General features: G+C 43.4%; 3 protein-coding genes across 3 annotated transcripts; all 3 read left to right on the top strand.

Annotated features, from left to right (window-relative positions):
• Nucleotides 1-9,481: 9,481 nt before the first annotated feature.
• LOC144104530 (chymotrypsin-2-like) lies at nt 9,482-17,358 on the top strand. The gene is made up of 6 exons (XM_077637611.1): nt 9,482-9,550; nt 10,143-10,246; nt 11,402-11,543; nt 12,936-13,050; nt 15,150-15,286; nt 17,038-17,358. The coding sequence occupies exons 1-6, from the start codon at nt 9,548-9,550 to the stop codon at nt 17,302-17,304; spliced, it is 768 nt and encodes a 255-aa protein (XP_077493737.1). The 5' UTR covers nt 9,482-9,547; the 3' UTR covers nt 17,305-17,358.
• A 4,048-nt stretch (nt 17,359-21,406) lies between these two features.
• On the top strand, nt 21,407-32,167 carry LOC144104528 (chymotrypsin-2-like). Its single transcript, XM_077637609.1, has 8 exons — nt 21,407-21,454; nt 22,301-22,334; nt 23,293-23,366; nt 23,874-23,977; nt 24,903-25,047; nt 27,095-27,209; nt 30,645-30,781; nt 31,862-32,167. The coding sequence occupies exons 3-8, from the start codon at nt 23,364-23,366 to the stop codon at nt 32,156-32,158; spliced, it is 801 nt and encodes a 266-aa protein (XP_077493735.1). The 5' UTR covers nt 21,407-21,454; nt 22,301-22,334; nt 23,293-23,363; the 3' UTR covers nt 32,159-32,167.
• Nucleotides 32,168-39,698: 7,531 nt separating this feature from the next.
• Nucleotides 39,699-51,190, top strand: LOC144104529 (chymotrypsin-2-like). Its single transcript, XM_077637610.1, has 7 exons — nt 39,699-39,773; nt 40,389-40,462; nt 41,139-41,239; nt 44,038-44,179; nt 46,011-46,125; nt 49,027-49,163; nt 50,865-51,190. Exons 2-7 carry the CDS (start codon nt 40,460-40,462, stop codon nt 51,144-51,146), a joined length of 780 nt encoding a protein of 259 aa, XP_077493736.1. The 5' UTR covers nt 39,699-39,773; nt 40,389-40,459; the 3' UTR covers nt 51,147-51,190.
• Nucleotides 51,191-51,456: the final 266 nt, after the last annotated feature.

Below are 51,456 nucleotides of genomic sequence, written 5' to 3'. Positions count from 1 at the left end.
TCATATATCGTTGGACACCTGAACCACGCCGTAAGGCAAGGCATAAAAGAGGGAGCGAAAGATGAAAGGAAGAAAGAGGTGCCGTAGTGGAGGGCTCCGGAATAATTTCGACCGCCTGGGGATCTTTAACGTGCACTGACATCGCACAGCACACGGGCGCCTTAACGTTTTTCCTCCATAAAAACGCAGCCGCCGCGGTCGGAATGATATATGAGACAGATACTGTGCCATTTCCTTTCCCCAAAAACCAATTATAATTATTATATTAAGCTCTTGCGGGCGGATGAGATCGCGAAGTTTGCGACGATAAGGCAGCTACAGATAGCTGAGGCAAGGGTTATTGGGAGTATAAGGAGAGGCCTTTACCCTCCACTGGGGATGTCAGGGTAAACATCATCATCATCATCATCATCTTTCTTTGAACAAGAAAGAATTCGGAGTATGAAAACAAAAGGCAATGCTACCTTCAACCTTCTGGCTTTGTGAACAGCGCTGAATGTATTTATGTTCAAGAGTAATCATTATCCTCGGTGCATTAGACTGATGGTTCCCTACAAGCCTCAGAGCTGGATATGTCAAGATATAACCAAAAAATTGAAGTTGTTGAACATCAATCAAGATCTTAATTTTTAAGATTAGTGTCGCCTCATGCGTTCAACTTGGACCTGCGCTTGACTTGGCGTACGAAGAAGCACGGATAGTTGTTTTGAAATTTCAGCCCAAAATCTTTTGCCAATATTTTCATCTGGGAATTCTATATTCGGCTTTGTGTGTCATAATAATTTTCGGGTTGCCTTAATTACTCATTTAAATCAAACTAACCCGTAGCGCATGACTTAAGTTTATGCAACGAAATTAAGATTTCCGAAACACAAGTAGGTTGCATTTAGGGGCGCAATTTCGCAAAACAAGTCTGCCAAGTAACCCCGTGAACTGCAACTGGTGCAGAAAGTCATATTCATAGCTGATATTTTCCCAATACGTTATATGTAGTCGCTCTTTTTTTTTCTTTGCGGGAACGGGAATAGTTACCAAAAAGAAGGAATTCGCATTGTATAAACAACGAAAAAACGGCGGTGAATTTCAAAGGCTAAAATACTTCGTTGTCTCATATATCTGGCCTGTATGTGCAACTGCTGCCTGAAGCCTCTGATCACTAAAGAAACGCGAACGGCACAGAGATTCAATTCAATTCCTTGGTTCCTATGTTGTGAATCTTCAAAGCAAGCAAAATATGACGATAATGATATTTAAGTATAAAACGCTGCAACGCGATGAAAACAAGCAGCCCTAATTCCTTTGTTGTATTAGTCGTAGTTTCGAAAGCAGCCTCAAATACCCCTCAAATGAGACCCAGCAGCAAATAGCGTCGACCGTCGACCAACTGTCATGACATCATGGTTAATACCATTTCATGGAGGCACTTGCCAGCCACCTGCGATTTCAAGCTGCAGGATGAAGTGAGGCGTGCCATCAAACGATATTCATCATTGGCGTACGCTCTCCTTTGAGGAACATTCGCCGCTGCATTCTTGAGTTGTATTGGACTATAAAAATGTGCAACGTCTTCATCTTCCGGGCAGTGTAAAGGTGAAAAGGAATGAGGTAAAAGAAGTTGAAAAGTTATTCGCAAACATTCATCGCCCGATCATCGCTAGTATAAAGGAGGCTGGAGTGCAACCAGCTAAAGCAACCTAAGCTTAAGCCGCATGTATCAGCACATTTCAGTTTTAAGAAATAGGGATATCAGGGAAAGTAAGGGTAAAATAGACGAGCCAGATTGGCACGGAGCTGTCTGATATTCTTTACCAGAGTACGTAAAAGCCATATAGAGCTGAATCATGGAAAAACAAAACGCTGCGAGAAATTTCGACATTCGCCACTGTAATCATCTGAAACGTTTATGAACCTGGGAAAACCGCCGCTGCGTAAACTTAGTTCGATGCACACAATTTCACGCGCGCTTCATGCTACAGCGCTGGAAGACGCCAGCCAAATACAAAAACCGCTGTAGTAATTTCTACTCAGAATCAGTTCAGCAGCGTAGTAAAGAGTCACACGATATATGGTTGAAAAATTGTACCTTTCGTTTATTCAGGAAAAATGAAAAGGAAGGCAATCACGCAGGATGAATTTCCTGGCGCTATTAGCGAACCTGATTTTGGGTGTACTCATAAAGGTAGGTGCATGTACGAAGCGTTTTTCTTCAGCATGTGACATCTACCCTCGTAAAGCTCAACACAGTTGACGATCGTTCAAAGACAATCGTTCGCAATATTCACCAATGCTCTAGAAAATCATTCGCAACTTTGTCACTTCTCGCACATGTATCGCCTGCCTTCAATTTTTTGTTGAAAAAGTGCTCCAGACAATGCAGGCGAAGAACACATCACCTTAATTGAACATTTTCTGTGCATAATTTTTAATGCAAATTTTCGGGCATTGACTTCTTGGCAATAATAATCATATTTTTAGCACATGCCTTTGTGTCCTGTAAAACACAAGGCTGGCTTTCGGAAAGGCTACTTGACAATAGACTATAATCACGCCATCATTCAGATGATAGAGATAAGAGCACAGTATAGCCACTTTTTATTTGTAGCCTTCATACATTGATACTGGGCAAGTTGGTGTCACATTGTTTTTCAGCAGCGCAGAAGACAAAGGACGAGACAAGTGCACAGACACGGCGCTGAGCTTAAAACTGGTTTTTATTGAGGCGATTTCCACTACTTAAACGCAGTGGCAACCAATCTCAAATGAAAAGACATATACAAAAAACAGATTGGCGATAATGACAATTCCTGAGCACAGGTCTACCGTGGCACAAGACCAGCTGCGCACGTTTTTCTATTCTCATCAAGGGAACGTAGTTCTTTATCAGACAGAGCTATTGAGGCAACTCTTACGCATTCATCTTTGAATCTGTGGATTTCATGGGCTTCGATGATTTCACGAGTGATTTTTGTTTTATTATCTGACAGCACTCGACACTGAGTGAAAACAGGATAACACGGCGCTTCCTTGTTCATTTTTCTTTCCTCTGTGCAGTCTCTGCAATGAATGCCAAGGTGACGGGATGCGGTGCCGCTCACGTTGTTGTGTTCCCGCAGCCGGTCGTTGAGGCAACGACCAGTTTGTCCCGTGTAGTGCTTGCCACATGAAAGCGGAAACCTGTAGACAACATTGTTGCTACATGGTACAAAACCTTTTTGGTGTTCCTTATCGCAGCCTACCATCCTTGCATTGCTACTGTTTACAATATGGCAGAGTTTGGAGAGCTTATCGGGCGCGGAAAAAGCAACGTTTACATCGGCATGCGCGCCCACCCTTTTCATATCATGTGAAATGCGGTGTAGATAAGGAATAACCACACATTTTCTTTTTTCTTCCTTGAGCCTTTCAAGGGTATCTCTGCGGCCTGAATTAATGATTTCTCTTAACAGGTTCTGTGATACAGCAATCAGAAGGCCGGAAGGGTATCCTGCTGCTTGTAATCGTACCACCTGATTTTTGATAGCTGTCTTGCAAGACAGCTATCATGTGATGCAAGACAACTTGTTTGTTGTAGCACTGGTCAACGTCTTCTACGTGTCTCATCTCTTCTGCCCCTCGTCTAGTATTAGCGCTAACTCGTTTAAATCAGGGTTCTCCACAATCCGCTATTCACGTGTTTGTTCGTGGCTGCTTGCTTTCCGCCTTCGCTCATACACATGGCACAAAAATGAATTGTTCGCACGGATTATTTATAAAATTATAAGTTGTCGTGTAAATATATTCTTATGTAAGACCCTATAGATGTGATATGTGAACTAGGTGAGAGGAAATTCAATGTGTTTTTTTTTTCAAAGGGAAGAGTATATCTGGACCGAATATCTAAAGTACCTCATTCGCCTTATCCTGCGCACGAATGTTTCGACAAGGCGCTTCCAAAACTGCAGCCTAAAAACCTAGTCATATGCGGCTAACCCGCTTAGCTTTCCCTGCGGCATACACAATATTCTATATTCTAAGCACATTTGCCTTGTTGAACGTTGAACTTAGGCTATGGTTTTGGCCCAGTAGATGCTTACTAATACTACAGTTCAATTTAATTTTAAAATACAGAGCCTTTGATTAAAAACTAGAGAAATGAAACATGTAACGCTTTTTTGTTGTCGGACGCAAACAGTTGACAGTGGCACGTATTTTTAGAAGGTTACCATGAAACGTTCAGTGAATTTTTCTTTGCTATTCCCTGCACCATAAGCATCTAAGGAAAACTCATGTGAAGGCAGAGTATAGACAGCAATGAGTATTTGGGAATGGAAAACTAATGATTACAAATAGTACTCCAACAGATGAGTTAGAAGGTGTCAAAGTTCGAATCACATCCCAAGTCTTAGACCACCTCCCGGCTGAAGTTCCTACCCTCAGTACAATACATGCAGGGAAAAGGCGCAGAGTTGCTGCAAAGCTGGTTCCATGCAAAACTGCTCTCGCAAACAGGGTCAATTTTTCACCTGTGGCCGTCAAAGTAACTTGGAATGGCAGAAACGAAGCATCTCGCCGGAAGCGAACTTTTGATAAATATATTTGGGCGGGCTTCGCGACAGAGCTTTAGCTGCTACCGTTCCCTCACACTATGCTTTTCTTAAATCTGCTATTTTTTACAGCGTAAGCAGTAAATTTCTGCACCGCGATGAAGCCGTGATTTGCGTTTGTGTGCGTGTGTGTGTGAAGCCTGCACTTCATCGCCCCTAAGACTCGAGCCGGGCCTAGCTCTTCTGGCCAGGAAGGGTGATCCTCCAGGCGGCCAGCGATAAAAATGTATCCCCCATTTGAGCCTCCACCAACACCCACACATCCAGTTTCACCTTCCGCAGTGCACCGCACCTTTCACCGCAACGGTGGACTAGTGGTTTGAGCATCCGCCTCACATGCGGAAGGTTCGGGATTCGATCCCCAGTGCCGCCGGGTACCCACCGGTGATACAATTTGTACAAGCTTCCACTGGCCTGGTGCTCGGCTTTTTAGGGATGAAGTGCTTGGAAAATGGGTCTTTGACCATGCCTTGAGTACACGAAATAACTCGCGCCGCGTGGCTATTTGTGAGCAGATGCCCTTGCCCCATAAAAATTCGTGACCAACATCATCATCACTTTCCCCTTCCACCCACCTCCATCCTCCCAAAGCTCTATTCAGTTCAGCTGTTCACGCCCATCAACTTGTCACCATTACCCTCCAGAACCTTCCACTAAAGAGGAGCCAAAGGTCCAGCGCTACGAAAAAGCGGTGTACAATAACGAAACACAAGCTTATAATGGGAAGGGGATGAATGCAAAACTGAAAGGTGCAACCAGTACTGCTAACGGAGAGTTGTCGCATCACATCACGATTCGCGTGCATTTTTTGCAGAAAAAAAAAGAGCTGTTGCGCCTCCAGAGATCTACTGACATTTTTCTTCAAGATTACAATCAATATTAGTCTCAATTTATAGCTCTCAGGATTCGTCACCACGTCATTCGTTTGTGAGCCTATTTTTGGCAGTAAGGAATGCTTTTCTGCCCATCCAGCGAAGCTAACCGTGAGCGTGGTGCTTCTCTTTTTGTTAGTTAAATAGGGCTGACGCCACCGTTGCACAGTTTTTTCCTATTGTCCATTGTGAACCGTTCTTCGTTTTGCAGTGAATCGCTCAAATACAACTGGGATTTATCGATGCTATACATACCGTGAAGCCCTCTTTGATCGGCAGAGTTTTCTATGAAACAGCCTAGATCAGCCAGCCTCACCGACGGCAAGTTTTTACGTCCTCTTCTCACAGGGCGGTGTTCGTTGTTTCCGAGGCTTTCGCATGGTCAAACCGTTGGGCGTACCCAGGCAGCGCTATTCGCTTTAGACGTTCCTTGGATGGTGCAGTGTGTATCATAACATGTCATGGCTTCATAAAGTTGTCGGGAAGAAACAGAACCATAACTCTGACTTTAAGGCTTTGTTGGGAGTTGGGAATAATGTTCTGTACGTGGGCATCTTACATACACGCTCTTTTGAACGCGATATCGTTAATGGTACACTGTCGCCGAAAATCTGGCGTTGGCGTCTTGAACGTGAGTGAAAAATCCACGCAAAATCACCAAAGAAGCAGCCTAGGTGTCACGGGGCCTGTGACGTCATCGCAATCGCTCTCCGGATTGCAAGTAAATTTACTCCATGGCAGATGGTAATTAATTTAACCATTGGCAGCGAGACGTTTCTCGGCGATAGCAACCTGGGTCTCCCAAGCCCCATTGGTGGTAACACCTACCATAGCAGGACAGTGGCGTATCGCTGCATCACTGTGCCAGGAGGCCTGAGGATTTCCCCGGACCTCGGAAAGTATAGGGAATACTCAAATGAGCATATATGGCATTATTCCATCAAAACTATCGCGTTGTACCATTTAGGCGGAGCTTATGTGTAACCTCCAGTTCTTGGTCCTGATCGAATAATGAAGCCTCGACATACGGTGCTAAGGTATACATAAAATTCAGCAACGCCTAAAGAGCAACTGCACGAGTTTTTATCTGTACGAGTCTCTAAAAATTTCAGAGGTCACTTACTCTTACTCTGTAGAAACTCCGTGTTTCCTATGTTTGAGTTTTGTTTCTAGGAAGTTGGACTGAAATCAGCTAAAGATGCATAAACATAAAGCAGTTCTACACCCGAGTTTATTTATGCGAGAAATCATAAAAAGCAGAGATTCAGGTTAAAAACTCACACGTGTGATTTCTTCCCCTCAATGATCGGGCTTAAGTTTGAGTTATGGCAAATAATGCTGCAGAGGCGAGCATAGCGATAACTCCTCAAAGAATATGAGCAGTACTTAAGCGATATTTAACAAAAATTACGAACCTGGGAGGGAATAAGCTTTATATCTCAATGGGAGCGCATTTGCACGAAGATTTATTTTAACGGGCTTATCTGGCGGTCAAATGGCTGCCGTAGCCTGCGCCAGCCGCTGTTGATGTACCATGCGAAAACATCACACAATCATTAATATCTCTGATAAATCCTTCCATTTCATTTATTTCCGTTTCGTGTGCCTATCATGGACAGAATGAAACCCTGCACGATGAATTTCCTACTGCCTGTCGTTTCCCTACTAACAGGAGTATTGACTGAGGTTAGTACTCATTTTTTCTCGGTTTCATGAATTCTGCCTTGTGACTCTAGTAGCGCGAACGTTAGACACATTAAGTTATATTCTATTGGTGTCCGTGTCGCTGAAACAAGCAAGTCTTTGTCACTTGTATCAATTGTGTTACCTTGCTTGAATTATACACTCCTAAGTAAAAAAAAAAAGGTACGGCTACTTTTTTTACACAAATTTACACACAATTATTCCACAAAGATTTGCGCCAACCAAGTGGAATGAAAGAATGAAAATTTCTGTCTACATTAGATTTTGAAGAACGACAAATATTTTTCAAGCAAAGAAATTTCTTTTCAGATATAAATTCTGTTTACGTGATGTTCAGTAAAAGAATAATTATTCCTAATACGGCGCGTAGCGTATTTGCCTCTTTTATTCAGCGCCATTTACGGCTTTATAGATACGTCTCAGAAAGCGGAAGGTTTAATTGAACGGCTGCTGCACAATTTGCCTTTTCCAGCTCAAGGCGGAGGAATTCGAGCTGAACGGACTCGGCAAGTAGCCCACATTACTTCAATACCGCTTTTTGTTCGCATAGAATGGGCTCTGTTACTCAGAGCATTGTAATGAGCGTCACTGAACAGAAACGCAAGATGAAAATATCCACATCCTTTTTCTTGCAAATGTAATAGTAAAGCTGGTGTTATGTGAAACTTTTCATAAACTGTAACACTTTATCTTACACAAAAACGAAACGGGGATGATGTTAGCGGTAATGCAGAGAAACAGCACCAGATGGCATGCGACAGTAGTTGTGTACCGAAAGGTAAAGCCCATAGAGGATGCTTGTGCCGGGTCCCTTTTCCTTGATAACGTTTGGCTACACTAGCCTGAAATGAGCAGCATAAATTTCGCTCTGTTTTGGGAAAGTTATCCCAAGGCGCCACGCACAGACTGCGTACGTGGAGTGGTCACGTGATCGCTCCTTCCTGTGGTGGCACCCCGTGTCATGTGCAGTTGCTGGGTGCCCATCCTGTTCTTTCCTCATGTTTTCACGACTACGAAACGACGCCGACAAAAATGTTTCGCCCGAGAAGCATCGCTTTAACATTTAGAGCTGTAAAAGTGAATGAATGTTCTTGCCCATCCAATTCTGAAGAAGCAAAGGTGACAGAACCGGTCTCCGAGAGCAACTTTTCTGCAAAATATTGCGCGTGAACTACCCATATCACAAGCATCCATATATAAATGAGCTATCATTGCTCTATGTGCGCTCTCGCCACAAGAGGTGCAATCACGATGTGGCGGGCGTTTACAGACACGCTTTACATGTTTAGTGATAAGCAATCCCGATGATCCCAAAGGTCTCTTGGGTAGAACGCCTGATGGTTAAAGGGATCTGCAATAAAACTAAACTGTTGTACCTGAATCTGAGCCTGAATAACTTTTTACAGGGCCAGCCGTATTTGCTTATTTACCGCTTACAAAAATTTCTGCAGAAAGTCAATAAACTGTCCATACACTTTTGTTCACCAAGTACATAATCTTTGTTTACAAAACCTATAAACTAGTCTATAGGCAATACAGCCCCATATACAAAATATAGGCAATTTATAGATTTATGGGCATAGACTTTTAGTCGACTGTTGTCCACTGACAGTCTATCGCTTGTGAATAGACAAACAATCTATAGGAAGCAAATAGAGTTATAAGAAGTCTATGGAATAAAGTCTGTATTTAAGCGTTATGGCGTCCGGTTCAACGTACTTGCTGGTGTCACCGTCGTCTTCGCGCCAACATGATTCCGAAACTAGCCAAATGATTCCCTCCCAGCCAGCCACCTTGCCGCAGGCTTTGCCCTGCGGCTCCGGACGACTTAAGCACACGATTTCAAACCGGAAGCGCTAACCCCGGTGCTGCAGAGTGCACTTATCCTAAATCACGAATCAGCCCAATCATTCAGAGGAGCCCTCCACTACGGCACCTCATTCTTCTTTTCTTCTTTCACTCCCTCCCTTATCCCTTCCCTTACGGCCCGGTTCAGGTGTCCAACGACATATGAGACAGATACTCCGCCATTTCCTTTCCCCGAACCAATTATTATTATTATTATTATTATTATTATTATTATTATTATTATTATTATTATTATTATTATTATTATTATTATTATTATTATTATTATTATTAATCCTTCATAGACCAAAGCGGACTTTTGTGTTTGGTCACTTGCAGCGCAGCGTCATAAACGTATTAATCATATTTCGGCCCAGTTAGCGCTGATCACTTGTCGTGCAGTGAGGTTTACTGCTTTTACTTTCGTGGTCATTCCTAGTAACGAATTTGTGTATTCCAATTTGTACAGAATGTGGCATATCCAGCAACCCAAGACTAATAATCAACGGGAGTGCAGCAAGCCCTGGGCAGTTTCCTTGGATGGTATGTGAAGCGAGCTGATAATTCATTCCCGTTCTCTGTCAACGTGGCGTTCGTCCTTCAGTCAAGTTTTTATTTAGGGGCTCCTAGAAACGCGTTCATTTCTAATGAGACTCATCTCGACGTTATCGTAAACCAAATGTAACAAACAAAATGACAGACCTACTCGTAGATAAAGGAAAGTTCACAAATTAGCTTATGGAGAAAAAAAAATGTCAAAATGTTAAGAAAATTTTGAGTGCATCAAAATTTGCATGCAGGCCAAGCAGTGTAGGTCATATGTCATCGCCAGCATACCATATATCATGGAGGGGAAAAAAACTTTCTCGCCACTCCGAACGTTATAACTTCCATCGTTGCTGCAAGAGCCGCACTACATCATTTAGAAGGAAACCCCTTCGATTTTATACTTTTGAGAAGGGCTGTGCATACTACAGCGCAATAATACCTGACGCTACGCACTTTATCCTGTTGTAGCCGAGGTATCATGCATATTCATGCCTGCTATCTTGTTTATTCTTCAACGTTCATGACTGCTACTTTTTGTTTTATGCGCGCAAAGGTAGAGAAACTTGAAACTTGTTATATTTTTCAGGTCAAGCTTGTAATGCTCTTTCCCGGTTCTTCTCAGCCTCGAGGCTGCGGAGGAAGCATCATAACAAGGCGTCACGTGCTCACTGCTGCGCACTGCATAATACTGTAAGCTTCTGTTACGGGTAAATTAATCTCGAATTGACAGTCATTTATCGGGCCTCGGAACTGTGTATACATCTGGTAAGTAACCTTAGAGTATGGACGTTGTTTACTCCATGAATGATCTCCTGCAACAAAGCCACTTCACCATCAGCCCGACTACCCCTACTGCACAGTAAAGGCCTCTCCAAAACCTTTCCAATTAACCCTGTCATGTGCCAGCTGCACCCACCCTATACCTCCTGCAAACTCTTTAATCTCATCCACCCACATAACTTTCTGCCGCCCCCTGCTACGCTTGCCATCTCTTGGAATCCACTCCGTTACCCTTAAGGACCAGCGGTTATCTTGCCTTCGCATTACTTGCCCTGCCAAAGCCCATTCCTTCCTCTTGATTTCGACTGGGATGTAGCTAACCCGCGTTTGATTCCTGATCAACTCGGCCCTTTTCATGTCTTGTACACTACACTAAAAAGCTACAGTGTTCTCTTATGGTGCACAATTCTCTTTTCCAAGCAGCAAAGAAGCCGCGTTATTTTTAATGCTTTGTACAATTTCAAATTTTCAAATCTCTGTGAAGAAGGTGGTTTTGTAGCCCCGACTGAAGTGTGCTCCACAGGCAGCCCACAAGGAATCTTGATTATGCGCTGCATAGCATCAATGCTGTAGAAAAAAATTCAGCACGAGTAAGACGAAGAAAAATTCAAAAATCAAAGAATGGGGGCTGCTGCTGCAGTTCTGACTTCTCTAAGTTCAGCGCCTGTCCTCTCTTGTTTTTGCTCCTCTTGTCTTCCTTCGCATTATTCGTGCTGCAAAATTTTCTGCGCCATTGATCGGAACCAACTAGCCCAAAGGATAGCGCTTTTTCATTGGATCAGTGCAACTTTAGTGATATTTAGATTTTTGAAAAGAAAGTGCAAGCTACAGGTACGAAAAAACCACAGTATACAGCCCTAAGTAAAAATTTCCTCTCTACTTTGTAATGGTGATCCTACCGGTAGCACTGTTTTATTCTGCCATTACGAGCTATTCACATCATTATTCAAATGACAATTCCCGCACTCCTCGCCACAAAGAAAACATCAGCTCTTAATGTGGCGAGTATCATGAAATGGTCTCCGCTTCTATTGTGAAACACTGATGCCTTTTTTATGAATACAGAGATGGCGTAAGAGCATCGAAGATGGACGTCTATTACGGTCACAACGCTTTCGAGCAAGGCACTAAGGTCGAAGTCGAGAAAATCCTGCCGCACCAAGCCTACAACCGCCACCCTATTCGCAATGACATCGGCATCCTCCTGGTACCTTATGAATTTTGTTTTGTTTTATTGCTTCTTGTTGCCTCTCCATATGTTCTTAAAAAAAAGAATATTGAGCCATTCGCGTTAGACGAGGCTGCAAGCATCGCAATTTTTACCGCGAAAGCGATATCCTCTACAAAAACGGTCTAAAGACAGCGTATAGAGTTCTTATTAACTCTATTGCCTCCCTATAGATATTTCTTTTTGTCTATCTATAGTCTATAGACTGTATATAAACAAACGTCTACTAAAAGTGTACGTCCATAAACCTATAGATTGCCTATAGCCTGTCTGTAGGATTTGTATTGCCTATATACTGTTCTCTGGGGTTTGTTTATAGAGAGCCTACAGACTTTATAGAAAGAATTCTGTGGACATTCTATAGACTGTCTAAAGAAATTTTTGTAAGAGAAGGGTCCCTTTTAGTGTCAAACACGGTGTCCTCGCCGTCGGGGGTGAGAGCGAGAAATGCCCAGAGAAGCATCCTAGGTGGCCCACCTAAGTTACGTGATATTGTGACATCATCACAATCTGCCCACCGGACGGTGAGCCAACTGCCCGCTGTGGCAAGGTGGTAGGTAAATTACTGATCGCGATAAGTAATGCGGGAGGAGCATTTTGTGTCTCACAAACCCCATCTCTGGCCGCACCTACCATCGCAGATCAGTGGCGCTTCCATTAACCGCTGCAACACTGCACCAGGAGTGGAACTAGGCCTACCAGTGATCTATGAATGCAAATTAGCGAATGGCCAGTTCCGCATAATGGGAAGTAACGAATAAAAGGTATCGCATCATACCCTTAATGAGAAGCTTAAGTGTACGCTCAAGTTATCTAGCTTCTCTTGAGATATAGAGGCTGCTAGCGCAGCCCTAAACATTAAGTGATAAAGGTGCACCCCACATGCGAAGAAACGTTATTAGTCCCTGATGGCTATATGAGTTAAGCAAAGTTTATTCAACATCAGGCACATAGTTCATTAAACAAATGGGTAGGGTGGATGTGCTCGACGTGCATGCACGTCAACATGTAGAGAAGGGGCAGTAGCGGCCTTCTTTTATGCTTTGGTTTACTGTTTGGTTTACGAGGTCGGAACTAGCAATGGTGGCAAAATCTGCTTCCAAGAAAATGGTCATGGACGAGCTACCAAGTTGCTTTTTTGTGAAATATTATTTGCTGCATTCGCCAATTGGTGTAAGAAAGCACTCTATTTTCTAAATTAAAGAAGGTCAAACTGGACGGGTACCAGAACAAATCAAATTTAGTGCGTAATATTCTAGGCAACTCTTGTAGTCGGAAATGTGATAAATTCAGTCCGCAAAATGCCGCCGCAAGATCATGCTTCTGAAAGTCGAATTGCCATGGCAGTTTGGGGTACCGCACTTTCCGCAGGTAAAGGAATCATTCCAGTACTCGGCAACTGTGAGACCCCTGTGTCTGTCAACGTCAAACTTGAATATTCTGAACAGAAATGTCGTTGCAGCCGGGTGGGGTCGCACCGAACAAGGTAAGCTATGGTGAGATTCATAGGCGGTTTTTTTTTTGCTATTGCGCTCCAGAAATATAAATTCTTACCGTGGCTTGCTCCATGTGAACGTCCCTTAAATAAATTGCGCAGGTCATACAAGCGACGACCAAATTTATAGCTTTCAATCAAAATTAGTCTCGCTTAAGTCCAAGTAGTTTGATGCTCACGTCGGTCATTGTAACGAAACTTACAGATGCATCTTTACAGCACACGAGAAGGAATCCATACGTCCCCCAAGAAAAAAAAATTTGTCTTAGGTTGCTTAAAATAGGCCTAAAATACATTTGAATTCGTTGAAAAGAGGCCGCAATAAGTAGCTAAGAAGGAAGAAGCTGCACCGTTGTCTGCTCGTAACCTTGATTTAAGGAAACAACCTTAGGTGGAGATTTTTCACAACGTTGTGATATACGAAGGTATCATGTTGTGGTGGCAATTCAACTCCGTTGCAAGTTGTAGAGGTAAAACGGTTGAAGTTTCCGTAGCTTCTGGACTGTGCTGGAAATTTTTAGGAGTCCTAATTGAGCCAACTTGCGAGGGCACAGATTGCGGAAGAAAAGGTGTTCTAGCACGCTGGACTCGTTGAGCACCATGTCCGTCGTTTAAACCATTCAGAAAGTATTACATTTGTGAAGGGTGTAAAATGCATGGCCAGAAATACAAACTACGCACTCTAAGGACCAAAACTCTTCTGAATGCTTGTCTCCTGGTGCCGAACAGTTACATGTACCAGATACAGTCAGCCCCCATATATTTACTCTCTTGATGGATCACACAAAAGTATAAAGGAAAAAAGCGGTTTTTGAATAGAAATCGTATTTGCGAGTAAACTGCTGCATATATAGCAAACACTTGATGGTGTGAAGCTATAAAAGTTTATAACCACGTCATCAGGAAAGCTTATGCATTTATATTCAATTTTTCAGTACCAAGCGCCAGAGATAATTGGCGCAAATGTATGCATAAATTCGTAATAATTAATTTCACACTGCAAAGAGCCAACGGGAAGCGTGAAGGCGGAAGTACTGCATGACACTGGCGGTTCTGAAAGCAACTATCAGGTTGAGCCGCGTAGCGATGGAAAGGGAAGCATTAGACACTAAGCCTCAAGATCTTGCAGCTTCTGACATTGAGATTAGCCATTTGACGTTTGAGGCAGCTTGCCTGGGGAACATCGCTGCCGTAAACGATGATTTCTTTCACCATGAATGATTACATTAGCGTATCGACATTAGCAAACTACCTTACCGCTTTCTGCATGTTACGAGGCACAATCAGACCGCTCAGAAATTGTTGCGAGGACGCGTAACAGCTCCTACGGCGTTCGGTATTTCTGCCAAGAATTGTTCCAATGAACGTTTGCAGTATCGCAAACCACAGTGTGGCCGAGAGCCATGGACACTGTCAGTCCGCCGACCGCCGAGTACATTTGCAGCTGTCACTGTCGCCAATGCTGAGCTTCTCCTAAGCTTTGTGGCAGAGCTTACTGCGAGACGCTTCATGTATCAGCCGGCTGCTCTGGTCAGCTGGACGTCACAATATGTTATCCAGCCCTACAGAACTGTTTCCGTGTAAGGTGTGCTTACGGAATGATAGAAACATGGAGTCCATGTGATGTGAAAGTTTGCGAATTCCGGATAATATGTTTTTTTAGTGCTTCAAACTATTCTCCTTGTCGTGTTCACGCAATATGTACCCATTGTCAACAGATAAGACCACAGAAGGGTTTTATCATTGGCCACATAATCTGGTCGTTATACACCCTAAGCATTCTAAAAAACTTGAAGCTGAGAGGGACTGTAGCCTTCCCCACTCCGAAATTTCACTTTAACGGAGGCTACAAGAGCCCAACTACGCTGCTTGGAAGTGAACCCTCCTTAAATCCAAATTTTTCTCAAAGGCTTTCCAATGGCCTTACTATGCCTCCGTTTCCAACTTTTCGTAAGTGCTCTCTGTACAGTCCTCAGAGCTGGCATATGCTTCACACAAAAATCATACGGAAATGTTCAAATTGCAATGCGGAAGCGTTTTACTGGAACAGTACTAAAAAATGCAGCACTTGATTTTCTTTCTGAACGCAGGTCAGCCTGGCGCGAGCTACCTTCAATACACGACCCTCAGGATTATACCTGACAACTTTTGTCAGATGGTGCATGGATGGAACTACATAAGGCAGACAATGTTATGTGCTCATAACCGCGACACGACTATCTGCCACGTATGTAGTGCTATTTGCCCGCAAACGCAGTTGCCTCGTCAGGCATGGAGGTAGTGTTGTAACAGCGAGTCAGCTACTCTCGCAGTGGAGTTCTGAATATTTTAGGCCAGCTAAAAAGAATCCAGAAATTGTCGATGAAAAAAAAACGAAAAATAACTGAACCCGAAATATTCTTTGCACTAGCATGGGGAATGCGTTGCCGATGGAAAGATTGTTTTAGAAATTTATGAGTGCTGAAAGTAAACCATTAATGACTGAGGATAATTGTACATTGGCAAATACCTGTGGTCAGCAGGGGTACTTAGCATTACAGGGACACTCCTAGGGGTTTACATAGTTTTTATGGCGTGACCTGATAAAACGTTAATAAAAGACAAGCAGGAATTTGATTCCATGTTCCTTAAAGTCGAATTGAAAGCAAGTTCTCGGGTCATGTGCTTTAAAGCTGTGCACTTCCACAGGTGACCAGGAGCTGTGTTTAAAATCACTGGCAACACTTTTTTTTCACACAAATATCTATTTGTCAGATATTTAACTACAAAAATTGCGGTTTCGCAGCTACGTGCTGTCTTTTCTCGGTACTCCCGCCATCATATTAAAGGTCATATTCCTTTTAATTAAAGAACTGCAGCTTTGATCTTCCTGGCGTTATTAAACTTTATAGGTAAAGAAATGTAGTTTTCTCAATACCCCTGCTTGCCCAAAAATTCGAGCTTAATGCGAAGTAACCTCATAATATGGTCCACATTATCCCAGGTATGTTGTCAAGTGCAGGTTGTCAATGACGAACTTTTAACGCAGTGGCTCCATAGGAAGAAACCTTTCTTCAAATGTAGTTTACAGCCTTCTAAATGTCAGGGTGAAACCATTACAATATGCTAAAAAGGAAAACGAAAATACATTTTTGCAGCAGCTTTCATTTTCAAAGTACTGGTCAACAGCTGACACTTCATCCCAGTAATGGTGGCATTGTAACAGCATTCGCCTTACGAAATTATTCATGCAAGTCAAGACACAGGGATCATTTCTGTGATACCTACATGTATAGATATTGCCGCAATAGCATAACTGCCAGAGCAGTTGCTCCAGGCAATCTGTGCCATTCAAATTTGAGCATGCCCACTGGCCTAACAACGCGCTACAATTTTCAAAAAATACGTTTTAACTTGGAGTCTTAACGTGCAACTGCAGATGCTTTAGAATTCCACAAGCTTGATGGGGTCGAATGAGCGAAACTTTGAGGTAAAGCATGCCAAGTTCACTTTTGTTGTCATTTGAAACGGTGACGTAGTCACAGTCTAAAATCTCGGCAGCTTTCAAACTTCTCCACACCACACAGTGCCTCACGTGGGCGCTTGATTATGTCATCTACAGAGCCGGCACATTTACAACCCATAAATACATGCTCCGAGGCAAAAAAGCCGACGCCTGGCTCTGTTTGGCAGCAGCCAGCGGCACAAGGCAGGGTGTGGTTGACTGGAGCAGAGATTGAATTTTTTTACCGTTTGTGACGTCACACCTAGCTTCTTCGTACTCCTCAGGTACTGTGAGGAAAACCTAAAATTTAATCACAGATTACATCACTAGTTTAAATCATAGCGCGAAAAAACTTGTCATGCTTTACTTACAGCGTATACAGATTTAAATCCTTGAATACGGCGTAATTCTAAAAAAGTGATGGTGTTGTGGTTTAAATAAATGCAATATAAGGCGACACCTTTCAATTTCCGTACTTTTTCCTTTCTCCTTAGGGTGACTCTGGAGGACCACTATTTATTGAAGTCCAGAAGAACCGGTTTGTTCAGCTTGGCATTGCCTCATACGTCGCGGGTAGTACGACGCATTGCGACCCGTACGCGAATGTCTTTACGCGAGTAGATGCCTTCATGCCCTGGATAAAGAACAACATCGGAAGGCACGAGACGTACGAAGACCTCACGCCGTACGAGCACACGACGAACCAAGAAACTTCATTAATGCCGTACGCATTTTCCTCCGATGATACGGCGTACGAATAACCGACCGGGTATCTCTTGTTTTAACACCCTTTCTGAGGGATTTAAATAAACTTTGCGCACAAACTATCAGCCGGCATGCTCTTGTGATTCACTTTGACCCTACGAAGAATTCTGAACAAAGATCGTTGTGTTGCAATCATAAGGCAAAACGGATTTTTATTCCAGCTTTTGTGTGAAGCTGAGCTGCGCTTGAAGAGCCTCTTGGTTTTATCCCGCGCACATCAAGTCGAAATAACAAAAAATTTAGCATCAGTTTAACTAGTGCTGAACCTGGTTGGGGAGCGAAAGCTTGACGTCTGTAACGTTGAGTGCGTTCCGCGCAGTGGATAGGCAGCGCCTCCACCCTTCCACCCTGGCAGGTGGCAGTTAAATTATTGGTTGATCGCCAGAGGTTCTTCACCCAGTAAACGCTGCGGCCAATATATTCCCCCCGGACTGACGTCACAACGGCAGTTTACATCGCGCGACATCATGCTATTGTCACGTGACTATTCTACCACCTTCTGCCGGCAAATCGAAAGGTCAAAGGTCAAGTGGTGCGCCACCATGGTCGACCACATATATCGTAAGGCCTATAGCCACACTTGACCTCTGGCTGACTTGAAAGTCAGCCGACAACGCAAGGCGAAATCGGCTTTACCTAGCGGACGTACAGTGAAGCTTCCGCTTTAAAATGTTAACACTGTTCCTGATCACTAAATTGTTTGGTCACGATCTATTCGTTCGCTTTGCTGAAAACACTGAAGTCACTTCATCTTCCGAGGAAAAATCGCAATGACTTTAGGCACAGGCTTAATCTCTGCGATAGCGATATATAGCCGTGAGTACAGATGGATTCATTGAGCATGGATGAAAGTTCACGAAGACGGCGATGCGCAATGCACAACGCGAGAGTGTGTCGCAGTTTAACACGAGGCGTGATCTGCTGCGGCGATAGCATAGTGCTATCGTGCAGTGGCCAGTGGAGCTGATCTGGTCGCGCCGCCGCGGGTTCGAATCCCAGTTGCGGCACAGCCGCGGCGATATGTATTTTTTTTCTGCGGGTCTAGCGGTCTTCAGACACTCAGAGAATGGGTTTTTAATGCGAAAGCGTTATATGGCTCATCACTCATGAATTCTGGCGTTCCGTCCAATGGAAGCGGACCCGAAGCCCACATCACCTGATGACGTCATCGGCAGTGCTTACATTAAGAAAGAACGAAAAAAAAATTTCTTCCGAAGGGGGTTTCTAACACAGGTCGAGCGAACAAATCAGTTTCGCTGGTGACTTCCGTAGAGTACTGCGCCACCACCGCAGCAACACACCCCGCGCGCTAAAGGACCAGTCTCTAGCTGGGCTTGGGTATCGTCGTCTTCGTCGACTTCCAGACGGGCGGCGCGAACACATCAGCTTCGCTGGCAACTTCATTAGAGGAGTGCGCCATCGTCGCAGCCGAGCACATCACGTGCATACTTTCGCATTCACAGCACATAATTAGTTACAATTTCCCTCCAAAATATTTTACAGTTTGGAGGCCCTTTCAAAATGGTCTATAGAAAGCCTATAGACTTCTTATAGACTGCTGTCTTCCTACACATATTTATTTTTGTCTATCCATAGTCTATAGACTGTCTATGGAAAAAAGTTTACTCAAAGTTTATGGCCATAGATCTGTAGATAGTCTATAAACTGCCCATAGGATTTGCGCTACCTATAGACTATGGTTTGTCTATGGCGAGTCTATAGACTTTATAGACCGAAGTCTACGAACAGTCTATAGACTGTCTACAGAAATTTTTGTAAGGGGGACCTAGTGCTGGCGCACTGAAACTGCAATTGGGCATAAGCCGTAGAGGAGGAATATTAGTATATGGGCTGGTCGCGGAGCCCTAAACACGGCCACATCTTCCCTGTGGGCGCTGATTTTTACGATTTCCAAGCTGCGATCAAATTTATCATACGGAATTTTCGGAAGGGATTCCCCTGTTTGTCAGGATCATTAAGGGCCGCAATAATTTCGAACCGAGAAATATCTACTTCTCTTATAACAGGGAACTCGAGAACAAGAATCTCAGCCCACTGATTTCCTTTGTTGTTTTCGGGGATAAGGTAAACTTAAAGAGTATTTATATGAAGCTGACTTCAGGTTAAGCAGATAAATATTAGACAGCTGCTCTTAATTGCCTTTATTGCCTCTGATTCGGTGCCGTAACCGAAGGTTTTTTTGCTCGAAGCAGATAACACTCAAAACCCAATTCCGTCGTTAACACAATGAATTTGATATATAAAAAGAGGGCTAAATTGGCCTGAAACCCTACGAGAAAAAGCTGTGTTTAAAGCATATCAAATACGCTACTATTCGCAGCCCAGTGCAGACTGGGGAAAAAATCTGGCAGTTGAATTGTTTGAAAGAAAATGCCAAACTTTACCAGGGTATCAAGTATTCGTATTCCTCAAATTTGAGGAAAATATTCTAGCCGACTTTATGCGGCTGCTTTCCCTCCCCCATGTCTATACGTGTATTTTTCTTGTATATTTTGGTAAATAAATTTAATCTAGGATCTACCGTTATTTCTCTGCATCACGACCATAAATGTTTGTCAGAATTAAATTCTGAGGCGTGTTGTCAGCGAGCCGGTTTTTTAGAGTTTCTTGAAGGCTGTAAAAAGCGTTTTTACAAACAAAGCTGCCACTGGGCGAGCGTAGACTTATTAGTCTTGCGCGAAAAGCATAACACTACCAGGGCAACGCTGCGGCCATTGTGCATTGTGAAAGGACTTTATTGTGAACTGAGATGGTAGAGAACAAGTAATGCTGGCTGACATCATTCACATCCTCAAGTACTGTGCTTAGGCAGGAATTTCTATGAATAACACATCTTTCGCTTGACGAGAGGTAAGTAGTTTTAACGCTTCTACAGGGATTTGCTCGTGCGTTCCAAGAATACAGAAAGCCTGTATAAGGTTCTCAGGTAAGGCATCAAAATCGCAGCATGGGTGTTTCTTCTGTATTGGCTCGTGTATTAGGACATGATTGAGTAAAAATGGCCAGATTGCGAGCATGCAATTCGAAGGAAATGAGGCACTGGCGGAATATGGGCCATTGGCTGAATATAGAAGTCTTCCTCTGGCAACAGGTATAATCAGAATGATGATGACGATAACAGCACCCGCTCTGCGCCTTTATATTTAAATCTTTTTCTAAAATGTCGGTGGTCACAGAGTGCTCGTAGGACTATTGTCCTTGCTGTGCCCATCATCTACTATACAGTCTATACGAATGTGAAGAGTTTTTTTTTTGTTAGCTTAGAAAATAACATTCATTCCTCGCTCTCACACTCACAATAGTAATTTCTCCTGTAATAATTAAGGAAGACATGTTTTACGGCATCCAATGTGAACACTGCTCATCCCCAAAAAAACAACCAAAAGTATCATCTTGCGTACTGCTACTTTATTAGCCAAAATAATGGTCTTGAATATTGGTAGTATATAATGGCACAATCTCTTTTATTTCGAGAAAGATTTGCTGATTTCGAGAAGATCCGCGATGAATCAATTTGATTTGTTTTAACAATAGAGTAAAGATTATTTTCTCAGCTAATCAGTGAGATTTTTTTTATGTTCCTGCAGTTGAGGGGCCATCAGTTGCAAGAGGCTGGCAGTAAAAAATCAAGCCCAGAATTTTATGTCCTGTACAAAAAACGGGATTAAAGAAAACTGGCAAAAACAGCCCTAAAAACTCAAATTTAAACACGATGGTTCACCACGTTTCTTTTTAGAGAAATACAGCATGCTAGGGGGGAAAGCGTAAGGAGGAGAAAACAGAGTTGCCTATTCTTGTAAAACTGCGAGCTGAGAGTTTTGCCGTACAAACGTGTGCAGGGCAGATTACCAGAGCGGCCTTGTCGGAGCAAGCGCTCTTCTTCACTGGCCATTAGTTCTGGCCTGTATTAATGCGCTAATGCTCTATAGGAAAAATTCTGCCACAGCGTCTGTTAGAAGCCCAACAATTGGCGTAAGTGAATTATCAAAATTACATCAAATATCTTACCTAATGTACTCGTTTTATGTCTCCCGTTTTCTTAGCAATAATAGGGCCTGGGTGAAGTCAGGAACGATGAATTCCTTGGCGTTTACAGTGAGTCTGCTTATAGGCGTACTGACAAAGGTGAGTACGTACACACTCCTATTGGGTACTTATGTAGCAGAAAGCCTCAGCACATTTGGTACTTGTATAGTTTGTGTTCCGGTACCTATCAATGATAGTACGTTACAGCTAAGTTTTTACGGTTGTGACACAGTGGAGACACAGTGGAGAAAGGAAAATTCAAGGACACGATATGTCCCAGTGAATAAGAATAATAATTGGGTTTTGGGGAAAGGAAATGGCGCAGTATCTGTCTTACATTTCGGCGGACACCTGAACCGCGCCGTAAGGGAAGAGATAAAGGAGGGAGTGAAAGAAGAGAGAGGTGCCGTAGTGGAGGGCTCCGGAATAATTTCGACCACCTGGGGATCTTTAACGTGCACTGACATCGCACAGCACACGGGCGCCTTAGCGTTTTTCCTCCATAAAAACGCAGCCGCCGCGGTCGGGTTCGAACCCGGGAACTCCGGATCAGTATCCCAGTGAAGGAGGAAAACCGGTTTCGCGGCAGCTCAGCCGCGTGGAAAACAGGCGAATCGCCTTCGCAGCAGCTGCAGTCAATTGCAAAAGCCGAAACTTTGATAAATAACCTGCGTGATTTATCCATATATATTGTGCTAGCGCACCAGCACCACATTTAGATTTAAAGAAGTAAATCGGAGGTCATTTTTTTTTTTCTCATTCAAGAGTACTTTCTGATATTCATTCATGCTTACGTAGCACTTCGGCAAACTACGAATACATTTTCGCTCCGAAAAGTGTACTTCTCCATTTATTAGATATGTTTGGTTATTTAGGCAGGCATGCAGATAGTCAGGTAGGCTATCTGTATCAATCTAACAGCTCCTGTACTATTTCCGATTCCAGCTTAAGGCCGAGAATTTCGAGCTAAATGGACCCGGCAAGTAGCACGATTTACGTTTATTAACAATTTTACTCTCGTAAATTCTCCACGGCAACTCAAAGCAGCAGAAACAAACACTTTAAAACAGGAACACAGAATGTAGTTACGAGAAATATTTCCGGCGTGTTCGCGAAGCATACTCTGTGTAAAGAATTACAGGAAACGGTACCCTGTACTCCAAGTAAAAGCTGACTTGTATTCTTTACCGCGAAGGCGCAACACCTCCTAAGCGGTCGAAATTGTGATCTCAAATTGTAATTTCAAATTTCGGGCTTAAAGTCTCGTACGGACACATGGCCTATACGGTACAGCGGCTGAAGTCAATTTAGACCAACTGGGGTTCTTTAAGTGCTCTGACATCGGCGTACAACACACCGGTGGTTTGTAATTCACCTGCATCGAAATACGGCTGACACAAACGGGAATCGAACCCGCTACCTTATATCAACAGCCGAATGCCTAAGTCACTGACCCACCACGACGGATGAGGTTTGAACAGCCGCGAGGGTATAAAGAAGCTAGCTGACGGTCCCCAATGGTATAAGAATGCACTCTAAATATAAGGCAAAGGTAGGCACACTGCGGCAGAAGTTTATATAGGCGGACGAGAGTTGAAAGTTTCCAGGGATCAAGTTACCGCAGAAAGCGGCGTACAGGGCTAATTATTGATAAATAGAGGGCGCCTTTGTCCTCTCTTAGACATATATAGGCTAAGCAGGATAACGATAACTCCAAAAAAAGAGAAAAACCTCATGTGCCATGACCCATTGAAGAACGCCTCGTCCTGGGCGATAAGTTCAATTCTATCTTTGTGTCATTTTTCAGACAAAGCACGAATCGTTATTAAGTAAAACTTGGAGCTAAGTTATATGAAAAACTGTGAATATTTAGAAAAACAACCAAGAGTAAGGATGCGCGCTGGATCCTATTAAATACAAAAATTTGTGATTTTCAGAATGTGGTGTATCCGGCATTCCGAAACTGGTCATCAACGGAAGTGCTGCAATCCCTGGGCAATTTCCGTGGATGGTATGTGACATAGCCTAGTTTATTCTCAATCTCGCCTGGCCTTGGGAGCAGGCACATTTTACTAAATTCTAAGCTTTGGCAGAGCACCCTCGATAAAGTTCACACTTTAAAACATCTTTCCTGGGTTGTGTGTGTCTAAGTTCAGCATTGGCAGTTCCTGAATCCTGGCGGATAAGCAAGTGTTTTAACCCAATACAATGCGAGAAAGATGAAGGAAAGCAGTGGTGAAGAGGCAGTGGGAAACAACACTGTGGCACAAGTGTTGCAAATAAAGCGAAGCAATTCATTTTGAAAACGCCACGTGTGAAGCTTGCCATTCCAGTATCCAACATTATCTCCGAGTCCACATCTGCTACTGACACCTTTGTTTTGATTAACGAATACATGTTTAGATGTCACAGCGATACTCTGTACATAAATTTCGCTTGTACGGCTTCATCTTTTTCATGTTGTCTTATGTTCGTGACGCACAAAAGACGAGTAAACATTTTTGTCATTGCTTTTCAGGTCAAGCTAACGATGCATTTTCCTCAATCACCACCGGGCGAGTGTTCAGGAAGCATCATAACAAGGCGACATGTGCTCACAGCCGCCCACTGCTTAGTGAATGAGTAAGCTGACGTCATACAGCCTTCTACGTAACATGAGCCATAAATTTAAAACAAAAATGGCGTTATAGTTCCTGCAATGTAACGTGCAGTTCACAGATAGCTGGTAACGAATTTGTAACAATTTCACAAGTTCCAGTTAAAAGTAGAAATGTTATTTCATCGGAATATAATATGCTCTGAAGCGGCAGCAAGCAGATGGTAATACTTTGGCGTGACAAGAAAAACGCAGAAAATGTACAGAAATTAAACGTAACCAAATGTAAACCAGAACTGGATGACAAAAAATTGTTGGTGGTTTAGCTCTGGTTAAACCTGGAGTGACGCGATAGCTACAGCTGGCCGAGTGGAACTTGATCAGTTATTGCAAAGTCAGTCTTTCACTGCTCCGTTTCGCTGAGCGTTCCTTCTTCATCTTCGTCCCACTTGACACGGCGCATGCGCACAGCTGTTGCAGCTCGGTTTCGTGAGCGTTGAGCGCGGTGTTCAGCTAGAAGATAATGATGGCTCCTAAATGAACGAAAGCATCAGTGTACCCAATCCTCCTGACAAGGTAAGGTCACTAAAGAAAATTTTGTCGTTCTATCCGACGACTTTCACCGATTGCTTCTAATGAAGATAATCTAAGTGTGGACTAAGCTTACAAGCGAAAATTTTCTCCATCTTTTGTATTAGTTCTCGAGCTTGGACTGCCGTTTGTCGTTGTTGCTACATACGTTTCTTTTAAATAGTTACATGCTAGCCTACCTAATCAGATCCCACAAAGAGCTCATTTTATTTATTGATTTTAAATAAATAAAATAACCACTTGGAGGGCAACTAATTAGGTAGACAAGCATGTAGCTTAGCCGGCAATTGTGCGGTCACCAGGGATGGTTTGTCCCAGCTCCTTTGGTGAAATGGTTTTTCTTTTTCCCTTTCTGTGCAGCGAAGGGGTGAAAGCGACCATGGCTGGAGTCTATTACGGCCACACAGACTTCTTCCAAGCCCAGAGTGTCAGCGTGCAGAAAATGCTAATATATCCACGCTACACTTACCGTCCTAAACGCACTAATGACATCGCCATCGTTCTGGTAATCTATCAGTCTTATCACTTGTTTGCTGCGCTCCTTTTATTGCGGTCATGGAAAAGAAATCAGCTAGACTTACTCCACATCAAGACTCCAGCAATAGCTTGTATAACACGTGCGGTTAACGCAGAAGTTCTACAAGTTGGTCGTTTCCGTTATTTTCCTGAGGAGGCAAACCTGTGTTAACTAGCTGTTAACGCAAGCCACAGCCGTTAGAGACGTAGAATGATCACGCTTGGTTTTTAGGGCGCAAGGGCATCTAACGCCAAAGAGCGCCAAACACGAGGTTTTTGGTCGGTTCGGGCTAAAATGTGTACAGGTGATAAAACCAACAGCAGGTGTACATGCCTTAAAAGTAGTCGGTGTGTGCTTGATGATAGTGTGTGAAGAGGGTGCCTAAATATCTGGTGGAATGACCTAAAGTGATGTAGAGCGCATAAATTTGTTTAAAAAGGAGCGGTAGAGACTTAGAAACACAGCATGCTCAGTTAGATTAGTAAATTATATTTTCTATAATCTGAAATATGTAGTTCGTCTTCATACACTGGTAGAAAGCACGCCAGTGGTCTATCTCCATATTATCAAGGTGGACTGATGATTCGGGTGGTCAGATTTATTCCAAGAACATAACAAGCTTTATCAGCAAAAAAATCAGATGAAAAAGAAATGCTACACCCGTGAGCAATTAACACGCATGGGAAATTAAGAAATTGTCAAAAACAAACAAATATCAAGGTCAGTTTTTTTAATGGTCAAAACAATTGAGCAGGCTTAAGTTATAAAATGTGATGGCATAATAAGAGCTTATAATCAGACAGTTTTTGGCTTCACTCACAGCTACTATATTTCCAGAAACTCAACTTGTGGTACGCATATGCACGTTTTGATACTTCATTTCTGTATTTCAATAGCGTGTAGGCTCTACATCCGAAGCTTATAGGTTCTCCACCTTAATCCGACGCGGAACACTGAAATATTGCTCCGACTGATGCACGCAGTCACTTGACCAGTGAGCTCTTTGAAATTTATGCTCAGGTATCTGGCAATATGCCCAACTCCGACCCGGCGGCAACCCAGAAGGATCCAGCAGATAAATCCGGGGGCACATGGAAGGGGATGCTGCCCCCGTAAAGCATGGCGTGCAGATTTCAAAGCTAACTCCTGATTAGCCCACATGCACACCCTTCAAAAGATTCAAAAACAACGTGAAATCTTCAAAATGCACCGCACACTCAAATCTGCCAGAATCTCTTTGAAAACACTTACACCCTCGGTCGAAAGTGATCGTTTCACATGCACTGTTACAATGTCGTACATCAGAAAGCTTATGGCACAGCTACTGACTTGTATCTCAAGATGGTATAGAGAGCCGTCTTTTTTCCGGCCGTCTTTCAGCCGGTACGGCGTGAACGCATAAGGCTCGATGCCCATCGCGGCCGTAAGAGCGAGCAGTCGCGCCTCGAGGTCCAGGTCCATTACTGCTAACTACAACAGACGACAAGCGAAGAAACCCGACGCGCGCAGCAATCACGCCGCCGACGCTGCTGCTGGGGTGCTAGGACATGCTAGGAGCGACCACCGGAAGTTGCAAAATGAACGTCAGCGGATGACGTATTCATGGGCGGGGCCCAGTCCCAGAGCTGTTTTCTTTATTTTTGCCTGGTGCCCCGCGTGTACCAGTGGATAGTGGAGAGGAGGAGCGTAATTTTTAATTGTCTATATCTTGGTTGTTATTGATGCTAGCTTAAAATTTCTTGCGTTGGTGTGACGAGTGATGAAATGCCTATCTCTCGTCTGCTTTACGTAATCTCAATTAATTTCTTGCATAGTCCCTTTAAAGGCCCCATCACTGTGCCGAGAAATAGCATAGGGGTGACGTGAAGGACGCGTAATAAAGCAAGGCCGATGACAAGAAGACTATTGGCGAAAGATATAAATGCGCGCACTTATAAATATACGTTTAAGCATTTTATGCGCGCGAAGCGAGGGCGTGATCGCGTTTATGTATGACACGTTTTCATGACAAGGACTCCTGTCCCACCCGACACAGGTAAACAGGCCATTTCAGTACACGCCCAATGTCCGACCCATCTGCCTCCCGCCGAGGAGGATGAATGTGATCAACAGAGATGCCACTGCTGCTGGCTGGGGTCGCACTCAACAAGGTACGGGTTAGGGAGGTTTACAAACGCTCTTAATCTTGTGAATAGGCATACCAACGTCTGTCGAAGTTCATTCTAAGTGAACTTCTGTGAGCATTTCGAAGCGATAGCTTCACTACGCTAGGTAAAGCCGATTTCGCCGAGCGTTGCCGGTTGACCTTCATGTGAGCCAGAGGTGAAGTGTCGCCATATGCCTTACCGTATGTGGTCCACCATGGCGTCGCATCACTTGACCTTTGACCTTTAGATTCGCCGGTAGAGTGCGGTAGAATAGGCCGCAGCGTTCATTGGGTGACCAACCTCTCGTGATTAACCATTAATTTAACCGCCACCTACCAGGCTGGCAGGGAGAACGACCTGCCTATCCAGTGTGCGGAACGCACTCAACCTTACAGACGCCCATCCGCGTCTACTTTCCCGATACACTACAGCTTTAGATTCCTAACCAGGTTCAGCAGTAGTTAAACCGCAGCTAATTTTTCGGAGCTCCTACAAAAAAGGAGCAGACAAGCGAACTAATTGGTATATCTCATGCATAATAGGACTTGGGATAAAAGATCAACTAGCAAGGAAAGGACACAGGAAAAAGCTGGACGATAGGTACTGCGCACAGGGCGTTGTGTCTCAAAATCATATTAGGATCGCTGAACTCAAGGCGGAGTTGTGTTCGCTTAATTTACTGTGCTGGATGCAAAAAACGTCTTCAAACAATACAAAGAGCATCGCAGCCCGCATCAAAATGAATGGCTTTTTGTTTACTTAAATTGAGAACAAAAATATATTTCAAATACTCTACAATCAACATAAAGCTGTAGGAGGCTACTATAAGGTCACAGGCCTGAGTTAGCTAATGACTACCTGTGGTAAGGCATAGTGGTTTAAGGACGTGAGAAGTATTCTGTTAAATCGAATGTTGCTTTCAATGAGGGCAAGTTATTCGCTGAATTAAATAATTAAGACGCTAGTAGTCTTCGGTCCTCCACGAAAGGCTTTGATTCCGTAAAATACTTTCATTAAGGCAGTTATGATCGGCTACAATTCACTGTGTAGCAGCGCTATTCACTCAGCATCGGGTCTGAAGTGCATTAACTTAACATAACTTAAGGCTAAGAATTAGACTTTGGCCACCGCCTGCAATGCAGCATTTACTCTAATAATGAACAAACTTTTTTCCGGAAATAAATCTCAAAATTCAGAGGGTGCGTTGATTTCCAGGGGCAAAATATTCAGAAAAAACTGAAGCAGGAACGCCGCAAAGTAAGCTATTGGAACAAAATCTTCCTTCCGAAACACTTCAGGTCCGAACTCAAAGAAAACGCACTCTCATTAAGTTTCTGCGCCTGATGCCAGTGTGGACAACTTTTAAGTGAAACTCGCTCGGATAACTCACTTAACGGCTCATAATGTTTTGTAAAGAAAAAAATCTGGACTTTACTCGATGCCGACTTTGACCACAAAGCACGGAACTCCACCGCCACAGATTTCTACAATTTTTAATAATGCACATATATCCAACAGATATCTTTTGCGGCTGCGCTTGGCTTCATTTGGTTCCCGGATTCCTTGCGGAACATTGTTATTGGCTGTACTTCCTGCAGGGTAATATGCAGACTTCTTGTAATTTTGGCATTCTTTAGTAGGTGCTTTATATTATTGCTAGTTGCTTCAGAATTAAACTTGGGGCCTACTTTATCACATTCCTACAGAAAGAAATGCGACAGCATCTGGAAGCTGGCCCAACCCAAATATTCCAAAAAGACCGCCAATAAATGCCATAAAAATTAGTAGAAATTAGTGCTGTATTACCGCGATTAATTGGCATTAGTCTGTGTGTAATGAGGAATAATGTAAATTAGAGGGCGGATCAACTTGTATTCGTGGATTAGTGGCAGGTTTAAAGTAGATAAGCCGGTCCTGTTAGTATAATCCCATATAATAAAATAATGGAACGTACTCGCATATTCTAATCCTCCGATTTTCAAATTTACCCGCCGCGGTGGCTCAGTGGTTAGGGCGCTCGACTACTGATCCGGAGTTCCCGGGTTCGAACCCGACCGCGGCGGCTGCGTTTTTATGGAGGCAAAACGCTAAGGCGCCCGTGTGCTGTGCGATGTCAGTGCACGTTAAAGATCCCCAGGTGGTCGAAATTATTCCGGAGCCCTTAACTACGGCACCTCCTTTTTCCTTTCTTCTTTCACACCCTCCTTTATCCCTTCCCTTACGGCGCGGTTCAGGTGTCCAACGATATATGAGACAGATACTGCGCCATTTCCTTCCCCCAAAAAACCAATTATTATTATTATTATTTTCAAATTTGCTGGCATAAGCAGAAACAGATATTCTTGCATGGAGCTCAGGGAGCATGAACAAAACGCCAAGATGACTTGCCATAGTGGGAACACCTTATCGAATCCTGCATGAAGGCTTAGACTTGCTCCATAATGTGGGAACCGAAGTATGCTGCGGCGCCTAAATCCTTTCGTCTTTGATTTCCACGGCAGCTTTAATGACATGCGAGTGCACGGCAACAAAGATCAGGCGTAACACATCAGTCATTTGCTAAAGCTTGGTTTAAAACTGGGCACCTTTGCCCACAGCTTTAGCACCAGAAGTATATAATTGGTTTTTGGGAAAAGGAAATGGCACAGTATGTCTCATTTGTCGTTGGATACCTGAACCACGCCGTAAGGGAAGGGATAAAGGTGGGAGTGAAAGAAGAAAGGAAGAGAGAGGTGCCGTAGTGGAGGGCTCCGGAATAATTTCGACCACCTGGGGATCATTAACGCGCACTGACATCGCACAGCACACGGGCGCCTTAGCGTTTTGCCTCCATAAAAACGCAGCCGCCGCGGTCGGGTTCGAACTCGGGAACTCCGGATCAGCAGCCGAGCGCCCTAACCACTGAGCCACCGCGGCGGCTAGCACCAGAAGTACGCGACGGTATTGGACAGCCGATGTAAGCCTGTCTTCTTGCGCGCCAGTCATGTCATTACCCTAGAAGCAAAGGACATTGGCCCAATATTGAAAATGTGTTCGCAAAGTCTGATCCTTTGAGCATAGCTGAACATAGTCCTGAATATGCATAGTGCAGGATATACATATTGCTGAATCGTTTTCTCCGCTAGTGCTGCTGCTCTGTCTCCTTCTGTGGCAACCAATAGCATTTTGGTATGCAGCTATAGTATTAGCGATCTGTTGCCAAAGATTTTCTTTACCATATTCATTTCGCTTCTACATCAGAGCATTATTTCAATGTTGCATAACGAGATCATCAGCTGTTTGCAAACGTCGGCGCTTATATTCTACGCGTTGAATCCATACCAGCATCAGAGGCACGTCTTTTCAGTTTAACTAAAACAAAACATTTAGTATAGCCAAAAAGTTTTTCATCGAGCAAACACGCTGCACTTCATCTTTTTTTTTTTCTTCAATACGCAGGTGGGCCCCCCGCGATTGATCTTCAGTACACGACTCTTCAGACTGTGCCACACAAAGTTTGCCAGATGACGCATGGACGGCGCTACAAACGGAGAAGCATGCTATGCGCCCAGAACACCGAGACAACTGTCTGTCACGTAAGCTATACTATTTTCTCTCAGTAGTAGTTCTGCCGACAAGTGGCGTTTTTGTTCATTCAGGCTTCGTGTAAACAAGTTCATTCCATCAGGGAAGATCTGAACCTGCTAACATCGTGACACAAGGGCCCTTATGACGTCAAAGTTTTTAGATTTCCCGGTTTTTATTTTAAGCTTGAAATGAAGCAACGCAAAACTTACTTTCAGAGTTACAATATCTTTAAACATGACAGAATTCGCTCTACACTTGTGAATTTTTTAATGTTGAGCTAAATCTACCCAGAAAGTGTTTGTATATTTACCGTAACTTCCGGATTATAGTCCGCGCGGCTCAATTTTGTAGTGAAAAAGATAATTTTGTACAAGATGGTCTGCTCCTGATATGTAGTCCGCGGGCAAACTGTCGGAGCATGTCGAATGCGTTATTGCATCGGGATATTAGGCTTCGGGAAATGAACTTAACGGACCCCGAAGTCGTTGCCCGGGCTGTTCAGCCCGACTGACAAACTCACAGGCTGACATCAGTTCGGCTCCATCAGTTAATGGCTCCCTTCGCTACGTATACTAGGCATGGCAGAGCTAAGCCATCGCTATTTTTTTCTTCCGTCTTCCGTCTCCCTTCTCCTCTGCTCATTAAGTGGAAGCGAAATTTATCTCTATCCAGTAAACCGGACAGTTGAGCTAGTCGATACATTATGGCAGGTGGAAAAGCGCAAAATAAAAGAAAGACTGTATGGTCTTGTCTTCGTCTGTCGGCCATTTTGCGCTGTAGAACCTCAATTTATATTCACTGCGCCACCTGCCAATCGCGTATTCAGGCAGGCGGACTCATGTAGAAATGTTTCCACCAAGGAGATTAGGTGGGCGGATGAGATTAATAAATTTGCAGGCATAGGGTGCGCGCAGCTGGCAAAGGGCAGGGTTAATCGCACAGACATAGGAGATCCATTTCCCCTACAGTGGGTGTAGTTAGGGTGATGATGATGTTGATGATGATGATCTGCACGCAACATGAGATGAGAACAAAGACAGCGTAATTAATAACGTCTCTTGATCTTCATTCCTTTCCTCCACTTTCAGGGTGACTCTGGCGGAGCTCTGTTCATTGAAGTCGAGAAGCGACGGTACGTTCAAGTTGGCATCACGTCGTTTGGATCCGGTAATAAGACATACTGCAAGAACCACGCGACTGTCTTCACGCGTCTGGGTGCCTTCATGCCTTGGATAAAGAGGAACATTGGGAAACACAAACTGTACCACGACCTCACGGAGCAAGAGTTTATAGGAGCTGAAGAGTTTTCAGTAGAACCGGACAGTTTTCTCTCGGAAGATGAGCATACAGCGCACTACCCGCCGTGGGAATATGTCTTGCTGTGAGGTGCCTTCCATGGCAGTCCAGTAAACTATGCAATAATCTTCTCATTGGCCTGTTTTCATGCTTACATTAACCTTGCCGGAGAATTGTAAGTTCTGTACTTATCACGTTCGGAACTGTTATTGACTGCCTTCGTCACTTTACATTGAATGCAACGTAAGGGTCGCCCGTAGCGACCTCTACGCTGCAGATCAGGATCAGCCTTTTTCGACTAGACTTGTGGTCGTTATGTATATGTAAGAAAAAATTAACACTGCTCTCAATCCAAGCTGCGCATACGCTGCGCCAGGAGATGGTAGATGGCACTGATCTGCACTGATTTTTTCCCATTAATACTCATGAGAAAACCACTGCCGCTAGTCACGTACTCAAGTGTGAATAGCAGCGTCCGAGGACTTCGGAAGCGTAAGCTCAAAGCGCTTTCACTTCTCCTTCCTTGCATCAAGAAGAAGCGCTCTTAAGAACAGTGCAGAGGGAAGATATGTTATGCGCAGTGTCATTGACCCCCGTGCAAAAATAACCGTAGTCTCGATACTAAAGAGTCCGCCTAAAAAATTGCACGGAGAGGAGTGGTCACATGCACTGAAGACGAAAACTCTGCAGATCGTAATGCGGTTTGAGGCGGACATCGTGTGCCACCTCAGGGTGCACGGATTGACCGGACTTATGGTGGATATCTCGAACAGTCTAGTAGGTGAAGCCCCGAGCTGACCTTACCACGCTGCACGGTTCAAGTATCGATGCGGAAGCCTTTTGCTAGCCATGTTTGGCTAATAGGCAACCAGGCCAGCACACGTTTCCAGTTATATGCCGAGCATCACGGCGTCGGGTAACAGCGTTGTGCCTTCCGGTGTTGTTGGTCCTGCTGTAACGTTGTGGTGTTCATTACGGAGCAGCCGATTACCCTGGCAGTACACGCTGCGGCCAAGCAAGGGCATGCCAGCCGAAGAAAGTCGACGTCACAGCAAATAATAATAACAAATATGCAATATTTTCATGAATGTACAAAGGTTCGACAAGCAGGCCGACAGCATGAGAGCTCGGGAAGGTCTCGCTCGCTCGATCGACGGAGACGCGATCACTGTGCTTTGCTCTATTCTCGCCTCCTGCCTCTGGCGACCTTCCGAAGGGTGACTAATCAGCTCCTCGAGGAGGGTGCCAATCAGAAGCAGTCCGCGCTGTCCTCGGGAAACCCTGAGCAAGTCTGGGCGACAAGCCGCCAGGCGCTGGTTTTCGAGAAGAGCTTTCGCTGGGGCGATGACCTCGGCGTGTCGGTTTACACGACTGCTGAAGAAACGAACTTTTGTTGAAAAACTTGCGGCAAAAAAGCACCGCTGCAGCCAGACAGCGTGACAGGAACACGTGCTGCTTCCTCATGGCTAGTATGTCAGTCGCGCCCGTTGTCCATGCCCATCCAGGTTCCACTGTGGTGCTCGGTGCACGGGTGGGTCCATGCTTTTTGCCACGCACCATACCTCTCGTTAGGACAAGATCACTGCTCCGCGTCCTAGTTTCCACAAGAGTCTCGATCAGCTTCGCTTGGTTGGCTCCGATGTCCAGAGGGCTAAGTCGGCCTGGTTGGTTCATGTTGAACGCAGCGACGAAACATCGCTGACAGCGTTTCGTTTCGTTCAACATGAACGAACCAGCCTGACCTAGCCCTCGTATTGGACATCTAAACCGAGCTCACAACATTTCCTACTGCAGTTCATAATCCATAACAGCGCGACAGACGGACAGAGAAGAGAGGACGCAACACAGAGCGCTCTGTGTTGTGTCCTCTCTTCTCTGTCCCGTCTGTCGCGTTCTTATGGATCATCGCAAGCACCAACTCGCCCAACAAATGGTACTGCAGTTCATAGCTGGTATCGGAAACTTCTCATTTATAGTTTATTGCGCAAAATATTTAAAAAAAACTTAGGTGCCGCTTTCGCTGGCCCCGTTCAATGAACGTGAAGACTTCTTTTCTTAGAAGGCCGCAGCAACATCACCTGGCTACCCACCTCATAGGTACGCTTCCTTGATGAGGCCCCGTTCACCAGAAAATCCGGAGTAGGCGTTGTCGGCATTCGCACTGTAAGCGAAAAATCTCTAGTATGTCTGTGGCAGGTTGTCTCCAGAGAGCAACATAGGAGGCGGGTGGGCCAACTAGGTCACGTGACATTGCGGCGTCATCAAAACCTGGCCACCGAACAGTGCGCTAACTGTCCACCGTGGCAGGTGTCGATTAAATTAATGATTGGTCTCTCGGGAAGAGCAACCTGTGTCACACAAGGTCCTCCGCAAAGAGCACGTGCCAACACAGGGCAGTGGCGCAGCGCTTACCGCTGCACCACTGCTCCATGAGGGATATGAAGACCCCCGGGAATCTATGAATGTAGAGAATGACATTCTGAATTTGTGAGAATTAACCTATTGCGCTATCGTGTCATACCCTTATTGTGGACCATAAGTGTCGCCGTCATTTTTAACGCTAAAGCGTTAAAGGACCCGTTCACCAGAAAATCTAGTGTCAACGCTGGCGCCAAACAGAGCTCAGTACATCCGAAATGTAGGGCGGGACCCAGCCTTCCGCCTCACTGACAGCGCCACTCAGTCATCGAGCCGCTCTAGAAACAGCTGCTTGCCAGACCCAACTGGACAAACACGTCATCGACTAGCCGGCCGTCACAGCAGTTCGTTGTGAGGACAAATATGTATTACGACGAGGAACACCCCTCACCCCTTATATAAAGCCCTCACCCAAGGGCCCTAGAGGTATCCGTAATAATAATAATAACCGAGCCTAACTTCTTCCTTGGCGTGAGGAAAAACACCGTTTCAAGCATGAAGCCTATAATGCAGCCGAACAAAAAGCCGTGTATGATACTCAAAATGGTGTTGAACATTTCGAATCTATCCGTTCAAATGGTATCCACCTGGACGCACGTTAAAGAACCTGCGCAGTGCGTGGGCCGTAGAAGGCTCGCGTCTAATATCGAAGGTTATTCATGGTACCGCCTGCAGCACTGAGCCTGGTGAGTCATGGCGGTTCTCCTTACACATCGATCGAAAGAACTTCGGTGGAGGTGCATTGCAGTGAGGACGGGTACGCCGCAAAGGTTGTCATGGTGTGCGCCCCACCTGTGGTTAAACAACACAGAGACGCGGAAAGGGTCAAATCATAAAGCTTAGCGCTGTCCCTCCCAGTGCCCCAGTCACAGATCCAGGCAACACAACTGCCTCTGAACACGTCGAACCAATTGTGGACCACGCCTGGGAGTCAACCTCTTGTGGAGAGCGCAGTCTTAGAATGTGTTAAGCCTTTCCAGCAATTCATTTGTATCGTGTACCTACTCTCCACGACAAGACAGGCCACATTATACAGTTTGCAGGCTCATTGTATTCGTTTTGATGCAAACCATAAACGAGATATATTGGCAGGCAGTACAGGAAAATGAAGTCAAACGAAAGAAATATTTAATTATTTGCGTTTTGTTTAGTCATATTTGGTAGTAATTGGCCTATTACTTTAAATGAAACTTTCCTCACTGTTTGGGAAATATTTACAACATTATTCTTAGGTAAAACATCAAGAAAGTAGGTATCCAAATTTTCTGAAAAAAAGAAAAAACTTTTTTACCGTTTCATTGGCGTGTAAAGTTTTCTTGAGAGCATTCATAATCATTAGAGCTTCAAGTATGCTTGCTACCCATAAAAACAACCGAACACTAGCGTTATAACGAAAGGTATCTTTCAGTGCAATTATTATGTTGGAAAATGCTGCATAACTTAGAGGCACGAACTAACATATATTTGCCTTAAAATGGATTATATATTGGTACCTGCAAAGCTATTGTTTTAGAACGGGCAGATGACAACAGGTTGGAATAAAATCGTAGGCAGTCGAAAGTGATCTAACAAATTATAAGCAATAAAGTATAGAAGGACAATCGAAAACGTTGAGCAGGTTCTAAGGGGAAAAAATTGCGCTTTTATAGAACCGCCTGACAAACTCCTGTTATCGAGGACACCTATCCAGCGATGAGAGGCCAGAACAAGTGAGTCATCAGAGCAGATCTTCGAAGAGAATTTAAAAACAACGGTACTATCGCTAACATTTCTTCGGATGATATTTAAGTTTGCGTAATATGACGGCTGAATTCTAACCGCTCTCAGAAGCATGTTTGAGTCCTCAAAAAAAATGATTGTTTGCTTCGCCCAAAGCATTCACTTCTTCAATTGGAAATACATCTGCGTTGGCGCCCACCCACCACAAGAAGACAAAGGAGCGCCCTCCAAACACGGCTTCATCCCTGCAATACTCAGCACCAAGGAGGTAACTGCACTCATTAATAAAAGGAAGACAGAATAAATGAAATATTCCTGTGTGAAATATCTAACTCGGCCACGTCTCCCTTTGGGCTACCCTATCCATTTTCCTGCCATTGTATTGTGCTCTTATTTTTTATATTATTTTTGTCTATCTTTCTTTACGGTCTCACTCGGCTAACACATTTTACGCCACGGAAAGGAGCTAACACAGATAGAGCTTCGAAAAAATCTTTACACGCGTTTGGTTGTTGGTGACTCATCACATGTCTTCTTTCTTCGATCTATGTTCCTTCAGGCAATATTTTCCCCCGCAACATCACGGAAGCTTCTTGCATGCAACTTCTTTTTTTCGCTCTTTCTGATAGCACAGAACGCGGGTTTCAGTTACAAGTCACTATTTGAAGCGATATATTTTTCCTCATAACAGTGAGCCGAGACAATACCGACACACGCTTAGACCACTGTGCATTGTATTGCTTTGACTTCGTTTACCTGAAGTGAGGTACAAAACGCCTCATCGACAGCGTAGCCCACAAAACCCTCTTTCGGCGGCAACATTGCCGAGGACGGGTGCGGCCCTTCTGCCTTGACCAGGGGCAAGTATTTTTGTCGCTTTTACTGATCTTACCTGGTTGCTTTTAAGGGGCTGCAGCAGAGGTAATCGGCCCAACATTGAAGTTGGATGGTTTAATTCTGGTTCTTTGTAGGACCAACCTTTGCCAATACATTTCCAATGTTATGGCATTTCGGCTGAACATTGGAGTTAGACGGTTTTACTCTGGTCCGTTGTAGGACCAACCTTTGCCAATAAATTTCTAATATTGGACCGATTACCTATGCTGTTTGGGTTAGGTACAGCTGAAGAGCTGTACGCCTTAAGGTACTCCTGTAGTTTCTAAGTACCATTTTATGTATGCAGCGATTCAGTAAGTGCAAAAACCGTAAGCGCGATAGCCCAAGTGCGCATTTAAGGCTAGGGACCATCGCTGAACGGTTACCATGAAAGTATGCGGTCATCAACTTTAACTCTAGGCACTAAAGGGTAACTGCAGAGGTTTTAAAATTCTACGAGCCTTGAGGGCTCGAAGGTGCGAAACTTGCGAGTGAAGCATACGAAGCTTGTTTGTGTTAGCTTTTGAAATGTACAAGTCACCGCTATGGCGTTCAAGCTTCTCCCCAGCGCACAGCGGCAGGATGGAGCCGCATAGTGACGTCATCAACCTGAAATCTGAACATTGATGACGACAAGGCTGCGCTTTAACGCACTTCTCCGGCGCTGCTAAAAGAAAGCCTAAGCGTAGCCCCAGCTTTAATCAATGGTGACGTCATCATTTAAAATACTGCCACCAAAAGACTAGGCCTGATGTACTTACAAACCATGTACACATCAAATCTCGCCCCTTGGTCGAGTTGTCAACCATCTGAATCAGCTTCCCTCGAAATGTTAGCGTCAAAGGCTGACACTAAACAACACCAGGCGACAACGCAAGCATAAAGACTCTCTATCATTCTCAAATACTGAGTGCACCGGAACACTCAGGGATGGTCACAAGAGACTAGCGTTAGCTACCCTAATATTCAACGAAATTTATCCTCGGGAAACGTATACTAGCGCGTATAGAAACGCACGTGTACAAGTGTTTACATACCGTTGATACAATACCGGAACACGGGCAGTTCACGTGTCAAAAATGATATTTTTAACAAGCAAACTTTGATATTTTCTTTTTGCTTCAGGTACGTGAACCGAGGAAGCAATTCAATCAGGATGAATTTGTGGGCTCTTGCTGCGAGCCTCCTGTTGTGTGAGGTGACACCGGTGGGTATTCCTTGCTATATACCTTAAAGGAAGACTCCGAAACCTGAGCGTCAGTGCTGAATTCTTTCGGGTTAAAAATTGTGGCTATGTCTCTAGACTTCTGGAAAAAAGAAGCTGTTTAAGTATTTACAAATTTATTGAGCCGCTAATCAGCTTCGGGCAAAATAATATTTCGACTTTTTTGTTAAAATTTCAATATTTCTGTCGACATCAATAAAAACGATGATCCCGATTATGATCCAAACAGCAAATGACTCGCAACCACACTCGGGCATCAGCCAAATACCCGCCGCAGTGGCTCAGTGGTTAGGGCACTCGGCTACTAACCCGGAGTTCCCGGGTTCCCCAGGTGGTCCCCAGGTGGTCGAAATTATTCCGGAGCCCACCACTACGGCACTTCTTTCTTCCTTTCTTCTTTCACTCCCTCCTTTATCCCTTCCCTTACGGAGTGGTTCAGGTGTCCAACGATATATGAAAAAGATACTGCGCCATTTCCTTTCCCCAAAAACGAATTATTATTATTATTATTATTATTATTATTATTATTATTATTATTATTATTATTATTATTATTATTATTATTATTATTATTATTATTATTATTATTATTATTATTATTATTATTAGCCAAAAATTGGAAGGTTTAAGAAGGCTAATCAACCGGAGTAAAAATGCATCCACACTTCAGAAACTTAATTTGCATAAGATAAGTGACTAAGACGCGACAGCCGCGCTGTGTCTCGGAGCGTGCTACTCCTGGCTAAATATTACCAGGGAATATCATAACCAGGCTTCTGTATTGAATGATGATTGATTTCTGTTTCAACGAGTCGCTTGCACTGGCGGTCTAATGTACTTGCTATGTGGTAAAATCAGACACAAGAAAATTTGAGCATGGAATGCGAACAACCATGAACGTCTTACTTTGCACTAATGCAGTGCTCTTGGACAACCACACAGATTGGTTCATCAAAAAGTGATCATTGAATAATGTGTGCCGCTTTGAACAAACATAACCGCACTAAAATGATATGTTGAGTCCACATGCTAAACCTTGCATAGTTTTCCCTTTTCATTACCTTCTACCGAGTGTTTTCCAAGGCCCGAAAGTGTGAAATGCTGAATCACTGGTAGTTCTCAATATTGCAGAAAGTATTCATGGGTTATTTTGGCAGTGTTATTGTTTCCAGCTGTGGGTGAGAAACCATTTGCCGTAATCAAATGCCAGCGCGGTAGAAACAACGCGATGGAGAGCGGTATTAGTCCGCTAATCTCAGCCATTAATGACCGCACTTGTCAAGACGAACAGAAATCCTCTGCACCAGAACATTCGTCACCGAGCTGAGGCCTCCTTCCTGAACTGTTTTCATTTTGTAGTTTTCGGATTTCTGTCCCACCTTTCCTCTACATTCCAATATTCTCATGAATTTCCCACCTCTCACACTTCCAGCTTTGTGCAGAAGTGTACGAGCTGAATGATTTCGGTAAGTACTCCATGTTTAACTACCTAAATTTTCGTTCAGATTTTGAGGCTGGGGTAACGAGCTGACGGTAATTGTAAACTCAAGCACTCAGGTGTACAGACCCTGAATCAGGCCGCTTCAGCTCAGTCTTGTAATGTAAACCATGTGCTAAAAAACATTTGAATTCTCGGAACCGTTTCTACAATTTTTTATACCGTGTTGTTCCTTTCATGTAACAGCAATGACTGAACCGTCTGGTGCATTAAAGATCGTAAGAACATGAGTCGGGGCATTGGTGTTTATTAATTTGTCGAAAGGAAACAAAGGTTCTAATTTTCATTACATCTTCCTTCCTGAAGGCTATCGTTTACCGCAAACATGCACTCCAGAGAAACGTCTTATCCATGTAAAAACTTTCGCACAACGCTTGCATTTTGTTGTCTTCGTATGTGCTGATTTGGATACGCCTTACCTAACGAGAATACCTCATCCCTTTTCCCTCGGAGGAAAAAGTATTGAATGCAATGCTCTAAAACGCACAACGAATCAAACAGCCTCGAAAATACAACACTGAATCATGAAACGATCGCGATGATATCTAATACTAAATCTATGCCATTTATTGTCCTTTTCAAGAGTGCGGATTATCCGAATACCCACGGCTGATTGTCAACGGATCGGCTGCAGGTCCAGGACAGTTTCCATGGATGGTATGAAAGCAAAAAGCCAATTTTTTTCCCCCTCATAAGCACCAGCCTTACAACAGTGAACAGCATCGGTCAGTTTTAGTGCACTACTCCATGCCCAGGTTGCCATGACAAAATCGTGGCAACTATGTTTCGAAGATCACATGCCTGATTCTGTTTCTTTATAAAGCATTGTTGCGCGCCTAATGGCGGTTGGTAAACGCAAAGTAATTTTCTATAAGGCATGGTAGTTGACTTATTAGGAGGATACCTAGATGCTAATGACCACAAACGTGAGTTCATTAAAAAGCTTGAAGCATTCAATTAACACCAAACTACTGGCGTGAAGGTTCACACGCACAAAAAACAGTGGAGAGTAGACAATACCTCGCTAAAATTCTGCCTTCGAAAGAGACCCTTCGGTCCTAAAACCAGAAATGGAGGAGAAGATACTAAAGCAAAGATGCCAAGCAAAGAAACAATGCTTAAAAGCTGCGCTGAGTCTGTGAATAAACTATGGTTGGGCATGCGTCCATTCTTCGGACAGTCTGTTACCCTGATTGACGGGCAGACAGGGTAGGTGGTGAAGATATTTATTTTTTTGCAGTGCTACTTGCATTTTAACGCACTGATACATTGTCTTTGCTAGATACGCATACTTTCAGAACAATTAAATTGTTTTCGCTTTACCGAATTTCAGGTGCAGGTTAGGGCATACGTGACGCCGAATCAGTACATGGGATGCGGGGGAACCATTATTACCCAGCGCCACGTGCTCACAGCCGCACACTGCATTAAAATGTGAGTTGTTACCAATGTATTGAACATAAATCGTTAAATCGTGGAGTGTACTCAGAGTGCTTATGAAGAGTTTCTTTCTGTGCATGTAACAGCGCTGGTATGGCCTCATCATGTGCGGAATATAGTTCTGCATTGCAGTGACAAATGCCTTGTCTGTTCACTTCAGAGCTGGTGTCATTGCGGGATATCAGCACGATAATTACACTTTACTGTGCTGCAGTGCATTGAGACTGCGTAAAAACCTCTCTGGCTTTACCCAGCTGAGTCATTTCTTGTTGGAATAAATATGGCATAAATCAGATAGCATGAAAAGAATAAGGGCCAGAACCGCAATTATTGTATTTGGGCATTGGTATTTGTGCGGCCAGCGACAGCAATGTAGTTAGCATTGAACACGCTTTAAGCTATGCAAAGGTAGACAATTAAGTATCAAAGAAAAAAGGGGGAGCCATTATGTGGCAGGGAGCTTTTGAGAGTGCCAGCAAAACTAACACATCGGAAGCACAGACCAGTACTAAAGTACTGGCGGCGCAAACATGAAATAAAAAACAGCCCACAGTACAACAAGAATAAAAAAATATGGTCGATTTGCATAGTTAGCCCAAATGCGATTTCGGTGAACTAGCCATTCGGTTTCCTCTTTGGTTCCGATGTTCACATCCAGTGTTCATGGATGACACTCGTTTGGATAGCGATAACGGGTTAATATACATATTGATCATTCTATCCTTTACATTCATAGATCCCTGGGAGTCCTCATACCACTCCTAGCGCGTGGTGCAGCGGTTTGTGCGATGTACCAATGCCCCGAGCTGGCAGGTGCTGCCACCAGTGGGACTTGTGCAAAGCAGGTTGCTCTTCGTGAGCAACCTCGTGCCCAATTTTTAATTTAACTGCCACCTGCCAGTGCCCTGTCCTTACAAAAAAAATTTACAGTCTACAGACTGTCCATAGACTCTGTCTATAAAAGCTATAGACTGTCTATCGACAAACTATATAGAACAGTTTATAAGCAATACAAATCCTATGGACAGTGTATAGACCATCTATAAATTTATAGGCGTACACAATAATTAGACGTTTGTCTATAGATAGCCTATAGAATATAAATAGACAGATAATATATATATATATATATATATATATATATATATATATATATATATATATATATATATATATATATATATATATATATATATATATATATATATAGCAGACAAGGCAAAGGAAATGAGGGGCTCATTTGACAAACTTATTTAGGGAGCCAACAGTCACCGAAACCAAGGTACATAGGGGAATGTTTAATTTATTTGTTGTGTTTATCAGTGGGATAGTAATACTTAGATTAATCTATCTCTTAAAGAAAATTACTTATAAAGCAGCAGAAAAAACAACCATGTGGCCGGTGTATATATATATATATATATATATATATATATATATATATATATATATATATATATATATATATATACGCACGAACGAGTACAGATGGGTCTTCGCTCAATAGGGCAATTGCACCTTAATGAAACATAGCGTCGAACTGAGCACTTATAAGGGAAAGCACACTCTTTCTAGGTGGTACGGCCAGTGTTAGGATTTCATATGCTTGGTGCATATGCTTGGTGCACCAAGTGCGAACATGTGTTGGTGATTCGACAGCCATCGTCTGATAACGACACTAAAGCTTTTTTTTATGAAAAGGCTGTATCACCGAACCTCCTCGCCAAAGTTTTCTCGCTATCACAAAATGGAGAGGGCAGAAGGCTATCTAAATGCCACTTACAGCAATGTACGTCCGTAGTTGTTTTATTAATGGCGCGTTAAATAATTAAGATTTTGCACGTTCTCAATCGATATACCTTTAAAATAAAAGCGTGAAACATCTTACAGTTGTTGAATCAATTTACTATCTATAGGTGAAAACTAACCCGAAAAGTCCGCTTTTCACAATCTACCCAATGTAATATAATCTGTGCAGTGGCTGAAATACTTTCGTTTATTTACAAAAATGCTGTACTCTTCTCCCTGAACAAATTACTCGTACTTTGCGTTTTCAGCAGCAATATTTTTGCAGTGCATAATTGTACTGACACAAACATCGATTGGTTTCTGGCTCAAAGCCACTTCATGGTTGGCGTATCTGATTCCACAACGCTGACGTCAAGATAACCACAGCATAGCACAGCCCCGTTCTTCTTTTGTTCGGGAATTTTAGCGGCTCATTTTTGTCCGGACTCAAATCTGACAACTCTTAAAACACCCTGAGGCGCAAGTCCTGCTCCCAGGGGGTTAATGGAACAATATCTCTTTTTAGTGCTGAGCGTTCGGCATATGTAAAGCTCAAACCCTGCCGTTTGAACCGTTTCCCCTTTTTAGTTGCTACGTCAAACCCAGATTAGCTCTTATAATATGCGACGTTTGCCAAAAGAATCAGTCTTCGATTTCACTAAACGAAAAAAGGGACCGAGGTTTGATTGATTGATTGATTGATTGATTGATTGATTGATTGATTGATTAAATTAATTGATTGATCGATATATTAAATTGGTTCGTTAAATTGATTCATTATTTCAATAATTGAATTGACTTCTTAAATTGATTCATTAAATGTACAATTCATTAAATTGATTCATTGAATTGCTGACTTTCTTGCTCTATTTATTTATTTATTGATTGATTGATTGATTGATTGATTGATTGATTGATTGATTGATTGATTGATTGACAATTTTGATGAGCAAACAACATGCAAGTGGTGTTGTAATGGGTGGTATATTTTTTCTTACATCTAGAGCAGGTGTAAAGTTGCTGAAAGTTGAAGTCCTGTACGGTAACCCCGACGTCACAAGAGCAGCAAAAGTCGATGTCGAGAAGCGGCTGCCTCATCAGGGTTATACCGAGAAGCCTCCTGTCAATGACATCGCCATCTTACTGGTATTTCATTGCAGTTCGTATTTTAGTTTATTGGGCTTTTGTATTAGCAAGAAATGGTAACTGCCGGAACGCTCAATCTAACTGCGGTAGAAATTACTTTGCCTCAAGCTTAGAAAAACGCCTTCCACCGTCCTTATAGACAGGGATTGAAAAAAGCAGCCAGAACATAAAAGTTGTCGCAAGGTTCTGCCGACATGACCTGTTGAGATACAGGCGCCATAGACTCATATACTCATAGACTTACTCATAGACTTCATAGCTGGAAATTTTCAATACTTTTCCCCACAGGGAAATCACTGCATTCCACATAGAAGAGTTAGGCACGATAAACATTAAGCTGTGATGAGCACATCCATTCAAGACCGTCGTTGGATTCGACACTCTATTTGCCCCATTACACTGTAGGCTGATAGAAAAAAAGACAGTGCGGCTGATCTAACGCCAATTACAATAAAATATTCCATCTCATTAACATATATTGTGCGTAATATACTATAGCTGCTTTAATGTGAGTTAAGTTTGAGCGCTTTGAGCAACGCAAGCTGACATGGCCATGTTTTCTGCGGCAAGTGCTCCGCAGAGTAGACCGCATAGGTGTGCAACTGCTTGCCTGCATACTGGAAATAATTTTTGTGATATAAGTGCATGGCTTGGGCAAACGAGATCACTAAAATAAAATACCTTTTTGATGATCATTTTAATGATATTACATCTTCCCCATATCTCAGTACTGCTTCGAATATCTCCTCCATCAATATTGCAATACATCAAGGTTATCCGGGTTGTTTAACATTGTAGAACTGTGCGGCTAGGAGCATTGTGCTGCATCAAATTTAGCTGTCCGCCAGATTATCAAAAATCAAATCGTCTGTCATAGTTAACAACAGCTTTATGCTTTTTAATGCGCACTAGTAATGCATCTTTATTCCGTTTCAATTTACGTCAGAGACAGTTTATGTGAAAAACCATGCAGGTCATGACATTTCTGTTCTGTGCAAAGAGCTACGCTTTAGCAAAAAAAAACGTTAAACTAGAAAGTCGCATAACAAAAAGTTTGCAAGATGTTGCCCTACATCTCTCGAACTTGTTCATTATGCGCATGGTGTGAATTTTCTGTTGCATTTTAACGCATTAGAAAAATGGTAGCGAATATGCCATCTTCTATTACACGCCGGCAGTGGGCGTGGAGGCCAGCCCTCCAGTAGACAAGCCCGTGTCTTCCCACATCCACAGAAGAAGAAGAAAAAAAAGAAAAAGAAAAACAGAAAGTAAAAGAAAAAGAAGAAAAAGAAGAAGAGAAAGAAGAAGGAAAAGAAGAAGAAGAAGAAGAAGAAGAAGAAGAAGAAGGAGAAGATGAAAAAGAAGAAGAAGAAGAAGAAAAAGAAGAAGAAGAAGAAAAAGAAGAAGAAAAAGAAGAAGAAAAAGAAGAAGAAGAAGATAAAGAAGAAGAAGAAGAAGAAGAAGAAGAAGAAGAAGAAGAAGAAGAAGAAGAAGAAGAAGAAGAAGAAGAAGAAGAAGAAGAAGAAGAAGAAGAAGAAGAAGAAGAAGAAGAAGAAGAAGAAGAAGAAGAAGAAGAAGAAGAAGAAGAAGAAGAAGAAGAAGAAGAAGAAGAAGAAGAAGAAGAAGGAGAAGAAGAAGAAGAAGAAGAAGAAGAAGAAGAAGAAGAAGAAGAAGAAGAAGAAGATAGCCGCTGTCAAAACATTAATATGTCTTTTTCTTTCTCCAAGAGGAATAAACAAACACATTCGCGCAATAACTGTCAGCAGTTCTCTTGCTGCTATAAATAATATAACTTGTTTCCTGAAGCGACAACTCCTGAAATTTTGTGCAGGTGAAGGAACCATTCGAGTTTTCTGACACAGTGAAGCCGGCCTGTCTCCCACCACAAAAATTTGAAGCTATCCGGAAAGTGACCATTTCTCCCGGTTGGGGGAAAACTACGCCAGGTAGAGCATAAAAACTACTAGAACTGTTTTACTGCAGGACACAAGTGGGTTTCAAACAACTTTTATATCTACTCGCAGCGATAATCAACAAAGGAGTTGTTATTGACAAATGAACTTAGCTGTAACCAGAAAAACAGGGTGCTCAAGGGTATGCCGCATTATGCACATGTTTTTATCGTTTTCCAGAACAGAGGAGATACCATTATACAGCACCAGTTGTCAGGCACTTTTTTTTCTGAGAAGAAAATTGTGTATAGGGCGTAAAAAAATTGTTATTCTTTCAAAAATGTAGCCTCTAGCCAACGGTATTATTTCGTTAACAGCCAGATAAAATATGTATTGAAAGTCCACTAAAAGCAATAAATTCCTTACAGTACAGGAGAACAGTGTTAAACAGAAATGGTGGAGGGAACCTGAAGATAAAATGAACTTCGCTTGTACTGATAGATTTCCGCGTTTTATTAACAGAGAGACCCCGCTTAAAGAAAACGGAGCTGTTCTAATTCAGTACTGAATAAAAACTGAAACAAGAGTGTCGTCATCGCCGGCAGATTTCGCAATTAAAGTGCGGTGCAGAGTCCCAATCTTTTTGACATGAATCACAGAGGCAAGGCTACACCACCAATTATTCTAACGCAGGATGGTTTCCTTTGTAAACGTCCCAAGTCGGAAGCGAATGAATGGAAATGTTGAAATCTAATTTTATTCAGCAACAGACAGAGCGTGGAACCAACTTTCGCAAAAAAATTGGACGGAATTGTGAGCTTCCTTTTCGGAGACTGACAGCAGAGCACAGTTTGTATGTCTGCCTTTACACTGAACTGCAAAAACAATCTAAGATAGTGCCTTCCATCTCACGCCAGTAGCGCCGACAGCTCATGCTAATAATTAATGTCTTGTTTTGTTGGAAGACATGAAACAATGCAGTAAGATTGTGCACACGTGGTGATACCGAAGGCCTAATCTTCCCATGCGGTGCAGAATCTGACAAAATTGTTATTGAGTGTTACTTGAGTGGATGCCAATGAGTGATTACGCCCTTTTACAAATCTACTCCACCATGAGGGATTCCCCTAAACCAATAACAGAAAATAAGTGGGGTTCATTTTTCATCGGCGTATGACCCGTCCAGGCAACCGGGCAAACTAAAAGCGTTTCCCGGAATCTATGGGTGTGGGTAAGGATAGATACCTGTCAGTTGGGGAAAAGCGTTCCCCGGAATTTCTGGCTGTGGGTAAGGATAGATAACATTTAGTTAGGGAAAAGCGCTTCCTGGAATTTCTGGCCGTGGTTAAGGATAGACACCTATGAGTTGAAGAAAAGAATTTCCCGAAATTTCTGGTCGTGGGTAAGGATAGATACCCGTGAGTTGGGGATTTGTGGCCAGGGAAAAGACAGGTACCTGTGAGTTGGGGAAAAGAATTTCTCGAAATTTCTGGCCGTGGGTAAGAATAGATACCTGTCAGTTGGGGAAAAGCGTTCCCCGGAATTTCTGGCTGTGGGTAAGGATAGATAACATTTAGTTAGGGAAAAGCGCTTCCTGGAATTTCTGGCCGTGGTTAAGGATAGATACTTATGAGTTGGGGATTTGTGGCCAGGGAATGGACAGATACCTGTGAGTTGGGGAAAAAATTCTCGGAATTTCTGGCCGTGGGTAAGGATAGATACCTGTTAGTTGAGGAAAAGCGTTTCCCGGAATTTTTGGGCGTGGGTAAGCATAGACACCTGTGAGTTGGGGAATTAAGGCCCTTGAACATAGAAGATATTCGTCAAAAGTGTAGGCGAAAATTTCGAGCCAATTATAGTGGCCTTAATTCTACCCCAAGAATGGCAGTGAAACACAGACAGCTAATTTGTGTTTTGCGGCAAGGACTTTTATGAAATGAAAGTGCCAATAAAGGGAATGAACGGATCCCAAACAATCACAGTTGAGACCAGTCGACGCGATCACGTATATTAACGTATGCGGGAAAAAGACGTACAAACAGTAGGGAAAGTGACGCAGCAATGAGAAGCTCTATATGTGCTTGTTTTGCATAAGCTGCGAACGGGGGCTTCAGTCAAATGCAGCGAAACTGGCGGCACGGTGTGGGGAAGTTACCACATCACATTACCAATTGGTGCGCTATCCGTGCACCACTCAGCGCTGTCATGAAAATTTTTTTCGCCCAACTGATTTGATGAGGGCAGAAGTGAATCATTTGCAATGAAATCCACTTCAATAAAAGAAAGAAAAAAATGGCGGTGGTTTAGGTTTGGTTAACCGTGGAGTGACGCGATAGCTACAGCTGGCCGACTGGAACTTGGTCACGTGACCAACCACGTGACGAACCACGTGATCAGCCACGGCGCCCCACCACTGGCAGCTGCTCCGCACCACATGACCAACCACGTGATAGCGTGGCGGCGCTGTGGCGGTGGCTGCGCCGCCACGCTGAAGGCTCGAAATGCTACAGTAATATAGCTATTGCTACAAAAACGAAAACAAAACTCTAGAGCTCAGGTCTCGCAAACTGCCAGTGAGCTACAACTTGATCAGAAAAGAGGAACCTGCCGGCATGGAAGCGCTTCCTATTTTAAATATTAACGGGTGCAGAATGTGTTTGTCCTACCTATTGTGTCCGCTATGCACGATTTATATTTCAGGCTCATTTTTACCGCGTGTTCAGGCAAGGCCCAACTCTCGTGGTTCTCTTTGGAAAAAAGGAATCTTTTACACTTGACTTTCAAGCAAATCTCTATAAATGTGCCTACATTTATGCTAGTTAAAACAATTATTTAAGAAGGTGATTAATGTCGAGCGAACGGAGTCGCGGGATGAAAAGCAATTTCAATAATTGGCCTTTTCCCCACTGGCAAACAATCCACTACGACGTTTTTATTTTTTTATTTGCAACGCAGGCGGCGTCCCGACCAACCATCTTCAGTACACCACCCTCAAGGTAGTACCGGACGCAGTCTGCCAGGTGCTGTACAGAAATTACTTCAGGCCGGGCAGCATGCTGTGTGCGCATAACTTCCACTCCTCAACGTGCCAGGTATGGTCTATCATTCAGATCCCAAAAAGGCTGTCCTGTTACCTCTTTGTAAACGAGGCGACAATCTACATCGACGTGGGTTTTGGAATGTCCATGAAAGAAAGCCTGTAGTGGTTTTTCGCAAAACTAAAATTATCTTGGTAAATAGGGTACAGCAAAATAACCTTAGGTACTTTTTTCAGAATTAACTGCAAGCTGACTTTGTTCGTGACAGTCGACATCATTGGCTGATCGAGGTGCTGCTGTCGCACTCATAAATAGAAAACACAGGCTAATGGTCGTCCCATACATGTGGGTCCCAAGGGCTGCGACATTGGGAACTTTTCAAAATATAGTTCCTGCGGTCAAAATAGCTGGAAAAGGTGTTCGTGAAAGTCGACATCATTGGCTGATCGAGGTGCTGCTGTCGCACTCATAAATCATAACCAAACCTTAAATAGAAGATGTATCGGGCGGCTAATGATGTTTTTTTTTAAATAACAGCGCGGAAAACGGGGACTTCAAGGGTAGAAAACACAGGCTAATGGTCGTCCCATACATGTGGGTCCCAAGGGCTGCGACATTGGGAACTTTTCAAAATATAGTTCCTGCGGTCAAAATAGCTGGAAAAGGTGTTTGATTTTGAGCTCCAAATTCATCATCAATTAATTTGTATTTTCGCGCGAAAGAAACGTAAACTGACACTGAATAACAAGAAAGCTATGACATTTTACTCAGAACATAAAAGTATGTGCTCAATGTAACTTTAAACAACGGCGCATTCTAGTTCCTCACTTCTTGTCCAACGTTTTGACGCAGCCTAGGTAACAACAGGAGCCAGTGTGTGAGAAATCGCCCAAAGTTAGGTGGACACTCAGCCTCCGCCTTAGAGGAAGACGTGACAGTGGTAATGGTTATATGCGCTGTTTTCTCAGCAAGCACACCTTTATATCTACACAAACCCATTAACATACATCACTAGGCATACCAGGCTGTGTGATAAAACACAAGGCACACAAGATCTCCCTTTAATCTAATCGAACGAAGCTGTCCTACGCGCAACGTGTCTGACTCGCCAGCTAAAAGTCACGGGCTCAATTCTAAACTAAGTGTCCAAATTTCTTTTTTCGGCGTAATGAATTCGCTTTACGTCCTCACACGTAATAGTGACATCCGAGTCATGCTATGAATCTAAAATCCGAATTTAACTCACGTTTTATACATTTTCGTTCTACATAATAACTCATGACGTCTCGACCTTGTCGACTAGTCCTGAATTATGCGACAACGCGCAAGGCTTTTCGTCATCACGTCCGCTGTTATGAGCCGCATAACATTTTGGTAGCCCAAACCCAAACTCACTAGGGAAGGCGAACAACAATTCATGCCCGTTTTCTTCTTTCCTTCTACTGCTATTTAAACCTCACAGACACGATACATTCCGCGCCTGTTCATAAATGTCTGTGTGCAGTCTGCGTTGCAAAGGAACGCAATGAACGAACTTACAATGTCGCCCGATCCCAAGAGCCAGAACCATAAGGAAACAACTTTGCCGCAACATATCCTTTAGAGTTCCAGCCGGAACGGTGCAAATACTATAGACCAAGGCAGAAACCCATTTTCAAAATACAGGATAGAGCTGAAGGATCAGTAATTAATTTGAAATGCCACCAACCGTATTCGTTCATTAAAAGTTAATACTTTTCTCTTTGTACTTCCCAGGGTGACTCTGGAGGCCCCCTGTTTGTGAAAGTCAACAAGGAGCTTTTCATCCAAGTCGGAATCACGTCTTTCGGCCCAAAGTTTTGCCGCATTATCCCAAATGTCTTCACCCGCGTGGATGCCTTCATGCCCTGGATAAAAGAGAACATCGGAAACCACAAGGCCTACGAGGACATTTCGCGATACGCGCCTCCAATAGACCCAGCTGTTCCGTTGATGGAACCGTACGCGTTTTCCTCGGATAGTACAGACGAACTTCTCGAACCATACCTCCTGCGGTAAGGCATGTTTTGCTCAAAACAAATAAACTTCCTGCCGCACCTATACGTGGAGAGAGATCGTCTCGATTTTTTTGCAGTCCGAGAGATGATTTTAGTACACCGACGATGAAGCACGTTGCATTCAGCGAAATCCCACGCGAGAGTTTCATTATTGCTTTTGCATCAAAAGGGTCGCTGCGAAGGAATGTATCGGGCGCAGTCTGTAAATGAAATGTAGGCAAGTGAACCGAAGGGAAACCGAAACGAGATTGTGATGAAAGGCGCTGCGCCAGTAGAAAGAAGAAAGGAAGGAGCCAGCGAGGGGCACGAAG

The sequence above is a fragment of the Amblyomma americanum genome, chromosome 9 (assembly GCF_052857255.1).
Source record: "Amblyomma americanum isolate KBUSLIRL-KWMA chromosome 9, ASM5285725v1, whole genome shotgun sequence".
Lineage (NCBI taxonomy): Eukaryota > Metazoa > Arthropoda > Arachnida > Ixodida > Ixodidae > Amblyomma > Amblyomma americanum.
This window is presented reverse-complemented; position numbering and strand designations above follow the sequence as displayed.

Coding starts and splice junctions, on each gene's coding strand:
- LOC144104530 (XM_077637611.1), top strand. Junction 11,544..12,935: donor ATGACATCGGCATCCTCCTG/GTACCTTATGAA, acceptor CACTTTCCGCAG/GTAAAGGAATCATTCCAGTA. Junction 15,287..17,037: donor GCGACACGACTATCTGCCAC/GTATGTAGTGCT, acceptor CTTTCTCCTTAG/GGTGACTCTGGAGGACCACT.
- LOC144104528 (XM_077637609.1), top strand. Junction 23,978..24,902: donor GCCCACTGCTTAGTGAATGA/GTAAGCTGACGT, acceptor CTTTCTGTGCAG/CGAAGGGGTGAAAGCGACCA. Junction 25,048..27,094: donor ATGACATCGCCATCGTTCTG/GTAATCTATCAG, acceptor CACCCGACACAG/GTAAACAGGCCATTTCAGTA.
- LOC144104529 (XM_077637610.1), top strand. Junction 44,180..46,010: donor ATGACATCGCCATCTTACTG/GTATTTCATTGC, acceptor AATTTTGTGCAG/GTGAAGGAACCATTCGAGTT. Junction 49,164..50,864: donor TCCACTCCTCAACGTGCCAG/GTATGGTCTATC, acceptor TGTACTTCCCAG/GGTGACTCTGGAGGCCCCCT.